The sequence below is a fragment of the Sesamum indicum genome, linkage group LG10 (assembly GCF_026168435.1).
Source record: "Sesamum indicum cultivar Baizhima isolate 11 linkage group LG10, ASM2616843v1, whole genome shotgun sequence".
NCBI classification, from domain to species: domain Eukaryota; kingdom Viridiplantae; phylum Streptophyta; class Magnoliopsida; order Lamiales; family Pedaliaceae; genus Sesamum; species Sesamum indicum.
The window spans coordinates 7742535-7814623 of NC_142666.1; the positions used below are offsets into that span (position 1 = coordinate 7742535).

Consider the following 72089-nt stretch of genomic DNA (forward strand, 5'->3'; position numbering starts at 1 on the left):
GTATATATTTTTTTTGTTTGGAAACCATTTTTAAATTAATTGCATAATTTTAATTTTAGAAAAATTCAATTTAACCAAAATTAAAATTTTCCAAAATTAATAATTTCAGAAAATTAGCAGAAATGAGAAAAATCAAAATTTTCAAACAATTGGATTTTCCTAATTTCTATAATTTTTCTGAAATTATTAATTTTGACTAATTAATTTTAGTTAAATTAGATTTTTTTAGAATTAAATTGTGCCATAAATTAATTTGAAAATAATTTTCAAACAAACAAAAAAATTGTACACTAGATGTATGGTTGATATCCATTTTTTAAATGCATTATTAGTGTGTTATTTTCTGCATTTAATTGTATTTTTGGTACTTGATATTGGATATTTATTGTTAAATACATGAATTGTATTTAGTTATTTAACATGTTTATATTTGATATAGTGTTAATTATTGTTTATTGGATAAACAATGGGGATGATCACAAAGCCCATTGACCGAATACGTGATTTACTTTTATGTTGGGTGATGCCTGCGTGCCTCTTTGCCTTTATTCCTTCTTTTGTTTTTAGCCTTGAAATAATAAGACTTGTTTTCTCCCTCCTTTTGTACCCCCCAACTTTTGATTGGGGTTTTCAATTTCAATTGTAATTAGTGTAGTTAGGATTGTGAGGTTTCATTCATTTTAAATAAATGTATGCTTCCAAGGAAATGAAGGCAAAAGCCCGTTGGACGGAGCTCACGATGAAAGAAGAACAAAGTGGAAGGCCCATTAGAATGATAATAGGTTAATATTTTGCAATAGTTAGGCCACACCCTAGATTGACCATAGACTCACTGCGGGCTCATTGGGTCATTTTTAGGATTGATCTTGTGATCATCCAACAGGGGCATGCTAGATTTATTTTTCATGTGGTGTATGTTTCAATATTTTAAGTATGATGTGTTTGGAATGCATCTGTTTATACTCAATGATTAAAACTAATACATGCAAAATCTTAAAATGACGAAGTCTCGGTTAGGACAAACTTAACTCTCACTTGGATGGTACAAGTTAAATATTAGGCCTATAATGGATTGAAGTTCAAATAGTTTGATTAAATCCAAGACTTCCATCCACAATAATATAGTGCGGATATTACTTTCGTCTCACGAAGGGAATATACTGCTGTTTTCCTGTCTCACGTGTCGGGGCGACAGTTGAGATATTCATTTGGTTGATGGGTTGGGCCTAATGCTGAGTAGCATAATTCACTTGGAGTCCTTGAGATCACGTGAAGAGGCGAGGAAAAATAACTTGGGGATCTCATTGGATGAGAATGGTATTGGTTACCTCCCATAAAACTTTTTTTCGTGTGAATCATAAAAGCGGGGCATTTAGAATTGTGTTTGTGGACTCCAAGCCCACTAGAAAATGATTTTTCGAAAACCCCACTTGAAAGTGTGGGCTTTTTGAAGAAATAGTGAGACAGGTTAATGACTGAATACCAAGTCTTAAACTTGTTATATAATATTACAATAGCTACTAAATTTCTGTTTACATTTGATGTAAATGTTTAAGTATTCACTCACTGCACTTCTTGAAACTAATAAATTTAACAGAACAAACTACAGTGATTGGCCACAAAATCTTATAATTGTCCTAGATTTTGAGAATCAAACCTATGTTCTGGATAGGTATCTTCCTCGGGCCTTCCCGGAATGGTCCACATATAAAGAACGTTTGACGTTTGAGAAGTGGCATAAGGACAATCGGAAAGTTCTCAATATCGTACTGGCGTCAATGACCAATGACATCCAAAAACAGTATGATAGGCATGATGATGCCCATCGATAATGCTTCGCATGAGCCAGGTTTATGCGGTTCCTGACCGGCATGTTAGATATGCTGTGACAAAAGCATTTTTCGGTGCCAAAATGATTGAAGGGTCTTCTATACAGGAGCATGGGGTTGAGGTGCAATCCCTTGTGGAGAAGCTCAAGGACTTTAAGGCTGATCTTGGAAAGGATACGTACATTGACGTGATCCTTCAGTCTCTCCCTCCTTCCTCTGACTCGTTTATCGTGAGTTATAACATGAATGGGCTTGAAAAAGACCTTCATCAGTTGATAAACATGTTGGTCTAGTACGGCGCAACGATTGAAAAGTCTGCGCCGTTAGTATTGGTAGGGGAGGCTTCAATCTCAGAAGCGAAAGGCAAAAGGGCTGGACGCTCGAGGAGTAAGAAGCGTAAGACAAAATTAGCTATTGCAAGGGCTCAGAGTGCTCTTGTTTTCTAGCTGGACATGTATAAAGGGAAGAGGAAGGCGGTTCGACAGTCATAGATTCTAAAAGATGTTTGCATTAATTTTCATGAAAAATAGAAGAGTAAGTGTCCCAAAGTCCTCTATAATCAAGGTATAATTTGTTATTGAATCTTAACAGTATTGAATACCAGCTGTAAAAACTCATATCTGCAAATGGTTAGCAAGTCTTGAAATGGTCCTAAAACTTAAAAATGGCAGGGTTATTGCAACTGTGCTTAAAAGACCAGATAGGCATAGCTATTAGTAATCTGTTAGGATAAAGTTCATAGGATATAATTATATAACCTAGCATGATCAAATTATGTATTTTCATTGTTGGACAATTTGGAGTACGTGATTGATCAATGATGCTTATTTCATTTGACAAAGAATGGTTATTCTTGTCTGCTAGGTTGTTTATGTAATTATTTCAACATTATCTCATAATTAGATTATGAGTGCTCAAAATAAATGGTAAAAATAGATTATCAAGATAAACTCACAGATCTAACATGTGAAGCTAGGTCACATTTCTCTAGTGATAAGGAAACTGGTGAATTCAACGAGTTTAGAAATAGACAAGTTGAGTCTACAAGCTTGGAAGTCCTTCCTGAGCAAGATGAGGGCTGAGAAGCACTTTGTGGGACAAAGTGTGCTTGCTAATAGTCTATTCGATTGGATCTAATTAGACATCTATGAGTATGAATACACAGAGCCAGAAGGGGGTTCACAAGTCTAAGGACCTTTGGAAGGTTCAAATAATTAGACTTGAAGTGGAGAACCAAATTGGTTGCAAAATTAAATCCTTGATTGAATCGAGGTAGTGTGTATTTAGTGGGGGTTCTTGAAGAGTCTGACGAGAATGGAATTCTCACTCAACAGAATCCATCTTTGGAGTGCCACAATTGAACGGTGCTGTGATAAGGGAGGGATCGAACCTTGTTGGACTTGGTTCGACTGTTCTTTCACTGAACTACCTTGGCCCATGTGCCATGGCAAGCCTGTTTCCACAATGTACTTTAGTATATGGGATGGTCTAGTATACATTAAGGGACTAGTGGGAGGCAAACTAGGTTTGTACAGGTTTACTTGTTATCCTAAGGGAAATTGAATTTTGAAAAGAGTCGGTATGATCCGAGAATGTGATGGAACCGTGAAATAAAAAGAAATTTAAATTGTCCAAAGGGGTGTTCCATTCGAAATTCTCTAGCGTTCGGTGTCTGTCAAAAGCATAATAATAAACATATAAATATGCCAAACAAGTAGCTAGAGGATGAAACTAAAAGCATAAAACATAACATGAAATTTTATCTTTTTGTTTTTTTAGAAAAGTAGCAACGTGCATTGTTCCCTTTATGTTCTCCCATTCCGTTCACTTGAGAATTCAAACTAGAATTCCTCTAAGTTGTCCACACCATAAAATAGAAAAGGTATAATTCTTTTTCTATTGCTAGATAGAACAGAGAACAAGAAGAAAAACAACTCCAAATATAACACTATTGTTTAGTGCTTTTGGATTGTTTTATGTTTAAACTTGAATTCAATTCAATATTGAACAAAAGGAGAATATTTTTGGAGAGAAAATTTAGAGCAAAAGTTCTTGGCTTAGGAGGAGGTTATGTTAGATGTGTGTAGTTTTGTATATTACATACAATTGAATCCGAAATCCAATAACTACTATGTTTACCTCCAAGACAACCTTTACAACCACATGCATATAACCTCAGATACTCCTCCATTATGTTCATCATGGTGAGGAGTTTCAACTCCTTCTTAAATTGTTCCAACCACCCTCAAATGGGCTTGGACTTCAAATATGCGCCTGGCTTGATTTAATCAAATTAAATCAAGCCCAACCAAAGTCCATTGGACAATAATTAATTAAATTAATTTTAGCTCAACGAAATCCAAGAATTCATTTAATTCAATTAAATAAATCTAAGCCTAAATACTAATTAATTGATCAATTAAGTAAGCCAAACCTAATAAATTAATCCAATTAATTTAAAGGTGTTAAGCCAAAAATTAATTAATCTAATTAATTAATTCTTGAGTCATCCATAAAATCGATTATTAAATAAATGATCCAATCATTTATATATTCTCATTGAATTAATTTAATCCAATTAAATTAATTCATTTCTTCTCGAATTAATTCCAAATTAATTCCAACCATAGTGATTTTTGTGTGACTCTTTAGGTTTCCGCTTGTGTCCAGCATAATGATTAATTAAATCTAATTTAATTAATTTATTTTCAATCAACCATTAATCGAAAATTCCCGTCACCACATAGCACTAGAGACTAGGTGAATGTTGGTGTGAATATTTAGGCCTCCGAGTGCCATACGGGTACGGTCCTTCCATCATCCATCTCCTGATCCAAGTCTAGGACATGAAATTGATCGTCTGTTTCCATCCTCGACTAGACACTATGCTCGTAACTCGAAATGCGTTTGCTCTATTGGTTGACGTAGAAAATCCTTCTCGACTCAACCAATCGTTGTGGCCACAGACTCTAAGAGCACGAACCATCTCAAAGCGCATAAGAGAATCGACTGTCATATACTGACAGGTGACGGATTCTAACTTGGAACCCACCGTCGTCACTACATATTCTGATTGCACTGAAAGACTTGTAGTGACCACATCAAAGATACAGTCATCTTTCGTCAAATCCAAGATACAACTATCATATGCATGCAACTACCATGGTTCCTCAAGTTCCGTATTAAACGGAGCCAGGAAGATCTAGTCATACCGATCAAACCTCTAAGGCTTTCATATGACGACTTCCCGCGAGTCAGTTTAGTCAGCTTGACAACTTTGTCAACCACCCACTAAAATTGTATAGACGTCCAATGTCTGTTGCCGATGAAATACAACACTCATCCAATAAATGCAATTTTAGTGCAAGTCTCAATAGGACTTTCGATGCCCAATCTCGAGGTCCCGACTTGTAACGTTTCAAACCTAACCTTTAGAAATTAGTTTCATGGCCATCATCCTATGCGCAACTCAACTACATAGGCTGTACAATTTGGTTTGTGGTCTTTGTTGTGATGTTAAGCATATAAACATTGTTAGAATAGGTGACCCTTGTAAACTATTATGCAATAACTCAATTTTCTGTAATATTGTTCAGTGAATAAAATGAGTATTTGCTATTGGCATTTCATTTGTTGTGCTCATTACGTTTATATTTGCGTTTCTATCAAACATCACAACAAAACCCACAGGCCACCTTGAACAACAGGGAGCCTAAAAGTTCACATAGATTTTCGCCTAGTCTCTATTGCCATGGACGTTGCTAGACAACCAGCCATGATGACGGGCTTTTTTGATCAAAGGTTGATCAAGAATTATTAATTAAATTGAATTTAATTAATAATAGTGTTAGACAGTAGCCCAACTCTAGCTGAAAAATCAACCTAAATAGTCGTACACAAATCACCAAAGAGGGACGAGAAATTAATTCCGTTAGTAATTGGATTACTTACATATGAGAGGGATCCATTGGATGGATAAACCAAATGATAAATTGATTGGATTAATTAATATTGGGCTTGCCCTTATTATTTAATAAGTTCGATTTATTATTTAATAAAGACTTATTGGATTCATATATTTAATTGGATTAAATACATGATAGACTTAATTAAATGGGCTTTAATTAAATTGAACTTAATTAATTGAGCCTAGTATTTTAATTAATTAAAATCGGCCCAAGCCCATTAATTAAGTTGGTGGAAATGAATGGAAAATAAAATTATTGACTAACAATATTATTTTTTGAAAATGCCATGTTAGTCATCCTTTGTTTGGAATAAAGGATTATTACGTTATGGATGGTTAAATAAACCTATATGTTTTAATGCATCCACTGAAGGTATATATATTTATATATATGTATATTAGTTATTTGGAATAACTAATGATTACATAACAAAGTAAGAAAATAATTTTCTCTCTTTCCACTCGGCTGAACCCCCCTCTTGTGCACACTTAATGTGGTCTTCTCCTCAATTCTTTTCTTAGCAAATTGAATCTAGGAATCCGAAGTTCTAGTATGGTGTGGACGCGACTTTAGAGAGTGTCTACGTTGAGGCCTTGGGTGAACGAATCAACGAAGGAAGTTCGAAATAAATCAAGAAAAGTAATTATTGATTTAAGTTTTTTGTTCCTTTCGTTTTTCATTCTACCAATAGCTCCGTTAATTTTATTAACTACATCAAATAACCGGGAACTCCAAGGGTACATCCCTTGGAATTATGGTTTCATTGCGATTTCACTTTATTTTAATCGGTTCTGCTTGCGCGTTCTCGCATCGATCCACTCACACCTCGTGGTGCTGTTTCTAGTGGTATTAGAGCCCGGTTCGCTGTAGTGGCTACAATTTTGTGTGAATAAGCATGACAATGTATTCTTTATTGCTTTTAAATTGTGATATATTTTTTGCTTATTCTCGGATAATTATATGAGAAAATTAATTTGTTTAAAATTTACAATTTTGGATGTTTTAAGTATTTTATGAAAATTGGATTTTCTGATAAAATACTTGTTTTAATTTTAGTTTAATGTGTGGAAATCGAAAAAAAAGGGAAGAAAGTTGGTCTGTAGCAGTGTCGCATGCTGGCACGGGAGCTAGCGCGCTTGCGCGCTCGGTCGGTTGTGCAGCCGTTGTGCTGCTGCTGTCTATGGGTGGGCCATTTTTCCCCATTTTTTGGAAAATTGAATTTTCAATTTTTGCATATTTTCTGAAAAATATTAATTATTGCTGATTTAATTTTGAAAAAAAATGGATTTTTCCTAGAATTAAATTGCTTTAGTTAATTTGGATTAGTTACGTACATTAGATGCATGACGTTTAATCATCCATATGAGTTGCATATTTTACACTTATTATTTTTTGCATATAATTGTTTATCGTGATATTGGATATCGCAATACTTTTAGGATGTTCATTTTCTTGTCTTAGCATGATTAATTATTATTATGTGCTAGAATGTATATGAATGGACGATCATGGAGCCCTAGATCGCATGTATGCTTTTTAATTTTTGTTGGGTGGGTCGGTGTGCTCTTGTGATTTTATTTTCTCCTCCCTCCTCATTTTTAGCCGTAGAATAATAAGGCTTGCTATCTTCGTCCTAATGTACTCCCCCCGACTTCTGATCGGGGTTTCTTATTCAATTGTAATGAGAGTAGTATAGGACATTTTTGGTGAGATTTTTCATTTTGAGCAAGCCCATGGAGAAAAAAGCCCACGAAGGTAGAGGCCCATGGAGAAGACGGCCTATAGAGATATCACAAGGCCCATCTATATGTTGATGGATAGCATCGGGCCACCTTAAACAGACCTTAGACTCACTGCGGGCACAGTGGGTCGCATAGGTTGGGCTTATGATGATCCAATAGGGTATGATAGGTTTCATTGCATACGATGTGTTTATTTAAATGCTTTAAATATTTGATATTTATGCATGTAATGTTAAATGTGATGAGGTCTCAGTCAAACAACTCATAATTAACTCTCACTTGGTTGGACCTAATTGAAGTGTAAGGGCCTAAAATGGACTTGGATCAAAATGGTTTGATCTGTCTAAAATTTCCATCCACAATAATATATTGAAGAAGCTGCCACTACCTAAGTGTGCTCTCACGAGTCGTGGCACATTTGGACTAGAGGCAAGCTGCACCATTTTTGTAAACAAAGGAACACGCTCAATGTTTTCCTGTCTCATGAGTCGTGGGGGGCGACAATTGAGGTGTGATTTGATTGATCGGTTCAGCCCAACACTAAAAAAATATTAAGCCCACAAATGGACTTGGATCGAAATGGCATTTCGATTAGTCTAGGCTTTCCATCCATAGCAATATCTTGAGGAAACTACCGCTTTTCAAATGTAGTCTCATGAGTTGTGGGACATTTGGAATAGTTGGCAAGCTGCATTATTGTTATGAACAAAGGAATTCACTCGTTGTTTCCTATCTCACGAGTCATCGGGGGCGAAAATTGAGGTGTGATTTGATTGATGGGTCGAGTTTAACACCGAGCAGCATGATTTGCATGGAGTCCTCGGGATCATGTGATGAGGTGAGGCAAAAGATCTTGGGAATCTCATGGGATGCGAATGGTATTGGATATTCCACGAGGCTTTTACTATGTGAATCATAAGAGCGGGGCATGGCAAATTCGCTTGTAGATCCTAAGCCTACTAAGAAAGGCTATTCCGAAAATCCCATTTGATAGTACTAGGCTAAAGAGTAAAGAGTTAAAGAATAAGAGTAAAGAGTAAAGACCAAGTCTTTAAACTTAATCATAATATTACAATCATTCGCAGATTTCTGTTTAATTTTCTATTGTCTAGAAAATATCTAAGAATCCTTTAACAATGATAATGGAGACTAGTAAATTCAATCGCACGAACTACAATGACTGGCTGCAAAATCTGAGGATTGTCCTTGATTTCGAGAACCAGGACTATATCTTGGACAAGCCACTCCCAACAGCCTTGCCGGAAGGGTCCTCGCCTGAAGAACGCGTCACGTAAGAGAAGTGGCATGAGGACAACCGCAAGGTTCATAGTATCATATTGGCTTCGATATCCAATGACATCCAGAAGTAATATGAGATAGGATGTTCCCTCAATAATGCTCCACATGAAGGAAGTCTGTTCCTGATAGGCATATTAGATATACCGCCACAAAAGTATTCTTCGGGACCAAGATGGCCGAAGGATCGTCTGTACAAAGTCATGGGGTTAAGATGCTATCCCTAGTTGAAAAGCTCGAAGACCTTAAAGCTGAGCTTGACAATGACACATACATTGACGCTGATCCTTCAGTTACTTCCTCCGCCCTACGACCCGTTTATTATTAACTACAACATGAAGGGACTTGAGAAGTCTATGCATGAGTTAACTAATATGCTGGTCTAATACAAGGCGACGACCCACAAGTCTACGTCGACGGTTTTGATAGGAGAGGCTTCAACCTCCAAAGCAAAAGATAAGAGGGCCGGATACTGAAAGAGGAAGAAGGGCAAGGGAAAAGCCATCGCAACCACAGCTAGCGCTTTGAGTGCCCCTACTACTCCCATAGGGATGGACAAAGGGAAAGGGAAGGTTGGTGGTTCTCTGCGGTCGGAGACAAATAATGTCTGCAATCATTGCCAAGGAAAGGGGCATTGGAAGAGGGAGTTCCCACAACTCTCTCCAACCCAAGTAAGTTTGTGATTGAAGTGACCATGATAACTAATTTTGCTTCTTGGATATTGGATATCAGTTGTGAAGCTCACATCTGCAATAACTTACAGGTGTTGGAAGGAAGCGAAAAACTAAGTAAAGATGAGATGATTTTGAGGCTAGGCGATGAGGAGGTCGTCGCTGTGGATGCCGTGGGATCTCTCGACTTAGCTGTTAGTGATCATATTCAGATACAATTAAAAGACTGTTATTATGTACCAAGCATGATCAAAAATATTATTTTCATCCCTGTTTTAGACAATGATGGTTATATATTTACGATCAATATATTTTTTATCTGATGATTGATAATAACTATCATCTGCTTGGTACATTGGTAAATGGTCTTTATATTCTCCAACAGTCTAATTGAATTATGGCTGCTCAACACAAATGAAAATTAGATAATCATGAAAACGCACAGTTGTGGCACGCACGGCTAGACTATATCTCAAAAGATAGGATGAGAAAGTTTGTAGAGTAGAGTCTAGAGGTAGACGATTTGGACAGCCTACCAACTTGTGAATTCTGTTTCTTTGGAAAAATGACTAAGAAGCCTTTTATTGGAAAAAGTGCGCTTGTCAACGGTCTTTTGGATTTGATCCATACGGACTTCTATGGACCGTTAAATACTCCGGCTAGAGGAGGATTCTCATACTTCATAACCTTTACTGATGATCACTCATGGTATGGTTATGGTTACCTAATGAGGTACAAGTCTGAGGCCTTTGGATAGTTCAAGGAGTACAAACTTGAAGTCGAGAATCAAATTGGCCGTAAAATTAAAGCCCTTCGGTTGGGCTGAGGCGGATAATATTTAAGTGGTGAATTCATTGATTATTTAAAGGAGAATGAAATTCTCTCTCAATGGCTCCTCCTGGAACGCCACAACTGAATGGCATGGCTGGAAGGAGGAATCGAACTGTAGCACTCCCTACTCGCTACATCTAATTATCACTATTTCACCCTTTTTTTTAAATTAGAACTCATTTTATAAGTAATTCTCTTTCAACCCGTAAAATAAAGTCTAATTTATTAATATAATATATATATACCACAAAAGGTATTAGATACCACCAAAAGTTTATATTTACCCTCACTAGATGTGCTCCTGTACAAAAACCTCAAGAAAAATCGTACCACAACTTAAAACACAAATCTCGATAAAAGACCAAAACATTTATCACACAACAATCAAAAACTCTGGCTCAAATGTTACGGCTGACCCACCTAATTAAGACGACGGCACAGCTCAAAGTCCAATGTGGCTACTCAGTGTGACCTATCTCCTGAAAAGTACGTGGCAAGGAATGCGCTGCCTACTCAATAAGTATAGCCAGTCAGTTTATATATATATATACAGGCAACAATTCACGTACATGCAGTCACATTTACTAACACTCATTAGTCATATAGCAACATCAGATATAAGCAGTAATACATACTCACAACTATAAATCAATCCATGAAACAATATTCGACATTATCGTTTATTAGTTAAGGGCCCCACTTACTCTAATTGGTATACATCAGTCAATAGTTTCGCCGGCTATCTCATATCATATACAGCACAGGAACCCGTTGTGTGATATCCTCACACTCTTTTACTTCAACTTTGTAGCAATATTAGCACAGGACATCACAACAAACATGGTATCCCCACACCAGCCCAGTGTGTAGCTAACAGCACAGGATATTCCCCGCTGCCCGAAATACCCGGTACCTTATGCGCCATGGTACCTAGCTTAAATCATATATTTTTCATATCTCAATATCAATCACATTATCATCAATCACATTTTCATAAACCATTAACTGTGTTCCCAACTAGGCAAGCATCATCTATTATTTCAACTCACAATCGTCATTCTATTCTTTATAATAATCACTTTCTCAATAACAACTCCCAATTTGATTTCATCAATAATCAATTATATGATTATCACATAATCATATGCCGCATATCTCTACATTACCATCACATATCACATAGTAACAATTTCACCAATATTATGACAATCTAACAAATAATCCACAACTAATTATATAAACAATCAATATACGAAAGCTACACATAATAATATAAAGCCAAGTCCACGTTCGCATTCAAGAAACCAATATATATAATATATACAATACTACACACACACATATATATATATAAATCCAATTAGCTATACTTACCGTAAATCCCAAAATACTTCAATTCACGAGGGACTCCTCAACCCTCTACTTTGTCGTCACGTCCTATAATAGAATGTTATACATATAATCAATATATTTAATTTACCAAATAATTCATAAGAATTCACTTAACCAAAAACCCCTTATATATTTGTAACTATCATTTTTAATAATATTTGTAAATTATATTACCACCGAAACCTCCTTTTTCCTCATTAATAACATAATATTTCTAAAATATAACTTCCGGAATATTCTATGAATTTTCTGTCAATTTATCGTTGCTATACAATTTAATTAAGAAATAGTACATAGAATTACATATTTGGTTAATCATCCCAATGGGATTGTGTAAATTTGCTATCATTATACTTTAATCTAACAAATCAAATAATTTAATTGCCCAACTATATTATTTTTATAGCAATTGTGATATTTAATTTGACACTAATTTAAATAGCCAAAATCATAAAATACTCCGATTAAATAGTATATCAATCAATATAAAAAACATTTAATAAACGAAGTAATTAAATAGTATAATTATATAAATTATTAAAAATAAAAGTCCAAAATTCGTACCTCTGTTTTCCGTAGTTGCTGCGTCGGTGTGGGTGTGTAAATATGAGTGTGTGTGTGCAATTAACATACATATATATATTTAATGGTTGGTGAGGCGGTGGCAGCACATGCCACTGCCCACCATCTTTTGTTTCTTTTTTTTTTTAAAATAAATCTTTTTAAATAATTACTTTTACGTCCTTCTTAACTTTCTTAATTAATATAATTTGCTCCCAAATATTATAACGAATTTCAATTTAACCCGTTCAAATTTTATTATATCCCACATTCAATCTATTATTTATTTACTAATTAAATTTAAATTCCTAATAATTACCAATTAGTCTTCTCATTATGTGAAAATTCTACAGACGTCACAATTCTCCCCTCCTAATAAAAATTTCGTCCCCGAAATTTAAGTAACTTACCCGCTCAATGGAATAAATAGGGATATTTCACTTTCATATGCTCCTCAACCTCCCAAGTCGCCTCCCTTGGGGAATGATGACTCCATCTCACTTTTGCCATCGGTATATCTTTATTTCTTAATTTCCTTACATTTCTATCCAAAATCTCTGCAGGCTCCTCCACATATGTTAACTCCTCAGAAATCTCTATCTCCGACTCACGAATAATGTGGCTAGGATCAGACCGATATCGTCGCAGCATTGAGACATGGAAAACATAATGTATTTGTGACAACTCTGCTGGTAATGCCAGTTGATATGCCAGTGGTCCGATTCTTTCAATAATTTCATCCGGCCCAATGTATCTCGGACTCAGCTTCCCTTGCTTGCCAAACCTCAAAATTCCCCTCCAAGGAGATATCTTTAGGAAAACCTTATCACCTACTTCACACTCCATCTCCCTTCGGTGTTGATCAACATAATTTTTTTGTCGATCTTGTGCTGCTTTCAAACACTTCTTAACTACCTTTACCTTTTTCACTGTTTCCTGCACCAATTCAGGACCTTCTAGTTGTCTTAATCCTTCTACATCCCAACAAATCGGATTGCGACACCTTCTTCCATATAAAGCATCATATGGGGCCATACCGATACTGGAATGGAAACTATTATTATGTGCAAACTCCATTAGAGGTAGATGATCATCCCAGTTACCCTTAAACTCCATTGTACAAGCTCTCATCATATCTTCTAAGGTTTGGATCGTTCTTTTTGATTGCCCATCTGTTTGAGGATGAAATGCGGTACTGAAATGTAACTTTGTGCCCAATGCCCTTTGTAAACTTTCCCAAAAGCGTGAGGTAAACCGGGGATCTCTGTCTGACACAATCGATATAGGCACTCCATGTAATCTCACTATCTCGGAAATGTATAACCCAACTAACTTATCTAGTGAATCAATTATTCGTACTGGCAAGAAGTGAGCAGATCTTGTCAATCTATCCACACTTACCCAAATAGCGTCGTGCTTTCTGAGTGTTCGTGGCAACCCTACGATAAAATCTATAGTGATCTTCTCCCACTTCCATTCTGGTATTGATAGAGGTCGCAGTTTACCTACTGGTGCCTGATGTTCTGCCTTTACTTGTTGACATGTCATACATTTAGCCACAAATTCAGCCACATTCTTCTTCATAGTCTGCCACCAGTAATAAGGTTCTAAATTTCGATACATTTTTGTAGTACCAGGGTGCATTGCATATGGTGCATTATGAGCTTCTCGCAAAATCGCTTTGCGTCACCCATCTATAGCAGGCACACAAACTCGTCCCCCATTTATTATTATTCCATCAACTCTTATCGAGAAATTTATTTTCTTACCAAGTCTTATTCTTTCCAGCATTTATAATAAGAAAGGATCTCGAGTCTGTGCTTCTTTGATCTGATCCACGAAGTCTGGCTTAATTTACAAGGCTGCCAATAAACCCGCTACTTGATCAACCTCCAGTTTCGTATTCATAGACCTCATCTCGAGTAGCAATGTCTGATTATGACTCCCCAGATTGGCTAATGTACTTGAACTCTTTCTACTCAAGGCATCTGCTACCACGTTCGCTTTCCCTGGATGAAAGTCAATAGTGCAATCATAATCCTTCAGCAATTCTATCCATCTTCTCTGTCTCAAATTCAATTTCTTCTTGGTTAGTAAGGATCTGAAATTTTTCTCCATATAAGTAATGTCTCCAGATCTTCAGTGCATGCACAATCGTGGCTAACTCCAAGTCATGTGTGGGATAATTTAACTCATGGTTCCAAAATTGGCGGGACGCATAAGCAATTACCTTTTCGTTTTGCATCAACACACATCCCAAACCCTGTTTAGAAGCATCTATATACACTATATATCCACCACTACCAGACGGCAAAACCAAAATCGGATTGGAGGTCAGTCTCTTCTTCAACTCATCAAAACTTTGTTGACACTGTTCATTCCAACTGAAATTCTACCCCCTTTCTGGGCAACTTGGTTAGAGGACCGGCAATTATAGAGGAACCCTCAACAAATCTCCTGTAATTATCCAGCCAACCCTAAGAAGCTTCGGACTTCAGTGGCATTCTTTGGCACTCTCCATTCCATAATAGCCTTTACTTTTGAAGGGTCAGGCTTAACCCCATCACCAGATACTACATGCACGAAGAAAACCACCTGATTTACCCAAAATTCACATTTGCTTAACTTAGCATATAACTCCTTTTCTGTCAAAATCTGTAAGACTATCCTCAAATGTTGCTCATGCTCTTCTCTATTCCTCGAGTATACCAAAATATCATCTATAAACACAATAACAAAGTGATCCAAATATTCTTGAAACGTACAGTTCATCAATGCCATGAATGCCGCTGGTACATTTGTTAACCCAAAGGGCATCACCAGAAACTCATAATAACCATAACGAGTACGGAAAGCTGTCTTCGGTATGTCATTCTCTGTTATCCTCAACTGCCAATAACCAGACCTCAAATCGATCTTTGAAAATAGTGTAGCTCTGTTTAACTGGTCTAGCAGGTCATCAATCTTCGGCAGTGGATATTTATTCTTCACTGTTACCCTATTTAATTGGCGGTAATCGACGCATAACCTCATACTCCCATCTTTATTCTTCACAAACAGCACTGGTGCTCCCCACGGTGAAGTACTCGGCCTGATAAACCCTTTCCCCAATAATTCTTCAATTTGCTTTTTGAGCTCTTGTAATTCCACTGGGGCCATTCTGTACGGCGCAATAGAAATTGGGGCAACTCCTGGGAGAGTTTCTACGGCAAAATCCACTTCCCTATGCGGTGGCAATCCTGGTAAGTCATCAGGAAATACTCCTCAAATCGATCTTTGAAAATAGTGTAGCTCCCTTTAACTGGTCTAGCAGGTCATAATCCTCGACAATGGATATTTATTCTTCACTATTACCTATTTAATTGGTGGTAATCGACGCATAACCTCATACTCCCATCTTTCTTCTTCACAAACAGCATTGGTGCTCCCCACCATGAAGTACTCAGCCTGATAAACCCTTTTCCAAATAATTCTTCGATTTGCTTTTTGAGCTTTGTTATTCCACTGGGGCCATTCTATACGGCGCAATAGAAATTGGGGCAATTCCCGGGAGAGTTTTTATGGCAAAATCCACTTTCCTATGCGGTGGCAATCCTGGTAAGTCATCAGGAAATACTCCAGGGAAGTCTCTCATTACCGGAATTTCCTCCAATGTGGGATTAACCTTTTCGGTATCTACCACATGGGCTAGATATGCTTCACAACCCTCTAACATCAATCGTCTGGCCTCCATAGCTGATATTACACAAACTGGTACTACCTGACGATCCCCCACAAATATTACTTTTGATTCGCCAAAACATTCGATTATCACTTCCTTTTTATAACAATCAACTATTGCTTTATGTTGCGCTAACCAATCCATCCCCAGAATCACATCAAACTCCTTCAAATCCAGCACTATAAGGTCTACAGGTAAATTTACATCTCGAATTCTTACTAAGCTCCCTTTCCTAACACTGTTCACTACCACACCTCCTCCCACGGGCAAATAAACCATCAAATTACATCCCAACGGACTATTCTCTCCCGGTATTTTAGATGCAAATTCAAATGAAATATATGAATGTATAGAGCCAGGATCAATCAGAACATAAGCCATAATGTCAGATAACAATATCGTACCTGATATCACATCATTTGATGCTGGGGCCTCCTCTCTGGTAATATTATATATTCTTGTCTGGGTCTGTCCTTGAGTAACTTGTGTTCCAGCCCCCCTCATACTACTACCAATAGCGTGGCCACTATCTCTGTTGCCTTTGCCTCTGCTAGCTCCTCTGTCACTACTCCCAACACTACTTTGGCTCTGAGTCCCACTAGCAACACTTTCAACCACACCCACAGTCTGATTGGAACAATTTCTGGCTATGTGTCCTCTACCTCCACAGCGATATCAAGTCTTTGGTATATCATCCTGTCGCCAACATGGTCCTTGATGTTGTCTTCCACAAGTAGAATAGCTCGGAGAAAAAATTGGTCTTCGACCATAACTCGGTCCAGCTCCCCTTCCTGATCCAATAGAAGGCATAACAAATGAGCTACGTTCGAATGAACCTCTGCTAAAGCCCGTGGATCCCCCAAACCTCTGTCCAACTTCCTCTAAAAATGGGACCACCACGTGTAAAACTCCCACTTCCCGCTGAGAATGAGCGAACGGTTCCCTCTTAGTCAACCTACTCGATTCCCCTATTGTATACATTGATTTCCTCTTCTCTTCCCCCTTCTTCTTGTCCTCCATTATTGCTTCTTCCATCCGGAATGCTGATTCAATAAGAGTTTTAAAATTTGTAATTCTGACTGCGAGGCTTCTTCTGATCTCTGGTCGTAACCCCTGCTCAAAATGCTAACAACGATCCTCCTGCGTCGCAATTGCTTCTGGTGCATACTTGGCTAGTGCCGCAAAACGGAGTTCATATTCTGCCACTGTCTGATCATCCCCTTGCACTAAATTTAGGAACTCCATCCTCTTCTTGTCTCGGTACATCTTAAGTCTGTATTTATCATCAAACTTTTTCTGAAACTCAGCCCAAGTTATTTCTCTTGGCTCATATCCCCTCTTTACAGACTTCCACCAAATCAAGGCATTACCCACGAATAAAGAAACAACATACTTAAGTCGATTCTCTGGAGTGCAATCTACCAAATTCATCACATCTTCGACTTTTTCCCACCATCTTTCAACAATCTCTGGGTCTAGGGTACCTTCAAATTCTGTAGCCCCCATCTTCCTGATTCTTTCATAATTACAGTCAATTGTAGGCACCACTGGTGCTGGCACTGGAGTGGATGTGTGCGCCTGTGCAATTAACTGTGCTTGGGCTTGTGCTTAGGCTTGAAAAGCCATTTGAAATATCTGTGCATACTCTGGTGGTAATCCTGCCACTGGAGCACCATTGGGAGGAATAGGAGCATCAACACCAGCACCCTCTCGACCTACCTCCACCACACCTGCACTTGCAGGTGCCACTGAGCCCTTTATGGAGTCCGCTGACTCTTCCCTACTAGCTACTGGGTCAACACGTGTACCTTGAGAAGCTATCCTACAATAAACAATTCAATCATTAAGGACATCTCACAATCATTAAACGTAGACCTGCTTTGATACCACCCAATGGTAGCACCCCCTACTCGCTACATCTAATTATCACTATTTCACCCTTTTTTTTTAAATTAGAACTCATTTTATAAGTAATTCTCTTTCAACCCGTAAAATAAAGTCTAATTTATTAATATAATATATATATACCACAAAAGGTATTAGATACCACCAAAATTTATATTTACCCTCACTAGATGTGGTCCTGTACAAAACCTCAAGAAAAATCGTACCACAACTTAAAACACAAATCTCGATAAAAGACCAGAACATTTAACACCCAACAATAAAAAACTCTAGCTTCAGATGTCATGGCTGACCCACCTAATAAAGACGACGGCACTGCTCAAAGTCCAATGTGGCTACTCAGTGTGACTTATCTCCTGAAAAGTACGTGACAAGGAATGAGCTGCCTACTCAATAAGTATAGCCAATCAGTTTATATATATACACAGACAACAATTCACGTACATGCAGTCACATTTACTAACAATCATTAGTCATATAGCAACATCATACATAAGCAGTAATACATACTCACAATATTCGACATTGTCGTTTATTAGTTAAGGGCCCCACTTACTCTAATTGGAGTACATCAGTCAATGGTTTCGCCGGCCATCATCATATCATATACAGCACATGATACCCATTGTGTGATATCCCCACACTCTTTTACTTCAGTTGTGTAGCAATATTAGCACAAGACATCACAACAAACATGGTATCCCCACACCACCGCAGTGTGTAGCTAATAGCACAGGATATTCCCTGCTGCCTGGAATACCCCGATACCCTACGCGCCATGGTACCTAGTTTAAATCATATATTTTTCATATCTCAATATCAATCACATTTTCATAAACCATTGACTGTGTTCCCAACTAGGTAAGCATCATCTTTTATTTCAACTCACAATCGTCATTCTATTCTTTATAATAATCACTTTCTCAATAACAACTCCCAATTTGATTTCATCAACAATCAATTATATGATTATCACATAATCATATCCCGCATATCTCTAAATTACCGTCACATATCATATAGTAACAATTTCACCAATATTATGGTAATCTAACAAATAATCCACAACTAATAATATAAACAATCAATATACGAAAGCCACACATAATAATATAAAGCCAAGTCCACGTTCGCATCCAAGAAACCAATATATATAATATATACAATACTACACATATAGATATATATATAAATCCAATTAGCTATACTTACCGTAAATCTAAAATACTTCGATTCACGAGGGACTCCTCAACCCTCTACTTTGTCGTCACGTCCCATAATAGAATGTTATACGTATAATCAATATATTTAATTTACCAAATAATTCATAAGAATTCACTTAACCAAACCCCTTATATATTTATAACTATCATTTTTAATAACATTCGTAAATTATATTACCACTGAAACCTCCTTTTCCTCATTAATAACATAATATTTCTAAAATATAACTTCCGGAATATTTCTATGAATTTTCTGTCAATTTTATCGTTGCTATACAATTTAATTAAGCAATAATACATAGAATTACATATTTGGTTAATCATTCCATGGGATTGTGTAAATTAGCTATCATGATAATTAAATCTAAGAAATCAAATAATTTAATTGCCCAACTATATTATTTTTATAGCAATTGTGATATTTAATTTGATACTAATTTAAATAACCAAAATCATAAAATACTCCGATTAAATAGTATATCGATCAATATAAACAACGTTTAATAAACGGAGTAATTAAATAATATAATTATATAAATTATTAAAAAAAAAATCCAAAATCCGTACCTTTGTATTCCGTAGTTGCTGCGTCGGTGTGGGTGTGTAAATGTGAGTGTGTGTATGCAATTAACATACATATGTATATATTTAATGGTTGGTGAGGCGGTGGCAGCACATGCCACTGCCCACCATCTTTTGTTTCTTTTTTTTTTTAATAAATCTTTTTAAATAATTACTTTTATGTCCTTCTTAATTTTCTTAATTAATATAAATTGCTCACAAATATTATAACGAATTTCAATTTAACCCGTTCAAGTTTTATTATATCCCAAATTCAATCTATTATTTATTTACTATTTAAATTTAAATTCCTAATAATTACCAATTAGTCTTCTCATTATGACTAAATTCTGCGGACGTCACACGAACCCTATTGGACATGGTTCGATCCATGATGAGTTTTATGGAATTGCCCCCTACTTTCTAGGGTCAGGCTCTTGAGACGGCGGTCAAATTACTTAACATGGCGCCATCTAACCCAAACACTATATGAGATATAGCATGGCAAGCCTGCATCCTATAAGTATTTGAGAGTGTGGGGTATCCCCGCATACGTTAAGAGGCTTGTGGGAGACAAACTAGACTCGAGGTCTAGTTTGTGTACGTTTGTTGGATATACAAAAGAAACTGCAGGATACTACTTGTATGATCCATCTGAGCAAAAGGTATTTGTCTCAAGGAATGCAGTGTTCTTAGAAAAGGGTTTTTCTCCGGATAGCTGACATAATGAGGTGCTACTTGAGACAAGTGAGACACCTCAGCAGAACGAAGGAGCATCATTTGAGCCTATAGTTCCCACTGATGGTGCTCCAGCCCTCCATAGGTCGATCAGGAAATCGCAACCACCTGATAGGTACGGATTCTTGGAACTTACCAGTCAATTGGATAATGATCCAAGAATGTATGGAGAAGCAATGTCTGACATCAATTTGGATAAATGGCTTAAGACCATCAAATCCGAAATGGATTCAATAGGTTCAAATCAAGTTTGGACCCTCGTAGACCCTAAAGGTGTTAAACCTGTTGGGTGCGCAATGGGTCTACAAACATAATCTTGGAGCTGACGGGAAGGTTACAACTTTCAAGACTAGGCTCATGGCAAAAGGATACACTCAACGACTTGTGGTTGATTTCGAGGAAACTTATTCGCCCATAGACATGGGCAAGTCCATTCGGATTCTGCTTGCTATAGCAGCATGGTATGACTATGAAATATGGCAGATGGGCGTAAAAATAGCTTTTCTCAATAGTTTCATTAGGAAGAGATCTACATGCATCAGCCGGATGGTTTCACTTCCCTTGGAGAAGAACAGAAGATTTATCGTCTCCAAAAGTCCATCTATGGCCTCAAATGAGCTTCCCGAAGCTCGAACACACATTTTGATGAGGTCATACAGGGTTATGATTTCATCAAGAACGAAATTGATCCTTGTGTATATAAGAAGATCAGTAGGAGCGCGGTTACGTACCTTGTGCTTTATGTAGACGATATCTTACTCATTGGGAATAATGTTAAGATGTTGGGTTACATTAAAGCATGATTGTCCACATAAGTTTTCATGAAGGATACGGGTGAGACTTCTTACATCCTTGGCATCAAGATCTATAGGGATAGATCTAGTAGGATGTTAGGGTTGACCCAATCTTCGTATATTAAAAAAATCTTGAAGAGATTCAAGATGGAGAACTCAAAAGAAGGATTCCATCCCATGAGGTATGGGATTAAGATATCCAAGAAGCAGTCTCCCAAGACTGATCAAGAACTTAAAAAGGTGTCGGACATCCCCTATGCTTCAGTCGTAGGAAGCATTCAGTATGTTGTTTAGTGTACCAGGCCCGATGTCGCGTATGCTTTGAGCGTGACGAGTAGATATCTGGCATGCGTCGGGGAGGCGCACTAGAGTGCAGTCAAGATAATACTTAAGTACTTGAAAAGGACTAAAGATATGTTCTTGATTTACGGTAATGGAGAATTGATAATGGAAAGCTATAATAACGTTAGCTTCCAATCGGATGATGATGATGCCAAATCTCAATCGAATTTTGTATTCAAGTTGAATGGTGGTGTGGTTTCTTGGAAAAGTTCCAAGTAGGATACCGTAGCGGATTTCACCACGGAAGCTGAATACATATCGGCTTCAGAAGCAACTATGGCAGCGGTTTGGATGAAAAACTACATCCAAGAGTTGAGTGTGGTACCAAATATTGCTGAGCCCGTAGTTATATTTTGTGATAACAACGGGACAATAGCACAAGCAAAGGAACCGAGATCTCATCACCAGTCCAAACATATTCTTCGACGCCACCATCTGCTTAGAGAGATGGTGAGCAGAGCTGATGTCAAGATGGACGGAGTCAGCTCAACAGAAAACAGAGGGGATCCACTTACTAAGTCGATGTCAGAAATCGCCCCTGCTTGACATCTGGATAAGATGTGTTTGCGGTCGATGGGTGATTGACTTTAGGTTAAGTGGGAGATTGTTAGAATAGGTGACCTTAAAGCCAATTGGATTGGCATGCTTTTAAACTATTCTAACAATAACTAGATTTTGTCTAATACAGTTTAGTGAATAAATTAAGCATTTGCTATTGGCATTTCATTTGTTGTGCACATTATATTTATGCTTGCGTTTTTGTCAAACATCACAACGAAGCCCACAAACTACCTTGAACAACCGTGCAACAGTTGGACTACGCATCGGATGGTCATTAAACTATCTGTTTAGGATTGGGTCTGAAATGTTCCAAGTCGAGGACCACGAGAATGGGCATCAAAGTGTCCTATGGAGACTTGCATAAAGAGTCAAACTCATTTGATGAGTGTCGTGTTTCATTAACGACAAATGTGGGACGTCTATGCGATCTTAATGGGTCGATTGACTAGGGTGTCGAATCAACTGAACTAACTCGTGGGGATCGTCATATGAAAGCCTTGGAGGCTTGATCGGTATGATTTTTGCTAGAGATAATCGTGTCTCAGACATGGTCATCATAAGTCTTGTCTAGTGCGTTCCAAGTATGTAGCAAGGACGGTGAGTTTCAAGAAGAGGATCCGTCCCCTGTTAAAACATGACAGAGGTATCTCCTATGCACTAGGAGATGCGTCTACACTCTATAAAGTTGTGGACACAGTCATTGGTCGAATAGGAAGACGAGGTTCCTATGTCGAGCAATTTTGCGTAACGCGATCTAAAGTATTAAGCATGGACGCCTAGTCCAGGATGGGAACCGACGCCCAATTTCATGCCTTAGAATAAGGCCAGGAGACGGTAAATGGAAGACCGTACCTGTATGAACTCGGGAGCCTAAAAGTTCACATTGATTTTCGCCTAGTCTCTAGTGCCATCGGCCGTTGCTAGACGGCCACCCATGGTGATCGACTTTCTCAATCAAGGGTTGATCAAGAGTTATTAATTAAATTAGATTTAATTAATAATAGTGTTGGACACTAGCCCAAGTCTAGATGAAAGGTGAACCTAAAGAGTCACACACAAATCGCCAATGAATTAATTGTGAATTAATTGCATAAGTAATTGGATTACTTATATATGAGAGGGATCCATTGGATGGATACGCCTAATAATAAATTGATTAGATTAATTTATATTGGGTTTGCCTTTCTTATTACTTAATAAGTTAGGATTATTATTTAATAAAGACTTATTGTGTTCATATATTTAATTGGATTATATATATGATGGACTTAATTAAGTGGGTTCTAATTAAATTGGATTTAATTAATTGGACTTGGTATTTTAATTAATTAAAATCGGCCCAAGCCCATTAATTAAGTTGGTGGAAATGAATGAAAAAGAAAATTATTGACTAGCAAAATTATTTTTGAAAAATGCCATGTTAGTCATCCTTTATTTGGAATAAAGGATTATTACCTTATGGATGGTTAAATGGACCTAGACATATTTTAATGCATCCATCCAAGGTATATATATGTATGTTAGTTTTTTAGAATAAATAATGAATACATAATAAAGCAAGAAAATAATTTCCTCTCCCTAAGCTTTCCACTCAGCCGAACCCCCCTCTTGTGCACACTTAGTGTGTTCTTCTCCTCAATTCTTTTCTGAAAAATTGATTTAGGAATCCCAAGTTCTGGTGTGGTGGGGACGCAACTATAGAGGGTCTCTATGTTGAGGCCTTGGGTGAACAAATCAATGAAGGAAGTTCGAAATAAATCAAGAAAAGGTAATTCTTGATTTACGTTTGTTGTTTCTTTTGTTTTTCATTCTACTAATATTGTTTAATTTTATTAACTACATCGAATGCCCGAAAACTCTAAGGGTACACCCCTTGAAATTATGGTTTCATTGTGATTTTTTTTATTTTACGTAATTTATTTTAACTGCTTCCGCTTGTGCGTTCTCGGGCCGCACTCGCACCTTGCGGTGCCATTTCACGTAATCAGTGAGCACATCAAATTCAATTTCCAAATAATGAATACTCACTTTGTTCATAAATAATGTTACAATTACATCGAAATTGTCCGAACAGATTATATAAAGACAAATCCAATTGGCTTAATCACTCATTATCCTCTAACCCATCTTTCCAAGATGTTGTGCATGAGATCTGTTATATTTTCTGCTGATGTGACTCGGTCTATCCGAACGTCACCTCTTCCCACCATCTCTCTAAGTAGATGGTGCGCTAAGAATGTGCTTGGATTTGTGATCAGATCTGGTTCCTTCGCTTGCACTATAGACCTGTTGTTATCACAGAAGATAACCACTGGCTTGGCAATGTTAGGCACTACACCCAAATCTTGGATATAGTTTTTTCATCCAAACCGCCTCCTTAGTTGCTTCCAAAATCGCTATGTACTCATCTTCAGTGGTGGAATCCGCTATGATATCCTCTTTGGAACTTTTCAAAACCACTACACCACCATTAAACCTGAATACAAATCCGGATTGAGACTTGGCATCATCCTCATCAGACTGGAAGCTAGCGTCGCTGTAACATTCCAAAATTAACTGCCCACCACTATAAACCAAGAACATATCATTAGTCCTTCTCAGGTACTTAAGTATGGTCTTGACTACAGTCAAGTAAGTCTCATCGGCACATGCCTGATATCTACTTGTTAAGCTCAAAGCATAAAGAACATCTGACCTTATGCACTACACAAAATACCGTATGCTGCGTGCGGGTGAAGCATAGGGTATGTCAAACATTTCTGTAAGCTCCTCATCAGTCTTAGGAGACTGCTTCTTGGACAACTTAACCCTGCCTCACAGGAAGGAATCCTTGTTTGGAGTTTTCCATCTTGAATCTCTTCAAGGCTTTCTCAACATACGAGGTTTGGATCATTCCTAACATCTTTTTAGATCTATCTCGGATAATCTTGATGCCAAGGATATTGGAAAACTCACCCAAATCCTTTATAGAGAATTGTGTGGACAACCATGCTTTAGTGTCACCTAACATCTTAACATCATTCCCAATGAACATGATGTCGTCCACGTAAAGCATTAGGAACACAACTAAGCTCCCACTGACCTTTTTGTATACACAAGGGTCAATGTCATTCTTGATGAAATCGTAATCCCGTACAACATCATCAAAATGGATATTCCAGCTTCATGAAGCTTGTTTGAGACCATAATGGACCTTTGGAGATGGCAGATCTTCTGCTCTTCTCCAAAAGATGTGAAACCCTTTTGCTGATCCATATAGATTTCTTCATCAATGAACCCATTAAGGAAGGCCGTTTTCACTTCCATCGCCATATTTCCTAGTTATACCATGCGGCTATGGCAAGCATAATCCGAATGGACTTGGCCATGGCTACAGGAGAATGGGTTTCCTCAAAATCAACCCCAGGTCGTTGAGTATACCCTTTTTCCACAAGCATGGCTTTAAAGGTTGTAACCTCCTCCTCAGCTCCAAGCTTATGTTTTTAGACCCATATACACCCAACAGGTTTAACACCTTTGGGTGGGTCTACCAAGGTCCAAAATTTATTGAACTCATAGAGTCCATTTCAGATTTTATTACCTCAACACATTTTCCTGAATTGATGTTCGATATTGCTTCTCCATAGTTCTTTGGATCATTATCCAATTGAGCGGTCAAACCCAGAAATCCATACCTTTCAGACTGTTGGGACAATCTGGTTGACCTTCGGAGGATAGGAATATCGTTAGTGGGAACTATTGGCGCAAATGATGTCACTAAATCTGTTTGAGGTGTTGCCTCATTGGATTCCTCAAGGAGCCATTCCTCACGTCGGGTATCCGCTGGAAAACTTTTTTCCATGAACACTGCTTTTCGCGAGACAAAAACCTTTTGTTTAGAGGGATCATAGAAATAATACCCCACAGTTTCTTTAGGATAACCTACGAACCTACAGAAATTAGACCTTGAGTCCAATTTGTCTCCCACTAGTCTCTTGACGTATGGAGGACTAACAACTTGGCTGCCATCTCAAGAGCATATCCTAGAAGGATAAGGGCAGTTGGGTAAAACTCATCGTGGACCTAACCATGTCCAACAAAGTTAGGTTCCTCCTTTCAAAGACACCGTTATGTTGTGGTGTTCCAGGAGGAGTCCATTGAGAGAGAATTCCATTCTTTTTTAGGTAATCTAAAAATTTCCCACATAAATACTCACCACTTTGGTCCGACCGAAGGGTTTTAATTTTGCGACCAGTTTGATTTTCGACTTCAAGTCTAAACTCTTTAAACCTTTCAAAGGCGTCAGACTTGTACCTCATGAGGTAAACATAACCATACCGTGAGCGATCATCGCTACAAGTTATGAAGTTGGAAAACCCACCACTGGCAAGCGTACTTTGTCCTACAAAAGGCTTCTTGGTCACTTCCCTTTCACACAAAACTCGCAGGCTTGTAGGTGATCCAAATCATCTATCTCTAAACTTTTTGAGTCTACCAACCTTTTAATCCTATCTTGAGAGATGTGACCTACCCTGTCATGCCAGATCTGTGTGTTTTCTTGATTTTTCATTTTACACTTGTTTTGAGAAGTCATGACAAAATCATGCTGTTGGAAAATATAAAGACCATTATGAAGTTTTCCTAGAATATTTGAAGAAAGAGTCTTCATCAAATAAAAATAATTTTTATTGATCATAAACTGAAAACCAACATTGTTTAACAATGAAATGGAAATGATATCCTTAATCATGTTAAGTACATAATAGCACTCTTTCAGTTGTATCATAACTTGATCACTAATAGATAAGTGGACTATCCCTACAGCTTCAGCAGCAACAACCTTGCTATCACCAAGCTTGAGGACCACCTCGTCTTTACTTAGCTTACTGCTTCTTTCCAGCACCTGAAAATCATTGTTGATGTGAGCTCCCCCACATGTGCCGAATACCCAAGAAGCAGAGTTAGTTATCATGTTAACCTAAATAACAAATATACCTGCACTGGAGAGGAGTTTTGGGCACTCCCTCTTCCAATGGCCCTTTTTCCAGGCAATGGATACAAACATCATTTGCCCTTATTGACATAGAACCTACCTTTGCCCATCCCATTACCCTTCTTCCTCTTTCAGCATCTGATCCCCTTGCCTTTTTCTTTAGAGGTCAGAGGTTCCTCGACCAACACCGATGGTGCAGACTTTTTGGTCATTGCCTCGTAATGGACCAACATGTTAGTCAACTCTTGTATGGTCTTCTCAAGTTCATTCAGTTGTAGTTTACGACAAACGGGTTGTAAGAGGGAGGAAGTGACTTGAGGAACACGTCAATGTACGTGTCATTATCAAGCCCAACTTGAAGATCCTTGAGCTTTTCCATGAGGGAAAGCATCTTGATCCCATGCTCTTGCACAGAGAATCCCTCAGTTGTCTTGGTGCCGAAAAATGCTTTTATGGTGACATATCTAATATGCCTATCCGGAACCGCATAAACATCCTCCATGCGGAGCATTACAAACGCAACATCATCGTGTCTATCGTACTATTTCGTGATATCGTTTGGCATTGATACCAGTACGACGGTGCGGACCTTCTGTTTGTCCTCGTGCCACCTTTGAAACATCAACGTTCTTCAGATGTGGAACCCTCCAAAAAGGTCCTAGGAAGAGATTTATCTAGAATGTAAGTCTGGTTCTCGGAATCCAGGACAATCCTCTAGTAGAAACGGTGACTACCAATTGGATTAGTGGTTTTGAAAACTATTTAGCAATATTTATGAATGTGATATTTTCTTGATGAATGTAGTAAGCATTCATGTATGGCACTATGTGTTTTTGGTGCTTACTATTTACGTTCAACGGTGTTTTAAAGTCACAACAAATCCCCACAGACCAATTCAATAACCCATGTAATTGGACTGTGTATTGGATGACAGCTATGAAACCAACTTATGAGGGTTCGTCTAAAACATTTCATGTCGAGGACCTCGTGACTAGACATTGAGAGTCCTATAGAGACTTGCACTAAGTATAGCATTCATTGGATGAGTGTTGTGTTTCGTGTTTCCTTGGCAATAGACATGTGATGTCTATGCAATTTTAGTGGATTAGTTGATAATGTTGTTAGCTGGTTGAACTGACTCGCGAGAATCGGCATATGGAAGCCTTGGAGGCTTGGTCTGTATGACTTGAATTCCAAGATCCAATAGTACAGGATTTGTCCTTGGACTTGAGGAATCATGGAAGTTGCATGCATAAGAGCCTATATCTTGGATTTAGCGAGATATAACTGTATCTTCGATGTTCTCGTTATAAGCCTTGTTCAATGTACTTGGATTATGTATTGAGGAAAGTGGATTTCAAGATAGAATCCGTCTTCTATCAATATATGATGGGTATATCTCTTGTGCGCTTTGAGATGGTTTAGACTCTCTAATCTAAGGCCATAGCATTTGGTCGAATAGAAAATGGTTTCCTTTTGTCGATGAATAGAGTAAACACATCTCAAGTATTCAGCATAGTTGCCTGGTCCAAGATGGGAATCGACGATCAATTCCATGCCCTAGACTAAAGCTGGGAGATGATCGGTGGAAGGACCGTATCTGTATGGAACTCGATAGCCTAAATGTTCACGCCAACATTCACCTAGTCTCTAGTACAATTGACCGTTGTTAGACGGTCACCCATGGTGACGCGCGTTCCCAATTAGAAATAAATATTTAATTAAATTTAATTAATTATTTGTGTTGGATACAATGCCCAAGTGTAGCTAAGGGTGAACCTAAGGAGTCACACAAAGATCACTATGGAATTGGTGGAATTAATTCAAGAATAAATTAATTAATTTAATTGGATTAAATTAGTTCAAGGAGAGTATATAATTGATTTGGATCAATTAATTAGTGTTTGGGCTTAAATTTATTTAATTGGATTAAATGAATCTTTGGACTTAGTTGGGTTAAAATTAAAAAATGGAGCACTATATCTGTTGCTGCCATGTCGGTCATTCCCTAGCAGTGTGCGTGGTCGGGTACACGCAGGCAGTAGCCTGCATGCTGGGCCTGCGTGTGGGCAGGGGCGCATGCGCGTTGTTTGTAGGTAGGGGCGCCTACGCACGCGTGCGCACGTGCGGCCGACAACAGACTACTGTCTTTTGTTTTGAACGGTTGGGCTATTTTGTGCCGTTTTTTGTGAAAAATTTAATTTTTCTAATTTCTGCAATTTTTTCTGAAATTATTAATTTTGAAAAATTTTAATTTTAGTTAAATTGGATCTTTTTTAAAATTATATTGTGCCTTAGATTAAATTGAAAATATTTTCCAAACAAATAAAAAATTGTACATTGGATATATGGTTGATATCCATTTTTTTAATTGCATTATTAGTATGTTATTTTCTGCATTTAATTGCATTTTTTAATTGTACACTGCATATTGGATATCTATTATTAAGTATATGGATTGCATTTATTTGTTTAACATATTTATATTTGATATAAATGTGTTAATTATTGTTTATTGGATGAACTATAGGGATGATCAGAAAGCCCATTGAACTAATGCATGGTTTAATTTTATGTACGGTGAGGCCTGCGTGCCTCTTTATTTTAATTCCTTCTTTTGTTTTAAGCCTTGAAATAATAAGGCTTGATTTCTCTCTCCTTTGTACTCCCCCAACTTTTGATTGTGATTTTCAATTTCAGTTGTAATGAGTGTAGTTAGGATTGTGAGGTTTCATTTGTTTTGAATAAATGAAAGGTTCCAAGGAGATGAAGGCCTAGGCCCGTGGGATGAAGCTCACGATAAAAGAAGAACAAAGAGGGAGGCTTAGTGGAATGGTAATGGATCACTTTTCTGTAATAGTTAGGCCACACCCTAAATTGACCATAAACTCACTGCTGGCTCAGTAGATCATTTAGGATTAGGCTTGTGATCAATCAACAGGGGCGTAATAGGCTTGTTTCTACATGTGGTGCATGTTTTAATATTTGGATTGTGATTTTTTTGTACTCAATGATTAAAATTGATGCATGCAAAATCTTATGATGATGAGGTATCAGTTACCACAAAACTTAACTCACTTGGATGATCCATGTTAAATATTAGGCCCATAATTGATTGAAATTCAAATGATTTGATTAAATCGAAGCCATCCATCCACAACAATGTGGTGTGGATGCTACTTTCACCCATTTGTAGTCTCACATGTCGTGGCACGTTTCGAAATGGAAGAAAGCTACACTATTTTTGTGAACGAATTGAATATACTTCTGTTCCTCTGTCTCAAGAGTTGTGGGGGGCGGCAGTTGAGATATTCGTTTGGTTGATGAGTCGGACCCAACGCTGAGTAGCGTGATTCACTCAGAGTCCTTGGGATCACGTAAAGAGGCGAGGTAAAATAACTTGGGTATCTCATTAGATGAGAATTGTATAGGTTACCTCCCCATAAAGCCTTTTTCTATGTGAATTGTATAAGCAGGAATAGAGAATTGTGTTTGTGGACTTCAAGCCCACTAGAAAATGGTTTCTCAAAAACCCCACTTAAGAGTGGTGGGCTTTTTGAAGAAATAGTGAGACGGGTTAATGACTAAAGACCAAATTTTAAACTTGATATATAATATTATAATAATCTACTAAGTTTCTGTTTACATTTGATGTAGATGTCTAAGAATTCAATTACTGTAATTCTTGAGACTAGCAAATTTAACATAAAACTATAATGATTGGCTGTGAAATCTTAGGATTGTCCAAGATTTTGAGAACAAGACCTATGTTTTGGATAAGTCTCTTCCTCGGGCCTTGTCGGAAGGGTCCACATGCGAAAAATATTTTACGTTCGAGAAGGGGCATGAGGACAATTGGAAGGTTCGTAGTATCATACTGGGGTAAATGACCAATGACATCCAGAAACAGTATGATAGGCATGATGATATCCAATTGATAATGCTCTGCATGAGCCATGTTTATGCAATTTCGGACCGGCAGATTAGATATGTTGTGACAACAACATTTTTTTGTGCCAAGATAATTGAAGGGTCTTCTATATAGGAGCATGGGGTTAAGAAGCTATCCCTTGTGGAGAAGCCCAAGGACCTCAATGTTAATCTTGAAAAAGAGTACATTAATGTGATCGTTCAGTCTCTTCCTCCCTTCTTTGACCCGTTTATCGTGAATTATAATATGAATAGGCTTTACAAGACCTTCATACGTTGATAAACATGTTGGTCCAGTACGATTGAAGCATCTGCGTCGTCGGTATTGGTAGAGCAGGCTTCGACCTCAGAAGCGAAAGACAAAGAGGCCTGACACTGGAAGAGGAAGAAGGGTAAACCATAATCAGCTACTGCAAGCGCTCAAAACGCTCCTGTTGCCCAGCTGGGCATGGGAAAAGGGAAGAGGAAGGCGGTTCAGGAGTCATGGATTCTAAAAAGTTTTTGCATTAATTATCGTGAAAAAGGGCAATAGAAGAGGGAGTTTCCTAAACTCCTCTATGATCAAGGTATAATTTGTTATTGAGCCTTAACATGACTATTACTAGACTTCTTAGGTATTGGATACCAGGTGTAAAGCTTATATCTGCAAATGGTTTGTAGGTGGTGAAAAGGAGTAGATGGCTAAGACAAACAGAATCAAAATTTAGCAGTGGCAGGGCTGTTGCTATTGTGGTTAAAGGACTAGATTGACTTAGCTATTAGTGATCATGTTAGGACAAAGTTCATAGGATAATTATGTAACCTAGCATGATCAGATTATGCTTTTCTATTGTTGGATAATTTGGGTTACATGATTTTGATCAATAATAGTTATTACATTTGACAAAGAATAGTTATTCTTGTTTGCTAGGTTGTTTATGTAATTATTTCAACACTATCTCATAATTGGATTATGAGTGCTCAAAACAAATGGTTAAAATGGATTATCAAGATAAACGCACAGGTCTGGCATGCAAAGCTAGGTCACATTTCTCTAGTTAGGATAAGAAAGTTGGTGAATTCAACGAGTCTATAAATAGACAAGTAGAGTTTACAAGTTGCAAGTCCTTCCTGAGCAAGATGAGGACCGAGTAGCACTTTGTAGGACAAAGTGTGCTTGCCAATGGTTTGAATGAAATCCAATTAGACATCTATGAGTCATTGAATACACAGAGCTAGAAGGGGGTTCACAAGTCTAAGGACCTTTCAAAGGTTCTCAGAATTAGACTTGATGTAGAGAACCAAACTGGTTGCAAAATTAAATCCTTTGATTGGATCGAGGTAGTGTGTATTTAGTGGGGGTTCTTGAAGATCTGATGAGAATGGAATTCTCACTCAGTGGAGTTCTTCTTTGGAGTGCCACAATTGAACGGTGTCTCTGATAAAGGAGAATCGAACCTTGTTGGACTTGGTTCAATTGTTCTCTTCATTGAACCCATGTGGCAAGGCAAGCCTGTTTCCGCAACATAATTTAGCATATGGGATGGTCCTGTATACATTAAGGGACTAGTGGGAGGAAAACTATGTTTGTATAGGTTTATTTGTTATCCTAAAGGAAATTGGATTTTATTGGATAACTGACGTGAGAGTAGCTCCTTGAGAAGTCACGTGGAGAGACACCTCAATCAAATGTAAGAAACATCATTTATAATCGAATTCTTCCACTAACTCACTATAGGTACATGGTTTAAAGTCTGACCAGTCAACTGAATTATGATCCAAAGACATAAGGAGAAGCAATGTAGGACATCAGTTTGGATGAATGGCCTGGAGCCATGGGATTTGACATGGAGTACAAATTAGGTTTGAAACTTCCTATTTTTGGAATATTCTTTTAGACAGGGTCATACAGGGTATGGTTCATGTCGAGAATGAGTTGCAAGGTCAGTGGGAGCTAAATTATGTTCCTAGTGTTTTAGATGTGAACGTCTTACTCATTTGGAATGCTGTTAAGATATTTGGAAATACTGAAGCACAAACATTATACACGCAATTCTCCATGAAGGATAAGTCGTCCATGAAGACTCAGTCTTCGTGGAGTGATGAGGAGCTTCGAAATATGTTTGACATCCCCTATGTCTTTTACAGTTGACAACATGGGTATGTAGTCCGATGCACTAGGCCGAATATCGGGTGTGCTTTAAGCATAACAATGGATATCGAAAGTGTATCAAGAAAGCACTGCATAGCAGTCAAGATTACTCTTTGGTACCTAAATAAGGATTAGAGAAATGTTCTTGATGCAAGTCAACGGAGAGTTGATTCTGCATAGCTATGGCGATACTAGCTTCCAGTTATACATGAATGGTGACTACTCTCAATTTGAATGTACATTCAGACTTAGTGGTGATGTGGTGGCTTGGAATGGTTTCAAGTGGGATGCCAAAATGGTTTTCACCATGGAAGTCAAATGTATAGTGACTTTAATAGTTGTTCAGGAAGTATTTTGGATGAAAATTCACATCCAATAGTTGAATGTGAAGCTTAGCACGACCAAGCTAGTAGTTATTTGGAGGATAACAACTAGGCAATATCACAAGCAAAAGGGCTGAGATTTCATCACAGATCTAAGGAATATTCTTAGACGCTACCATCAGTTTGGAATGATGGTAGGAAGAGGTGACGTGCAGTTGGACTGCGTCATTTCGGCAAAAAATATGGTAGAGCCGTGAGACCAAGTTGGTATCGCAGATTTATCACTAAGATAGGTCTGATGTATTTGGGTGATTGGCTTTGGGTCAAGTGGGTGATTATTAGTATAGGTGACCAAAAAGCCAATTGGATTGGAGGATTTCGAGAACTATTTAGCAATCTTTACAAATGTGATATTATCTAGATGAATGTAGTAAGCATTCATCTGTGGTACTACATTCATCTGTGGCACCATGTATTTGTTGTGCTTACTATTTACGTTGAACAGTATTTTAACGTCACAACAAATGCCCACAGACCAATTAAATAACCCATGTAGCTGGGTTGTGCATTGGATGGTAACTATGAAACCAACTTCTGATAATTAGTCTGAAATGCTCCAAGTCGAGGACCTCAAGACTGGGCATCGAGAGTACTATAGAGACTTCCACTAACTATTACATTCATTGGATGATTTTCGTGTTTCATCGGCCAAAGATATGGAATGTCTATGTAATTTTAGTGGATTAGTTGACTGGATTGTTAACTGATTGAACTGGCTCGCGAAAATCATCTTACGGAAGCCTTGGAGGCTTGGTCGGTATGACATGAACTCCCGATTATGATAGTACAGGATTAGTCCTTGGACTTGAGGAATCATGGCAGTCGAATGCATATGATGGCTATATCTTGGATCTGGCGAGAGATGACTGTGTCTTCGATATTGATCATTATAAGCCTTGTCATGTATAGTCGGATTATGTATTGAGGACAGTGGGTTTCAAAAATAGAATTTATCCCTATCAGTATATGATGGATATATCTCTTATGTGCTTTGAGATGCTTTAAACTCTCTAAGTCTATGGCCATAACGATTGGTTGAATAGAAAATGGTTTCCTTTGTTGATCAATAGAGTAAACACATCTCAAGTATTCGGCATAGTTGACTGGTTCAGGATGGGAACCTACGGCCAATTTACGCCCTAGCCTAAGGCCGGGAGATGGTCGATGGAAGGACCGTACCTCTATGGAACTCAAGAGCCTAAATGTTCACACCCACATTCACCTAGTCTCTATTGCTATTGGATCTGGCGACAGATGACTTGTCTTCGATGTTGGCCATTATAAGCCTTGTCCTGTATAGTCGGATTATGTATTGAGGACAGTGGATCTCAAAAATAGAATTTATCCCTATCAGTATGTGATGGATATATCTCTTATGTGCTCTGAGATGCTTTAAACTCTCTAAGTCTATGGCCATAGCAATTGGTTGAATAGGAAATAGTTTCCTTTGTTGATCAATAGAGTAAATACATCTCAAGTATTCAGCATAGTTGATTGGTCCAGGATGGGAACCGACGCTCAATTTATGCCCTAGCGTAAGGGCAGGAGATGGTCGATGGAAGGACCATACCTCTATGGAACTCGAGAGCCTAAATGTTCACGCCCACATTCACCTAGTTTCTAGTGCTATAGACCGTTGCTAGACGGTCACCCAAGGTGACGGCATTTTCAATTAATGATTGATTAAAAATATGGACACAATGTCCAAGTCTAAGCTGAGGTGAACCTAAAGAGTCACACACAAATCACTATGGAATAGGGGGAATTAATTTGTAATTAATTCAAGTAGAAATGAATTAATTTAATTGAATTAAATTAATTCAAGGAGAATATATAAATAATTGGATCGTTTATTTAATAATCCATTTGATGGATGACTCAAGAATTAAATTAATTTTTGGCTTGACACCTTTGAATTAATTAAATTAATTTATTAAGTTTGGCTTAATTAATTGATTGGATCAATTAATTAGAATTTGGTTTAGATTTATTTAATTGAATTAAATGAATCTTTGGACTTAGTTGGGCTAAAATTTATTTAATTAATTATTGTCCAATGGACTTTGGTTGGACTTAATTTAATTTGATTAAATCAAGCACGGTCCGTACTTGAAGTCCAAGCCCATTGAAGGGAGGTTAGAGCAAGTTAAGGAGTTCAAACTCCTTACATGATGAACATGATGGAGTGGTTATTTCATCATGGTTGGAGGTTATATACAAGTGTATAGATTGCCTTGGAGGCAAACTTTGTAGTTATTGAATTTGAAATTCTATTATATGTAATATATAAAGCTACAAACAAATGCAAGATAACCACAACATGAGTCACGAAATTTTGCTGAATTTCTCTCTGAAAGTATTCTCTTTTTTTTTTTTTTCTTTTGTTTTATGTTGAATTTGATTCAAGTTAGAATATAAAAACAATCCAAAAGCACTAAACAATAGTGTGTCTGGAGTTATTTTTCTTCTTGTTTTTTGTTCTATCTAGTATTAGAAAAAGAACTATATCTATTCCATAGTGTAGAGTAGACAAATTAGAGGGGTTCTAATCTGGATCCTAAAGTAAACAAAAGAAGAACAAAAAGGAAAATAATGCACGTTGTTGCTCATCTATAGAAACAAAAGGTAAAGTTACATGTTGTATTTTATGCTTTTGTTTCATCCTTTAGCTACATGTCTAGAATGCTTATATATTTAGTATTATGCTTTTGACAAACACCAAACGTCCGAAATTTGAAAGGAAAACCGTTTTAATTAAGTTTTTATTTCACAATTCCGCCGCATTCCTTGGTCATACCGATTCTTCCAACGTCATCATCGTCCGACTGGAAGCTAGCGTTGTTGTAGCCTTCCAGTATCAATTCTCCACCACCATATTTCAAGAACATATCTTTAGTCCTTTTCAAGTACTTAAGTATGGTCTTGACCGCACTCCAGTGTGCTTCACCAGCACACGCCTGATATCTGCTCGTCACGCTCAAATCGTATGCGACATCGGGCCTACTGCATTGGAAAATAGAATACTGCCTACGGATGAAGCATAGGGGATGTCCGGCATTCGTTTAAGTTCCTCATCAATCTTCGCAAATTGTTTCTTGGACAGCTTAATTTCGTGCCTCATTGGAAGGAATCCTCGTTTTGAGTTTTTCATCTTGAATCTCTTCAGGACTTTCTCAATGTACGAGGATTGGGTTAATCCTAACATCTTTTTGGATCTATCCCTATAGATCTTGATGCCAAGGATGTAGTAAGACTCACCCACATCCTTCAGTGGAAGATTGAGTGGATAACCATGCTTTTATGTTTTCCAATATCTTAACATCACTTCCCAATGAGTAAGATATCATCAACATAAAGTACAAGGTACGTAAATGACCTCCCACTTATCTTCTTGTACACATAAGGATCAGACAAGTTTTCGATGAAACTATATCCCCATTAACTTTCATCGAAGCACGTGTTCCAGCTTCAAAAAGCTTGCTTGAGGCCAAAAGTGGACCTTTGGAGACGATAGACTTTCTTTCTTTTCTAGTAGAGGTGAAACCTTTCGGCTGATCCATGTAGATATCTTCCCCCATGAAACCATTTAGGAAGCCGTATTCACGTCCATATACCATATTTCATAATCATATCATGCTACTATGGCAAGCAGTATCCGAATGGACTTGGCCATTGCCACGAGCGAATAAGTCTCCTCAAAGTCGACTGTAGGTCGTTGAGTGTATCCTTTTGCCACGAGCTTAGCCTTGAAGGCAGCAACCTCCCTATTAGCTCCAAACTTATGGTTGTAGATCCATTTACGACCAATTAGCTTCACGCCTTTAGGTAGGTCCACGAGGGTCCAAAATTCAAACCCATTGAGTTATTTCGAGGCTCAAGCCACTTATTCGAGTCGATGTCAGACATTACTTCTCCATATGTTCTTGGATCACCGCCCAATTGGTTAGTCAAGCCTAAGAATCCATAACTATCAGGAGGTTGGATATTCTAGTTGACCTACGGAGAACTGGAGCACGATTACTAGGAACCATAGGACCAAATGGTGTTGCATTATCTTGATGAGGTATCTCACTTGACTCTTCAAGCAATCCCTCATCACGTTGGCTATCCATAAGAAAACTCTTTTCCAAGAATATTGTGTAAGACAAAAACTTTTTGTTCCGATGGGTCATAGAAATAGTACCCCGCAGTTTCTTTCGGATAAGTGGCAAATCTGCACAGACTAGACATTGATTCTAGTTTATCTCCCACTAGCCTCTTGACGTATGTGGGGTTACCCATACTATCAAGTACTTATAGAACGCAGGTTTTCCATGCCATATCTCATACGGCGTCTGGGGCAACTTGGCTAATGTCACAAGAGTATATCCCCAGAAGGTTAGAGGCAATTTGATAAAACTTATAATGGATGGAACCATGTCCAATAAGGTTTGATTCCTTCTTTCAGCCATGCCGTTAAGCTGTGGCGCTCCAAGAGGAGTCCTTTGAGAGAGAATTCCATTCTCTTTTGGTAATAAATGAACTCACCACTTAAATATTCCCCACTTTGATCTGACTGAAGGGTCGTGATCTTATAGCTAGTTTGATTCTCTACTTCAATTCTACATTCCTTAAATCTTTCAAAGGCCTCAGACTTTTATCACAATCATACCGTGAGTGATCATCGATAAAGGTTATGATATACGAGTATCGTTCTTTAGCTGGAGTATTTAGTGGTCCACAGACGTTTGTGTGGATTAAGTCCAACAGACTAGTGGCAAGTGTACTTTGTCCAACAATAGATTTCTTGGTCCTTACATAGCCTTCTGCTTCTTTTCAACACCTACAAACTGCTGTAGATGTGAGATCCACAGTCGGTATCAAGAAGAATTAGTTATCATATTTACTTCAAATCACAAACGTACTTGGGTTGGAGAGAAGCTGTGGGCACTTCCTTTTCCAATGCCCCTTATCACGGCAATGACTGCAAACATCATTTGCCCTCGACTGCTGTGAACCGTCGTTCTTCCCTTTCCCTTTGCCCTTTCCCACTAGAGCAACAGGGGTGTTTGGAGCACTAGCAGTGGCTGTGACAGTCTTTCATTTCCCCTTCTTTCTCTTCTAGTGTCCGACCCTCTTGTCTTTCGCCTTGGAGGTCGAAACCTTTCCTATCAACACTGCAGGCGTGGACTTGTGGGTCGTTGCCTCGTATTGGACCAGCAAATTAATTAACTCATGAACAGACTTCTCAAGTCCATTCATGCAGTAGTTAATGATAAACGGATCATAGGAGGGAGGAAGTGACTGGAGGATCACATCAATGTACGTGTCATTATCAAGCCCAACTTGTTTCGAACTTCTCCACGAGGGATAGCATCTTGACCCCATGACTTTGCACAGAGATCCTTCAATCATCTTTGTGAAAGGATCACGTGGTACGGTCCTGGAATGTTCTAGCGAAAGCAATAAATAAAAATGCATAACAATAAAATTGAAGCGTAAAAATAAATGAATCCAAAGGGTGTACCCTTGGAGTTCCCGGGTATTCGATATAGTTTGAAAATTTACTGAACAATAAAATATAATCATACGAGGCTATGGTTGGTAAAATAAAAGTAGAAGCGAAAAAATCAATATTTACCTCTTAAATTTCAAGCTTCCAAGCGATTAGTTTTGTTGATCGTTCACCCGAGATTCCAATGTAGGAATTCTCCAAAGATGATCGACACCACATTGAAAAACGAGATCTTGATCCCTTTGCTAAAAGGAATCAAGATCAAAGAAAAACTCATCCTTTGAGAATGATGGAATGTGGGGCCGAATTTGGTGATGGAGGAGGAAGGTTTTTGTGTTGTATTGTGTAATGAATTATTATCCTAATAATCATATAAAAAATATATTTATATACCTTGAAAAGATAAACAAGAATGTGTCTAGATACATTCTATTATCTGTAATGTAACTCTTCAATTCATTCCAAATAGAGAAGAGTTTAATTATAACCAAAGAAGCACTTTTCAAAAACACAATTCTTTGGTCAACTTTCCCTCCATCAATCTTGCCAATGGGCCTTAATCATTTGGGCCGATTTTATGTAAATAAATTGAAGGTCCAATAAATTTTAATTAAATCCAATTTAGTAAAATTCATTTAATTGAGCTCACTAGGTATTTAATCTAATTAAATACTCAAGCTCAAATTATTTATTATTAATTAATACAATCCAGTTAATTAATTAAATAAAGATAAGCCCAATTTAAATTAATCCAATTAATTTAAACTTGGGCTATCCATCCAATGGACTCCCATATGTGAGTAATCCAATCACTTACATCTTATGGAATTAATTCATTGTTCTTTCATGGTGATTTGTGTGTGACTCTTTAGATTTACCTTTCAACTAGACTTCGACTAGTGTCCAACACTATTATTAACTAATATTCCTTGATTAATCTTTAATCAAGAAAGCCCATTACCATAGGTGTCCGTCTAGTAACGGTCCATGGTTCTAGAGACTAGGTGAATTTTTGTGTGACATTTAGGCTCCCGAGTCTATATAGGTAAGGTCCTTCCGTCTATCATCTCCCGACCTTAGTCTAGGGTATGGAATTAGGTGTAGGTTCACATCTTGGACTAAGCAACTATGCTTAACACTTGAGATTGCGTTACGCCATGTTTCTGGACATAGGAACCTATTTTTCCTATTCGATCAACAACTGTGGCCACAAATTCATAAAACGTGAATGCATCTCCAAGTTCATAGGAGATACCTCTGTCACATACTGATAGGGGATGGGTCCTATTTTTGGAACTCACTTTCTTTGCTACATACTCTGAATGCACTGGACAAGGCTTATAATGGTCATGTTTGTGACACAATCACCTCTCCTACAAATTCAAGATACAGTCATTATATGTACGTGACTGCCGTGATAACTCAAGTTTGAGGACTACTCCCGAACTATCGGAGCCGAGGACTCAAGTCGTACCAACCAAGCCTCTAAGGCTTCCATATGAAGATCCCCATGAGTCAATTTAGTTGATTCGACACCTAGTCAGTCAACCCACTAAGATAGCATATACGTCCAGAGTCTGTCGCTGATGAAATGTGGCACTCACTAATTGAATGCGACTCTCACTGCAAGTCTCTATGGGACTCTTGATGCCAAGTCTCGAGGTCCTCGACTTGAAACGTTTCAAACCTAACCTTTTGGCAGATGGTTTCATGATCGTCATCCAATGCACGGGCTAACTACACGGCTGTGAATTTGCCTGTGAGCTTTGTTGTGATGTTGTAATAAATGAAAACATACAGAATGAGCAAAACAAAATAAATACCAAAATAAGCGAATACTCATTTATTCACTTAAAATAATGTCATATAATATCGATTAATTATCAGAATGTATCTAAGCCAATCTAGTTAGCTTTGTGATCATTTATTCTAACACATATGGCTCAGGTGTGTTTCTCTCTATTCCAAATACATGGCCAAGGTAGCTTATTTATAGAGAAATGAGTTCTCTTCAAGACTTTCCGTCGGAGACCTAGCTGTGCCCGATTATTGATGTTTCCACCTCTCTCCGGCCACTAAACCACCAGATGCCCCCCACCCCCTTCCTTTTGAATTGAAACACACATATCAGAAGCAAAATTATTAAAAAGAATGTCAAAAAATATTAAAATTGGCGTGAATCTCAAACCTTTAAAGATTTGAGTAGCACCGCAGTGCTGGCTTGTTTTAAAAAAAATTAAGTTCAAAGTCATCGCCAGACCAAATTATGGTGACTTGGTTATTAAAATAAAAATTTGATTTGATGTCACCGCGATTTGGCCTTGCAGTGACATGATTTTAACAAAAAAAAAAAAATTAGGTTGACTGTCACCGCGTTCTCTAATCGTGGTAACAGTCAACCTACAACAACACCATCAACACGTTTTCAGAAGCAGGCTAAAAGCAACACCTTTTTCAGCAACTTTTTTGACGCTGCTGCTAAAAGCAGCTGTGCCACAGGTAAATTATTTCCCGACATCGTGACTTTTTATTGCGGTTTTGTTTTCTATAAAACTCGAACTCTATTCCCACATTCTCATTTATAACACATAACAATGAAGCCATTTTTGTACGTTCATGAAGCCATCTCTCGCATTCTTCTCAAATTCTGTCACTTTTTATTTGAAGATTTACGATTGAAAAAGCGTAGAGTAAGTTACTATAAAATTTTTGATTTTGATGTGTATTTTATCTTGTTGTGAAGATTTGACGGAGCAAAACACCGTTGATACTGTTATACATTTTGGAGGTCAACAAATTAATTCAAATGGTTTTGTAAGTTACTATCGTCCTCCACTCAAATTTATGCAAACTTCTCGTAGTATTACATTTGCTGAGTTAGAATTAATTTTGTATGAAGAAATTGAATTTGATATGAATGATTTTAAGTTGCGTACATTTTTTAAATACATAACATTTAATTTTGGATAAAGGAGGGAGATGTTGTTGGCAGTTAAAAAGGACCGAGATATGCAATTTTTTTGAAGACAAAAAATGGATATGTATCTATTTATATTTTTGTCGAAGTAGAGAAAGTTTTTAAAAATATTGTACCAGATGACTCGGCTGTTGCTGAGTGGGGATAACGCACGACTGCCGAGTTTGCCCATAGTAACTCAAGAAATGGGGAGGTTTGGTATTAATGAAGATTATGCAGGACCATGATCATATGTAGGTCCATCTGCATATGCAAGTCCATCAGATATGTAGGTCCATCTGCATATGCAAGTCATCGGATTATGCGGGTCCATCGAATACAATGAACAATACGCCGAGCCTGAAGCCGATAGTTTGTTAAACACTGAGCAAACAGACTTAAAATCAGATGAGGTTAAAGTAGAGGGCCAGGTTGATAATAATCATGACGATGATAGTGATGTAACCATACCAATTATGATAGATGTTCTTGGTGATAATATAGATGGGTCAATATGCCAACTACAATACCAATTTGATTTGAACATGCTTGCCATCCCTGACCAAACTAACCTATACCCGGTTATTCTATTTTTGAGCACAAGAAATCTAGAAGAACATGCTGACTCGGTCACTATCCTACTAGTAACTAGGGTAATTTTTAAGACTTAAAAGCTGGAGAGCTAGCCAACGGAATGATTTTTAAAATTAAGGACCATTTGAAAGCAAGTGTACAAGATTATTCGTCTGATTTGGAAGACGAGAATACCGAGTGGTGGAGAGCAAATCAAAATTGTGGAAAGTTGCTTGCAAAATGATGAAGAGACTAGGTGCAATTGGATGCTAAGAGGGATATTCAAATCAAACGTGGGATTATTTAAAATTACCAAATATGGCGGACCACATACATGCTTGATGAATGAGATTTCTATTGACCATGGTAACTCATGAAAGAGTATGATTGAAACACATTTGATTGGTATGGTTAGTCAAGACCCATCATGTAATATAAAATATGTGCAGCAGATTGTAAAAGATAGATTTGGTTTTGAGATCTCATATCATAAGGCGTGGAAGACTTTGAAAGCAGATAGAGAACAAGTAAATTGTACTTGGGAGAGTTCTGTTTAGAAATTGCCTAGATATATGGTGGCATTGCAAAAATGGGATCTGGGGACCGTTGTGTAGTGGTTACATCTGGACACAGACAGACCGAGGCAACACATGTTGAATTTCGTTTTTCGGGCTTTTAAACTATGCATTGAGGGATTTCGCCATTGTCGAGACATTATAAGTGTAGACGAACTCATTTGTACATGAAGTACAAGCATAAACTGCTGGCAGTAATAACTTTAGATACAAATCAACAGGTACTGCCATTAGCGTTCGCTCTCATGGATGAAGAATCACTTGCATCATGGAGATGATTCCTAGAAATGCTTTCCAAATATCTGCTATTAGGTGAGGATGACAGAGTTTGTCTAATTTCAGACCGACACAGTGGTTTAATCAATGTTATCAATCATGTTCCATCATTCAAATTTCCTTGCGGGGTTCATTGGTTCTATTTACGTCATGTGTGTTCGAATTTTAAGAATAAATTCAAGAACATCTAGTCGATAGAATAATGGAAGAAATCAAAGCATTGAACGAGGAAGCATATAATTAGCTGGGGAGAATTGATAAGACCCAATAGACGTTATCGCATGATGGTGGTTGGAGAATTGGTATCCTAACTACAAACATGTCAGAGTGTACGAATGGAGTATTAAAAGGTGCCAGATGCTTACAAATAATGACTATTGTGCATATAATGTTATCCCACTCAGTGCAGTATTTCATGCAGCGTGCAATACGTTGTAACCGTATGATAACTGCAAATCAACAATGGGCTGATTTTGCTTTTAGATTATTCGAGGCTCGACAGGCTGAGGCTTTTCACAACTCTAGTACTACCCCCAATGCCACATGTGGCCGTCTTCTGTTTCGTCCGGGCAGATTATCCTCTCTTTGGTCACTGGGCGTGTTCAACTCAGTGCCTTCGAATGACATTGGTGATGTCCTATAATGTCTTCGTACTTCTAGATTTACATTATGTGTATAATCTTCTCCGACAAATCACTTGTATGAAATGTTAGCAAATTGACCTGTCGGATTATACACATTTGATGGAGCATCGGGAATGTAAAAACTAGATGGATCAGCCTTTAGGTCAATACTTAATGGACCAGCCTCTATGTAAACATTAGATGGCCCAGCCTCTGCATAAACACTTGATGGACTGGCCTCTGTGAATGCGCTGACACGAGCTGTTTCAGCTGGTACGACCCATACACTCGGATATCGTGTATTGAAAAAGTTTATAAGTTCACATCCAATTGCACGGACTCGCTTTCAAGTTTCTCATGATTGGTGATCATCTCCGGGATTGTCACAGTCTATCACGAGTTGTTCCATTCTGTTATACTGGTAAAAAATATTGTATTCGATTAAACATTATATGTTCTTAAAATAATTGAACAATAAAAAGTACAAAGTGCTTACCACATATTCCCAATTGCGAGTGTCAGTTGGTCGATATCCAGGCGTGTTCGTTGACACTATATTATGTGAAATTTTTGAACCCAAGTGGTTAGGTGATACCAGTTCATATAGTCAGAAACGGTATCACGACCGCCCACAATAACGGGCCCCACCACCACCATTGATTGCATATCTTTCCATTGTGCAATGTAGTCCAACTAAAACGCTGCCCAATTTACGTCATGATGTCCCCGCCAATCTATTGTGTGCAGATGACGTTCACTTACCAGTGGATTTAAGGGGATGTCTTGCACATAGCCAAAATGGCAGAAAACCTGCTCCTGGTGATGGTTTCCATCAGCAAATAATGAATCAATGGATAGCATATATTTCACGGTGTGCTAGTTGCATAAAGGTGCAACAAACCCACATCTGGTGCATCACCATTATACGGAGACTAAATAAACTACAATATCATACAAGGGAATTAATATTTTTGGAGAAATATCCCATAAAAATACAGTATACGTAAAAAAAACAATCGAGAATAAGTATATATATCTATATAGATATATAGAAAAAAATGTAAGCAACCCCCTTGTGATATCACAAATGAGCAAATTACCCCCTTGTGAAAAAATAAATAGCGATTTACCTCCCTATATTTTTTAAAATACAACAATTTACCCCCCTATGATTTTTAAAATGAAGCAATCTACCTCCCTATATAAGGAGGTAAATTGCTTCATTTTAAAAAGTATAAGGAGGTAAATTGCTATATTTTTTTCATAGGGGGGTAATGTGCTCATTTTTAATATGACAGGGAATAAATTGCTATTCACCCTAAATATATATAACTATCTCTAGTTGCTATTGTCACAAGATTCTGAATTGTAGCCAATGCCGATAACATGACAGCTGAAACAAAAGATTTATTTTTAGTTGGTGAATTGATCTCTGGTTGGAATAAGAGTGAGAGATATAAGAACTATACTTTTGATCCCGTGTATAATATATCATGTTTCTATATAATATTGTGCATGTGATTATTAGACATGAATGGAGGTCTATTCATACTATACGTAAGGTGATATTCTGTAGAATGATCTCCTAAAATTTCGTAGGAGATGAATAAGTGATGTTCAAGTATATTTTATAAGCAATAAGGTCCAATGAAAGAGAAAGGTGACAAATTTTAAATTTATTTGGAGGATCCCCTTAATTTTGACATGTTTTCTCTTGTTTTCAACAAGTAAGTTGTTGTTGCCGCTTCTTTAATTTTGTTAATTTTGGAAATTTTGTTCTAGATATGTATGTGTTTTTTCTGCTTTCTTAAATTATTGGAACTGACTGATCCATTTATTTGATCAATTGTTTCAGTTGTCAGTATCTAGCTAACTGCGCTTGTCAAAGTTATAGTCTTATGAGCAGTGATAAGGATGTCACAAGGAAAAGCTGGCTAAAACGAGACTTTGTTGATTGGTCGCATACGAGGTCGCGGATTGGCATAGAAGGAGAACATTAACGAGATCGCAGGATGAGGTCACAGGGTCGCGTGAGACGCATTGTGGCTTGATGACGTCTCAAATCGAGCCCAGGGGATCCGGATCCGACCCGTAATATTTATCGGACAGGTGTCCATTGAAGAAGGAGCTTAGTCACTGCATGGGTGAGCACAGAGCTGACACCTGTTCCGCAAGCGGGTCCCATCCTCCATTACCTATAAATACCCCAAGTCCCCACTGAGAGAAGGTACACTGTCTTTACGCACTTATATTTTAGATCGCCAAATTTTACCTTCGATCTCAGTATTTGACTTAGGCATCGGAGCATCATCGTCGGGATGATCCCGACTAGCTCTGTTTTGTTTTCAGATAACAGGTCCAACTCGGTGACGTGGGTGGTCAAGATCATTGGTCAATGTCAAATGTGATCGAGGTGGATCAGTTTGGCGCCGTCTGTGGGAAAGATTTTGGAGATAAAACATAAACCTTAAAACATGGAGAGATCAGAAGGTGGTAGGCGAGCAATCGAGGAAACCCCGAGGGCGGGGAATGACAGAATAGTCCAACTTACACAAGGAGAATTACAACGAATGATGGAGGAAGCTAGCAGAACTGCCATCTTAGCATACGAAAGAAGAACACAACATGTTGAGAACGAAACTACCCGGCGAAGGGTAGTACAAGAAAGAGAAACCGAACGGGTTTCTAAGGGGATGAGCAGGAGAGCCCCCGAGAGGAGGCGTGCGGTCGCCCCTTCCGAAGTGGGGTCTAGTTCACAGATGGGATGGCGGAGACGAGAACCCGCGATCTCGAGAGCGGATGTTGACAGTGTAGGGAGACAGATCCATATGCTGGGGAAACAGATTGATGACTGAAGCGGAGGGGAGAATTAGTCACTCAGAACAAGCATTCACCATTCTGTAATAGGATTCTGAGTGAGGTCGTGAATGCAGCTTTCAAAATGCCGGATTTGCCCAAATATGACGGTTTGAAGGACCCACAAGAGCATGTGTCCGCTTTTGATCTAGTGATGAATCTTTACGGACAAACGGACTCTATTAAAGCGAAACTGTCTGTGACTACCTTAACAGGGAAGGCACAAGAGTGGTTTACAAGTTTGCCGGCGGGTAGTATTGAATCACACGAACAGTTGGTACAAAAATTCGTTTTCAATTTTGCTAGCAAGAGGAAACAAAAAAGGTCAGCGACCTATCTATTCACTATCGGGCAAAAAGAAAATGAGACCTTAAAAAATTTTATGGGCAGATTTAATAATGAGACTCTAGAGGTCCAAGATTTAAGGATTGATATGATGGTAAGCATCCTTATTCACGGGTTGAAAAAAGGACCATTCGCCTCAGCTCTGGCAAGAGACCCGTCGACCAATGTTGAACAATTGATGCGCTTGGCGCAAATATATATTAACGAGGAGGAAATGAATACGATGAAGGACGGAGAATGGATGGGTAATGTGAGGACCCGCGATGAGGATCACAGGAAAGATGTGAAGCAGGTTGATCGAGGTCGAGATCCTTCCTACCGACCGAAATACCACCGATATACACCTTTGAATACGACCCGAACCAAGGCGCTATTGACGGTGGAAAAATCTGATATGTTGAAGTGGCCCCATCACACGAGGTTCACACCGGCCAAGAAATTTTCCAGCAGGTATTGCAAATTTCATCGAGAGAGAGGGCACGATATAGAAGAATGTTATCAGCTAAAAGATGAGATAGAGAGGTTAATCAGACAGGGTTATTTTAAGGAACTGGTATTGAAATGTCGGGCAGACAACCATGTCATCAAAAGGACGGTCTAGAAGCCCCGACAGGAGGCAGGATAAAGGCAAAGGTGTGCTAAAAGAGGCCAATCCTGGAAACAATGCGCCTGTGAAAGGTGTAATTTACACGATCGCAGGAGGACCAGGAGGGGGTGATTCTAGAAGATCCAGAAAGCGGCAAAGTAGAAATGACCAGAGAAGCCAACTGATAGCAAACATCGAGCCGGGGGAGGAAATAACATTTGGGAGTAAGGATAGGGCTAACGAAGGGGGATTGCAGAATGACCCAATGGTAGTCAAGTTCGACATCGCAAACTTCATTGTGCATAAAGTACTGATAGACAATTGAAGCTCGGCGGATATCATTTTGAAAGATGTATTCGAAAAAATGGGATTGGAGAACGCCAGATTAGAACCAGTGCGAACTCCATTGGTCGGGTTCGGGTGTAGCGAGATCGCACCCTTAGGTACCCTCGACTTGCCTGTTTCGATGGGAGATGAACCGCGCAAGAAAACATTGATGGTCAAATTCCTAGTAGTGGATACCCCGTTTGCATACAATGTAATCCTAGGAAGGCCAGCACTCAACTCTTTCGGAGCAGTAGTTTCCACTTATCATCTGAAGATGAAATTCCCGACTAATGCAGGGGTAGGAGAAGTCAGGTGTGATCAGGAAGAGGCGAGAAAATGTTACAATCTGTCCCTGAAAAAGGGCGAAAATGCTAACAAGAGGAAGAGATTGGAGGTCGATGAAGAAAACAATGAGGTACCTAGTGAATAGATTCAGAGAATACAGCCGGTGGAGGGTCACAAGATAGTGGAGGTAATACCAGGCGACTCATCCAAAACCACCCGAATTGGGTCACAGTTGAGCGAGCAGTTGGAAACTATGACGGTCTCGTTGCTAAGAAAAAATGCCGATGTTTTCGCATGGAGCTCGTCTGATTTTGTGGGTGTAGCGCCAGAAGTGATTGTTCACTGGCTAAACGTAGACCCCACCATGCGACCTGTGCAACAGAAAAAGAGAATTTCAGCATGGAGAAAAATCAGGTGATCAGAGAAGAAGTGGAAAGACTGCTGAACACCGGATACATTACTGAAGTCCAATATACAGATTGGTTATCCAACGTTGTGGTAGTGCCTAAACCGGGAGGGAAGTGGAGAGTTTGTATCGACTTCACGGACTTGAATAAGGCGTGTCCAAAAGATCCATATCCACTTCCTCGAATTGATGCATTGGTGGACTCAACCGCAGGATATGAGCTATTCTCTATGATGGATGCTTATCAAGGCTACCATCAAATTTTCATGGCAGAAGAGGATCAGAATAAGACTTCATTCATGACGGAAAGGGGAATATATTGCTATAAGGTGATGCCCTTCGGGCTAAAGAATGCAGGGGCCACATACCAGCGCCTAGTGAACAAGATGTTTAAAGATCAGATTGGGAGAACTATGGAAGTTTATGTTGACGATATGCTGGTAAAGAGCTCGAGGTCGTAGGATCATATAGTTTATCTTGAACAAACCTTCGCGACGCTCAGGAAATTCAGAATGAAGTTGAATCCGATGAAATGCACCTTCGGAGTTGTCGGGGGAAAATTTCTGGGCTATCTAGTCAGTGAACGTGGAATCGAGATGAATCCCGAGAAGATAGAAGCAATATTGAAGCTAAAGTCGCCAACCACCATCAAAGAGGTCCAAAAACTTAATGGTAAGCTCGCTTCCCTTAGCCGTTTTATTTCTAAATCCTCGGATAGAAATCTTCCTTTCTTTAAGGTGTTAAGGAAAAACCAAGAATTTTGAGTGGACGGATGAGTATGAACAAGCGTTTCAAGATTTAAAAACATACCTGCGCTCACCACCGCTACTAGCAAAATTGAAAGGAAATGAGGTGTTATATGTATACCTGGCCGTCTTGGAGAATGCAGTCAGTTCGGCATTGGTTAGGGAAGAAGGTTGGGTGCAGAGTCCAATATATTATGTAAGCAAGATGTTGCAAGGAGCGGAGAAAATGTATGCGCAAATCGAGAAGCTAGCACTTGCGCTTATTGTGACGGCCCGCAAACTGCGACCTTATTTCCAGGGTCATCACATAGTCGTCCTAACCAATCATCCGCTCCGTAATGTACTGGCGAGACCAGAAGCCTCGGGTAGGCTTGTGAAGTGGGCGGTAGAGCTGGGGGAATTTGATATTGAATGTCAAGCTCGTACGGCATTGAAAGGACAAGTATTAGCAGACTTCATGGTCGACCTCGCCGGCGAACCTGAGATCGAGCCTGGACTGGATAAGTGGATGTTACATGTGGACTGATCCTCTAATGCGGGAAATGGGGGAATTGGGATATTGATATAGGGTCCGAAAAACGTGGAGATCGAGGTCGCGGCACGATTATCTTTTTCGGTCACCAATAATGAAGCTGAGTATGAAGCCCTTATCATGGGATTGGAGCTGTCGCTGGAAGCAGGTGCGAAAGATCTGGAAGTCTTCACAGACTCGCAACTTGTTGCTTTACAGATAGAAAGCACTTACAAGACCAAAGAAGAGCGCATGATATTATACCACACCAAAGCGAAATCCATAATGGCCAAATTTAACAAGTGCCAGGTGCATCAAATCCCACGACACGAGAATGACAGAGCCGATTCATTATCGAAGTTTGGGCTACTTTGACAGGAATTAGAGATCGCAAGATTACTGTGATGGTCAAAGAAACATTTGTGATCGCCTTGGGGGTTGATGTTAATATGGCGGACGAAAAGCCATCATGGAAGGATGAAATCGTGCGATACTTGAGGGAAGGGATTTTACCGACTGATTCCATTGCTGCACGGAGGTTGAAAGCAAGAGCGGTTCGTATCACATTAGTTGACGAACAGTTATACAAGAGGACCATAGAAGGACCACTGTTGAAATGTCTTGATCCGTAGAGAGCTGAATACGTAATGAGGGAAATTCATGAAGGGAGTTGTGCAAATCACTCTGGGGGAAGGTCACTGGCTCAAAAGGTTATCAGACAAGGGTATTTTTGGCCAACCTTGGTGAAGGATACGAAGGAATTGGTCAAGAGGTGTGAGGTCTGTCAAAAATTTGCAGTGCAGATCCATGCACCTACGACCCAGATGGAACCGATTAAGATCGCTTGTCCCTTCGATCAATAGGGGATAGATATCTTAGGACCTTTCCCCACCGCGCGATCTCAGAAGAAATTTATTGTAGCCGTGGAGTATTTTTCTAAATGGGTAGAAGCAGAGGCTGTAGCTAAGGTGACAGAGGGGAACATGATCGAGTTCATATGGAAGAACATCATATGCCGATTTGGGGTCCCTAGAATTTTAATTTCAGATAATGGCGCCCAATTTCAAGGGAAGAAGATTATGAGTTGGTGCAAAGAACTGAAGATCCAGCAAAACTTCACTGCAGTGGGGCACCCCTAGTCAAATGGACAGGTCGAGGTCGTTAATAGAACCATCCTTCAGCACTTGAAAACGAGACTAAGTTCTAAAGGGTCATGGTTGGATGAATTACCTGGAGTCTTGTGGGCATACCGGAGCATGCCTAAGTCCTCAACAGGTGAAACTCCTTTTTGCCTTGTATATGGTACTGAAGCTCTTATTCCTGCAGAGATAGGCGAGGAATCACATCAAGTAACTATGTATGACCCTACAACCAATCGCGATGAACGCTTGCTGGACTTGGAGGTGATTGAAGAAAAAAGAGAGGTCGCATATGCGAAAATGCTGCATCATAAGGGCTTAATGATGAAAAGTTATAACAAGAGATTGAAGCCCAGACAATTTCAAGTTGGAGACCTCGTTCCGAAGAAAGTGGAGGTGGTGTCAAAGCACGTAGGGAAGCTCGAACCGGGCTGGGAAGGACCCTATAAAGTTACGGAGATCAAACGGAGAGGCACCTACCACCTGTAGGATATGGAGGGTCGAGATCTACCCAGGCCGTGGAATGTTCAAAACTTGAAAAGATTTTATGCATAGTTGTGAACCTGTGAAAGGTCATGTTCGCATGTAAATAGAGATCGCTTTTGTACCTGAGAAAGGTCAAGTTTGAGGTTGATGAAAAATCATGTACATTGTATCTGAAAAAGATCGCTTGCGTATATAAACATTATGTTCTCTCCTTTACAACTTATCTTGTTAAGCATTTAGTTTGTCTAATCCTGGAATCTGCAAAAGATCACAAGATCTGAAAAAGATCATTCGATCTGGAAAAGATCGTTCGATCTGGAAAAGATCGTAGAATCTGCAAAAGATCACAAGATCTGAAAAAGATCATTCGATCTGGAAAAGATCGCAGGACCTGTGAACGATCACTCGTTCTAAAAAAGAACCTGCGCAAGTTGCGAGAATAAAAGAGTTCGCATGATCGTGCACGCTTTAAAATCTTCATGACATGACTAACATTTCATTGTTGTCTAACACAAATATTCAAAGGCAACCATTCGCGCATTCAGTGAATAATTAGAAGAGTTGTTATACACTGAATTGTTGAAGTTGATAAACATAGCAAAAATTCCAAAAGTCATTACAGAGTGTATGGCCAAAATATGATTGTTTCTCTAACCCTGTGTCTATACAAAAAATTCTCAAAAGTATTTGCAGAGATGCAGGTCACAAGGTCAGATGGTCGAGCTCATTCATCCATGGCCTCCACCTCATCCATCAGGCTCGCGAACTCGGTTCCTTCAATTTGAGGAGAGGGGTCTACAAGATTTGGCTGGAAGTTCTCATCTACAAAGGGATTAAGCCTATTCTGATCAAACCCTTCAGCAAATGCCTCCAACTTATTAGCTTGAGCCTTACACTTGTCAAAGCCCTGTGTCATGTAGATGCTCGCCTTGATCTCAACCGCAGTATCGAAGACCGGAGTCTTCAAGAAATCTCGGGCTCCTTCCAGCCTAGCACTGCGAACTCGAGCATCGAACTCAGCAGAGTTCAAGAACTCCTACTGGCCTTCTGTGCGACCTTGAATGAGACCTGCTTCTTGACCAGCAGAAAAGCCAGACCTTTGGCCCTCTTCACGCGCCCTGGCGACCTCCGCACTATGGGATTCCATGATCTCCTTCAGCCGAGCGACCTCCGCCTCGAGACCAGCCTTCACCTCATCAAAACGCCGATGTTCCTCTCCCCACTCCTTCTCTTTTGCCCGAGAGTCATTTCGGATTTAACGGTATTTTTCTTGGGCTTCCTGGCGACGCTTGCGGAGGACGGTACATTTTAATGATAGCGATCGCATGAAGGAACTTGCCTGCAGAGATGGTACATCGAGTCAAAAGAGTAAAGAAGTTAGGCTAGATACGGAGGTCGAAGCAATTACCTGTGCCAAGGCGTAGGCACCATACTGCTCCAGTCGAGGATAGGGGTAGGAGAGAAGTACAGCTTGGTCACGGGGCAGGTTGGTGTGCTTGTAGATCTCGTAGGACTCCTGCCCGGCTTCACTGTTCAGAATGGTGCTGTGGTCTGAGACTTTCCAATGAGGTGCTAGTCGAGCCCCAGTCAGTTCCGCCGACTTCTGAGATTCTGTCCGATGAGTGGCAAGGGCAGACAACTCCCACTCCTCGACCTCCTTCAAACTCTTCAAATTTTCATCCTCCACAACTCGAGCGACAGCAAACTCCTCCTCAGATCGCCTGTGAAAATGTGGCCTCCCATGCTTAGACTTCAAAGGCGATCTGTGCTTACGCTTCCAATGATGGCTAGGACCAGCAGCTTCGCCCTCGACCTGCGAGCCGACCATCTCAATGCTGGGGGAAGCACCCCGAACTGGAAGAGGGGGGAGGTCGTGAGGCTGGACCTCCTCGCTCCCGATGTTGATCGGAGTGCCCGGCCTTTGCATGTCAGCTGTTGGGGTGGCCGAGGTGTTAGGATCGGGTCGCTGAGGAGTAGCGCGACCTGGAGCCCGATCATGTGGAGGACTGGATTGAACCTGTTCGCGAGCAGCTTGCTCCCGTCGAGCTTGAGCACGCTGAGTCAGACGACCCAACATAACTTTGGTCTCTACAATTTTGCAACCTAAAAAAGTTAGCGAAGGAAGAAAAAAGAAAACTGGCAGAGAGGATAGTAAATCACCTAACGACCCGGTGATGGGTACAGAGGCACGTGATAGATGCGCGAGACAGAAAATCTCTTCAGTCAGCAACTTATTTGGAAAAAATGGGTTAGAAGCGAGACATTGATCAAATCAACGTCTAGACCCTCTCCTTCGGTAACTGGTTCGGGTTTATCTACAGACCATTTGAGAGTGAAGGGCCATTCTTGACCAGGTGGAGGTCGCACGAGGATGAAGCGATCCTTCCAGGGACCAGTATTGGACTTAAGAGGCTCTAGATATTTACATTGTCTACGGAAAGTGAGGTAGAAGAAACCCCTATTGGCCGACCTAGTGGAGGTGGTGAAAGAATAGACCGATCAAAAATTATCAAAACTGGGGTCGAGGTCGAAAGCTCGCATTATTATGACGAAGAGTACAATGTGGCTAATGGAATTAGGGGATAACTGCATAGGATTCAATCTTAATTCCCTAAGTATGCGAGCTACAGGGGGAGCTAAAGGCAATCGCAGACCGGCCTCGAAGTGGCCAATCGACAGAGTACAAAAACCCTTGGGGGGTGTGTGCATGCGATCAAAAGAACGGGGGATCAAGACTTCGAAATCATGCGGGATGAAATACTTTTCCTTTATTTGGGAAATGGACTGTTTCACTCTGCTCACAATACCAATCCAAGGGCTATTATCTAGAGATTGTTGGTACCTAACATACCTAGGGGTCTCATCGTCAGATGGGTTATTGGAAGGATTCGACCTAGACCTCGACCTAGACCTAGACCTAACTACAGAAGGACCCTCATGTTGTTCATGCAAAGGGGAAGTCGCAGAAATAGAAAAGGAAAAGCTCGAGTTAATGGAAGACATGGTACCTTGTTAAGATCGAAGAGGCAGGTCGCTGGGAATCTGGCAACGATCTCGAGGGCGAAAGTGATGGAGCAGGTGAATTTTGAAAGGGAGAGGTATATATAGGCCACTGTGTCGAAAGACGCGCCCTGCTGAAACGAGCGGATGGAGGGCAAGTGGCGCTTCGGTGCTCGAGCCACCCGTTGGATGGATGACGCATGGCGCTTCATCAACACGACAATTAGGGTTAATGTAGCAGGACCTTTCAGCTTCCGATTCTGGATAATGGTGCATATACAATTTTGACCCTCAGGTACAACACTGCATCAAACACGCGACCCTACGAAGATTTCTTTCGACCTAAATTGAAAGAGATATACTTCTTCCCAATGCAATAAATTATATTTGAAAGAAGTGGGGGAATTATTATTATAAGGATGTCACAAGGAAAAGGTGGGTAAAACGAGACTTTGCTGATTGGTCGCATACGAGGTCGCGGATCGGCACAGAAGGAGAACATTAATGAGATAGCAGGATGAGGTCACAGGGTCGCGTGAGATGCATTGTGGCTTGATGACGTTTCAAATCGAGTCCAGGGGATCCGGATCCGACCCGTAATATTCATCGGACAGGTGTCCATTGAAGAAGCAGCTTAGTCACTGCATGGGTGAGCACGGAGCTGACACCTGTCCCGCAAGCGGGTCCCATCCTCCATTGCCTATAAATATCCCAAGTCCCCACTGAGAGAAGGTACACTATCTTTACGCACTTATATTTTAGATCGCCAAATTTTACCTTCGATCTCAGTATTTGACTTAGGCATCGGAGCATCGTTGTTGGGACGATCCCGACTAACTCTGTTTTGTTTCCAGATAATAGGTCCAACTCGGTGACGTGGGTGGTAGAGATCATTGATCAAGGTCAGACGTGATCAAGGCGGATCAAGCAGTACTGATGTTGATCAGTGCTTGATTTTGCAAATTTTGTAAAAGAGGATCTAACTTATATTTTCCATTGAAAGGGTGGATATAATGATGAAATCTTTGATTGACATTATAAATGAATTTCCCATTCTCATAGATGTTATTTTGATTAGAGTAGCTTATGTTTTCCTTAGTTATCAATTTGATACGACCCTTTATTTGCTATGGAGTGAATGAAGTATGAAATTCATTTAGCTTGAAAAGATTGTGTCTTTGATTAATTTCTTCCTAAGTTGATAGCTATAATTAGCTTATATTATCTTTTTTTATCAATCACAATAGATTTGGAGTATCTGATTAATAATATTATATATGTTCTCATCCCTAAATTCTTTCACAGGTCAAGTAGATTAACGAGACTCTAAGGTATCATTCTGTTGTTTGGAAGGGAAAATGAATACATTAGATTTAGCTGCAACGCACGTATATGAGGATGAACACGTTCGCAGACAAGCGGCGTTTTAAGATTTTGTTGATTTTTTATGAAGTATGAGCCATTGATTCCACATAATGGACTTTTTGGACTGGGCTCTTCAGGAACGAATTTTATGGTTTTCTTGTGCCAGTTTTCAAAGGGTCCGTGTGATTTTTTTTATTTTTTTTTTTGACAAAAAAGGCGACCCGACCCGAAAATCCAAGTGTGATAGAAATAGGTTCGGGTTGGGGCCTATAAATCACACATTGGGTATTTTTAGGATATGGGCATGGGAACGACCATTGACAGGTCTATTCATAATCAATTTAATGATATCATAAATTGGGCACGGAGAACAGATGGAAAAATCACTATTAAAATTGTTTATAAGTGGCTGTTAACAAGAAAAAAAAAATAACTAAAACCAATTTTTCCACACCTGGCTTGGTATACTACGTGGAATATTAAAATCCCTCCTAGCGTCCAACTCCATGCATGGCTTGTTCGATTGGGTGATCAAAAGCAAATTGAATTGGAAGTCTTGAGAACCATTAAAATAATATTTATTTAAACAATGTTGTCCTGATGAATATGGTAAGAATTTTCCATCGGCACACTGAAAGAATCGGTATGGCCCGGGAACAAGGTGGAAATGTGTAATAAAAAATTATTTAAAATGAATCAAAAGGGTGTTCCCGGGTGTTTGTCGAAAGCATAATAATAAATAAAATAAGCATGCTAGACATGTTGGTAAAGGATGAAACAAAAACATAAAAATACAACATGTAATTTTACCTTTTGTTTCTACCATGCATAGAACCCCTCTAATTTGGCCAGACCATACTAAGATATATAATTCCTTTTCTATTGCTAGATAAAATAAAGAACAAAAAGAAAAACAACTCCAATCTAACACTATTGTTTAAGGATTTTGGAATGTTTTATGTTCTTACTTGAATCCAATTCAATGTAGAACAAAAAGGAGAACAATTTTGGAGAGAAAAGAGAGTAAAACTTAGGTGCTGGTCATACATGATATGCGTATAATTTTGTATATTACATACAATTAAATTCAAAATTCGATAACTACCAAGTTTGGCTCCAAGGCAATCTATACACACACATGCATATAACCTTCAACCATGATGAAATAACGACTCCATTATTTTCATCATGGTGAGGAGTTTGAACTCCTTTTTAACTTGCTCCAACCTCCCTCAAATGGGCTAAGACTTCAAGTATGGACCGGACTTGATTTAATCAAATTAAATTAAGCCCAACCAAAATCCATTGGACAATAATTAATTAAATTAATTTTAGCCCAATTAGTCTAAAGATTCATTTAATCCAATTAAATAAATCTAAGCCCAAACTCTAATTAATTGATTCAATTAATTAATTAAGCCAAACTAAATAAATTAATCCAATTAATTTAAAGGTGTTAAGCCTAAAATTAATTAATTTTTGAGTCATCCATCAAATGGATTATTAAATAAATGATCCAATCATTTATATATTGTCCTTGAATTAATTTAATCCAATTAGGTCTAGGTCGGATCCTATACCCGACCTTACCCCCCAATCTCTCGAGTTGCCACTATGACCACAGGTTCATAAGGCGTGAAACCGTCTCCAAGTGCATAGGAGATACGTCCATCAAATACTGATAGGGGAAGGATCCTCTTGTTGAAACTCACCATCCTCACTACATATTCCGAGTTCACTAGACAAGACTTATGATGATTATGTTTGTGACACAATTACCTCTCTCGCACATCTAAAATACAGTCATGGCATGCACATGACTATCATGATTCCTCAAATCTGAGGACTACTCCTGTACCATTGAAACAAAGGATCCAAGTCATACAGATCGGCCTCCAAGGCTTCCATATGAAGATCCCGGCGAATCAGTTTAGTTGATTGGACACCTAGCCAATCAACCCACTAAGATCCCATCGACGCACCTCGTCTGTCACCAATGAAATGCGGAACTCATCAAATGAATGCGACTCTTAGTGCAAGTCTCCATAGGACACTCAATTCTCAATCTCGAGGTTCTCGATTTTGAACGTTTCAGACCCAACCCCTCGACAGTTGATTTCATGACCACCATCCAATGTGCGGTCCAACTGTATGGTCGTTAAATCATCTATGGTCTTTGTTGTGATATTCAAACAGATGTACAAAATAAGCATAACAAATAAAGAAGTCAATAAGTGAATACTCATTTATTCACTGTATAATAATTGCGTAATTAACGAGTATTGTCAAGACAGGTTGCATCCAGACCAATCTAATTGGCTTTCTAGTCAATTATCATAACATACCATTCGTCAATTTTTATCAAATAATATTAAATTGATGAATACGGTTATAATTTATCAAGTTGGAAGTGTATTTCATTATGCTTACCAATGATATTGAAAGGGTTTCAATGTCACAATGAAATGTCTACAGATCAAAAGGTTAAACCGTGGAGTTGGGTTGCACATAGATTTGGTAGCCATGAAACCAACTCCTGAGGGTCGATTCAAAATATTCTGAGTCAAGACCTCGAGATAGGACATGAGGGTCCTATAGAGACTTGCACTACGTATTGCAGCCATGTCTCATCGGCAGGGGGCGTAGATCGTGTGTGCAGTTTTAGTGATTTAGTTGGCAAGGTTATTGACTAACTGAATTGACTTACGGAAATCATCATATGGAAGCCTCCTAAGGTTTGGTCGATATGACTGGGATTCCAGATTCTGGTAGTACGAGATTAGTTCTCGGACTTGAGAAAACAAGACAGTCGCGTGCATATGAAGGTTGTATCTTGAATTTGGAGAGCGGTGACTATGGCGCAAAACATGGTCATCATAAACCTTATACCAGTGCAGTTAGAGTATGTAGCGAGGACGGTGGCAAAGATAGAATCTGTCCCCTGTCAGTCTATGACAGCGAGATCTCCTATGTGCTTTAAGATAGTTTAGACTCTTCAAGTCTATGTCGTACCGATTGATCGAGTAGGAAGGAATTTCGTACGAAGATCGGTAGAATAAATGCATCTCGAGTTTTAAGCATAGTTGCCTAGTCAAGGATGGGAACTGACGCCCAATTTTATACCCTAAACTAAGGCAGGAAAATGGTTGATAGTAGGACCGTACTCTTATAGACTCAGAGCCTAAATGTTTACGCCAACAATCACCTAGAATCAAGTGTCATGGACTATTGCTAGACGATCACCCATGATAATGAACATTTCTAGTTATGGATAATCAAAAATAATTAATTAAATTAGATCTAATTAATTATGTTGGTCATACGCACTCAAGCCAAGCTGAGGGTGAATTACAGGGTCACACACAAATCATTGTGGAGGTAATGGAATTAATTTGAAATTAAATCTAGAAGAAAAAATTAATTTAATTGGATCAAATTAATTCATGAAGAAAATAAATGATTGGATCATTTATTAGGATAATTCATTGGATGGCTAGCCCAAGAATTTAATTGATTGGGTTAATTTTATTTTGGGCTTAGCTTATTTAAAATATGCTTGAGCTAATTAAATTTCGGATTGCATTAATTAATTAATTAGTAGATGGGCTTGTTTAATTAATGAATGATGGAGAAGAGCTTAACTTGATTAGCTGGGCTAATTAATTGTTTGGACTTGATTAATAATTGAATTTATTAATTGAGTATATTAAAAAGGATCGCGTGGTACGGCCCGAGAACGTGCTAGCGGAAGCGATAAATAAAAATGCATAATAATAATTAATTAGCCTTTGATGTAGTATGAAAAATACGCAACAACATAATTTAAACATGCGAGGCTATGGTTTGGAAGATAAAAGTAGAAGCGAAAATTAAAGTTGAAATTTACCTCTTAATTTCAAGCTTCCAACCGGTTAGTTTAGTTGAACATTTACTCGAGATTCCAACCTAGGAATTTTCCAAAGATGATCCTCACCACACCAGAAAATGAGACCTCGATCCCTTTGCTAGAAAGAATCAATATCAAAGAAAAACTCATCCTTTAAGAATAATGGAGGGGGCAGCCGAATTTGGTGATGGAGGAGGAAGGTTTTTGTATTGTATTGTGTAATGAATTATTTCCCTAATAATCATACACAAAATATATGTATATACCTTGACTAGATAAACAATAATGTGTGTAGATACATTCTATTATCTAAAAGGTAACTCTTTAAATTTTTCCAAATAGAGAAGAGGCTAAATATGACCAAGCTAGCACATTCCAAATATGCAATTCTCTAGTCAACTTTTCCTCCATCAATTTTGCTAGTGGACCTTAATCATTAGGTTGATTTTATGTAAAATAAATTCAATGCCCAATAAATTTTAATTAAATTCAATTAATTAAGCTCACTAGGTATTTAAGTCAAATTAAATACTCAAGCCCAAATTGTCTCTTATTAGTTAATGAAATCCAATTCATTAATTAAATAAAGACAAGCCCAATTTAAATTGATCTAATTAATTTAAATTGGGGCTATCCATCCAATGGACTCCCATGTGTGAGTAACCCAATTACTTACATCATATGGAATTAATTTTAAATTAATTCCTTGTTCTTTCTCGGTGATTTGTGTGTGGCTCTCTAAATTCACCTTTTAGCTAGACTTAGGCTAGTGTCCAATATTATTACTTATTAAATTTAATTTAATTAATATTTATTAATTAACCTTTAATCAAGAAAGCTCGTCACCATGGGTGGCCGTATAGCAACGATCCATGACACTACAGACTAGGTGAATTTTCGTGTGAGTATTTAGGCTCCCGAGTCCATATTGGTATGGTCCTTCCATCTATCATCTACCATCTACCGTCTCCCAGCCTTAGCCTAGAGTATGGAATTAGGTGTCGGTTTTCATCTTGGACTAGGCATCGATACTTAATACTTGAGATCGTGTTACGCTTAGTTTCTCGACATAGGAACCTCCTTTTCCTATTCGATCAATGGGTGTGGCCACAGAATCGTAGAGTGTGAACGCATCTCGAAGTGCATAGGAGATACTATGTCACATACTGACAGGGGACGAATCCTCTTCTTGAAACTTACCGTCCTTCCTACATACTCCGACTGCACTAGACAAGGCTTATGATGATCGTATCTGTGATACAATCACCTCCCGCACAGATCCAGGATACAATCATTGTATGCACTTGATTGCCGTGATTTCTCAAATCTGAGGACTACTCCCGTACTATTAGAGTTAGGGACTCAAGTCATACCGACCAAGTCTGCATAACTTTCATATGATCACTCCCACGAGTCAGTTTAGTTAGTTGACCACCTCGTCAACCAACCCATGAGATTACATAGACGTCCAACGTCTATCGCCAATGAAAAACAAGGCACTCATCCAATGAATGCAATACTCAATGCAAGTCTCAGTAGGACTCTCGATGCCCAGTCTCGAGGTCCTCGACTTAGAGCATTTCAGACCAAACCTCAGAAGTTGGTTTCGTAGCTGCCATCTGGCGCAACCCTACTACATGGGTTATTAAGTGGTCTGTGGGCATCTGTTGTGACGTCAAAGCAGTGCTTGACGTAATTTGATAAGCACAAAAGATACATGTGCCAAAGACGAATAGTTACCATATCCGTCGGGACCATATTTCTTAACTAAAGATTGCTTGAATGGTTCTCGCAACCACCAATCTAATTGGCTTTTGGTTACCTATTCCAACATATATTCGGGTCTGTGTTACTAAATTGGATTAAATATTCACATGGGTTTTCTATGGGGTATTTCATTTAATTAGATTAAATAATAAACTCAATAGATTATTATTAGGCTTCATTTAATTTGTTGGACAAATTAATATAAGCCCAGTTCAAATGTTAAGTGTGTAGAAGTATTAAAGATTAGGTCTTTTAAGCACACCATAATACCATATCATAAGAGGGATCTTTCTCTCCCCATTGCAACATATATCACGAAATTCTCTCCTCGTTTTTCATGATTTTCAATTCTCCTTTAATTAGATTCAAGTTGAGAATGAGAAAAAATCGTTTACACTAATCAATAGTGTAAAATGATTTCGATTTCTTCCACCGGATCTAATCCTTTCTAGCAAGAGGGTTAGATCTACCTTTCCACGGTGTGGTGTTGACTATCTTTAAAAGGGTTCTAGACTCGTAAGCACGAAAATCGAAAATCATCAAAATAAATCATATTAATACCCTATTTAAGGGGGTGCCCTTAATCTTTCCCAAGCTTTTGGTGTACAATAATCATAATAAACATGCCACGAATCAAGTAAAAAACATGAGAGGCACGAAAAAGGTAAAGAAAACTTTACCCTCGTTGTTTTCTTGAACTGGCTAGAAGCGTTGTTCATTTTCTCCCCGGTCTTTCTCCATGTCATTCCATCTTGAAACCCTTTAAATCGTCCACTATGATCACGTAGAAAGTCTCCTTTTCTCATGCTAGCAAGATAATAGAAGGGAAAGGAGAAATCAAGATCGTGCTATTGGTTGATGAATTGATTTCTTGTTCCTTTTTTGATTCGAAGAACCAAGAGAGAACAATTATGGAGAGATGAGGGAGTTTGTTAGTGTTTTGACCTAAATTATCCAAACTTTTACCTCACAAACCCTAACTGATTTTTTTATTTTTCTAGAGTAAAATTTTGTCCACCCCATCTTGTAAAATCAGCCAACTTTGCTTTTGACCGAAACAAGGTCAAATCGAGTCATGTGCTTGGTCTAAAGTAAACTAAGTTTTAATAAATAAAATCCATGTCCAGTGGACCAAAATTATAAATTCAATTTATCTTAAGTCCATTACTTTAAGTCCTTTAATCCAATTAAAAGACTCATGTCCACGCACATTTAATTTATAGATCCAATCTATAAATTACATCAAACATGACTAAATTAATCCAATTAATTTAAAAGGCCTAAACCCAAAAATAACTAATTCAATTAATTAATGTTCAGAAAAATCCAACCCATGAATTTTTACATAAATGATTCAATTATTTATTCTCTCCAAAAAAATTATTTAATCCAATTAAATTAATCTCCACCTTTCAAAATTATTTTAAAATTAATTCCATTATATTTCAGTTATCGAAGTATGACTCTTTAGGTTCTTACTGAACTAGATTTAGGCATGCTCTCAACACATTTAACTAAACCTAATTTAATTTATTATATTTTATTATCCTATGACCTTAAATAGCTCATTACCAATGGTGGTCGTCTATCAACAGTCCATCGCACTAGAGACTAGGTGAATAATGATGAACATTTAAGCACCTGAATACATATGAGTAAGGCCCTTTTATCAATCGTTTCCCAGCCTTGGTCTAAGGCATGAAAATGGGCATTGGTTCTCATCCTAGACTAGGCATCTACACTTAAAAACTCGAGACCTCTCGTTTACCCTACTCAATTGCCATGGGAAAAGATATCCCACTAATTCAGTCACTGTGACCACAAATTTCAAGAGAAACGGGTCTCCAAGCGTATCGGAGATGCTACTGTCATAATGCTGACGCGATTTTGTTGGACACATTATCCTCAGTACACATTTTGACTGCACTAGATGAGGCTTATTTGTTGTATCTCTCGATGCAGACATTGCTCGTCAGATCTAAGCTACAACCATCATATGAATGTGATAGTCATGGTTCCTCAAGTACGAGAACTAATCTCGTACTATCGGAGGTAGGAATCCAGTCTTACCAACCAAGCTTTAGGAGGCTTCCATATGACGATTTCCACGAGTCAACTCAGTTAGTTGACTATATTGCCAATCAGTCCACTATGTATTACACAGACGATCTATATTTTCTACAAACGAAACCCAACTGAAACACTTAATTCAACTCTTTGTAGGACACTCGTTACCCTATTTAGAGATTCTCGACTTGGAACATTTCAGAGCAATCTACAGAAGTTGATTTCATGGCTACCAACCAATGCGCAACCCAACTTCTTGGACTTAACCGCTTGGTCTTTTGCTGTGTAGTAAAAAAGTATTAACACAATAAAGTAAATACAATGAAAAATTGAAATTATCAAAAATAGATTACAAAAGCCTAATGTAATTGATTTTATGGTTACCTATTCTAACTCAGAGTTAAAGTACACCTATAAATTGGGTAAATAATTGTGATCAAAGAATATCGAAATACAAGTGTGATAAATACGAGTTGATCACAATAGTACACTCTCCCAAATTATACTCTCTCTCTCTCTCTCCTCTCTCCATATATTTCTCTTTGTATTTTTTTGGAGCATCACTAAACACTCTTTCAATTTACGGTGTGTAAATGAATAGATTACTCTAGTAGTAATCCTTGCGTTAAATACAAATTACCCCTCTATGTTATTCAAAATGTTGAAAAAGTCATTGTGAAAAATAAATGCCATTTTACTCCTATGTTTTTAAAATAAAATAATTTTACCACTTGGAAGAGGCTGTGTATTGCGTAAGTCTTGTGTGCGAGTTTAACTGATTTTCAAAAATAAAATATTAGTTTAATTTAAATATAATATAATAAAACTATATATTAATATTGTTATTTATAATGATATCATATAATATATTATGTAAATAATATATATTTTATTGAAAAATTTAAAACCCACCCCCCTCCCCTCCTCCCCCAACCATCACCATCACTACCCCTTGCTGCTCGTCAGCTCCCCTCCCTACCACCCTTCCCCGGCACCCGTCTCCCTTCCCCCTCTTCCCCTGTTGTCGTCTCCCACATTACTTGCATCTTCCCCCCTCGCAGTCACCCCCCCTTCCCCCTTTTGTCGCCACTCAAGCCCCGGTCACCATCATCCTCCATCTTCTTCTCATCGTCGCCGCATCTTCCCTCTCTCTCTCTTTCTTTGTGTATATATATAATTGTAATTATATATAATTATTACATATCATATTATTTCTTATAACTTGCACAAATATATGTAAGAGAATTATACAATTTTAAATCAATACCATTGAATTAAATTACGTAAATCATATTGATCTACTAGTTACACGTACACTAAATTTCAAACCAAATCAAACTGTCCTTAAATAAAATTATAAATATAATTTTATTCTGCAAACCTAAAACAAAAGCACGTGATTTTTATGAAATTCCATGAGTAAATTGTTCTAATTTAAAAAACATAATAGGGTAAAATTGTACTTATTTTTCACAAATAAACATTTCGAGTAAGAAAGGGGATAATTTACATTTAACCCAGTAAACCGACGAGGCGAGCAAAGCGTGTTTGTGATTTGCACAATATTTGAAGCAAGATCCAATACAAAGTGATCTTCAAGATGTTCGTTTGATGATTTTCAAGACAACAAGAAATATGATGTCTTCGAGATCCACTCAAGGTATGGGTTAGTAGACAAGCTTGTTTTTGGAATCATGGACTGTTATACTTTCGTTGGTAAAAGTTAACCCGATCAATGATGATGATGTCTCTGTGTTAATTAATTAATTGAGAAAAATAAATACCACTCTCCTATAATATTTAAAATAAGCAAATCATCCCCATGTAAAAAAAAAATACTAAATTACCTACTTGTGTTCTCCAAAATAAAGTAAAATTACCCTCTTAAAGGAGGTGGTGGGTCACACACAACTTTAATGTGACATTGATTGATCTTCTAAGAATAAAATATTATTTTATATATAAATATATATAATAATATTATTACTATATCTTTATTCTTTATTTTTTTTAAAAAAAACTAACCCCTAGTCGTTGCGCCTATTCCTCCCCATGCCTATGCATGGTCGATCTAAAATAATATATATAAAAAAAGAAAAACTTGTATTAATTTTGGATCGATCCATAAAAATGCATAAGACCCAAATTTAGTGTAGACTGATTGCAGCTTTATCATCGTAAAATCCAATTTATTGTGTCCTTTAATTTATAACCGAATTATTAACTTATTTATTTTGAACTTTTAATTGACTTATTCCAACTTTTGATGTTCACAAATACGATAATTAAAGAGTATTCTACAAAATGTAAACAAAAAACCAGGAAACAAAAATATAGGACTCAAAGCAAGGCTATGGAGCTAAGGCAGTTGGCAAATTTGAAAATTTAGAGAAGCTCTTCGAGCATGCGAGCTACACAACTATAAGACCGACTTTGTGGTAACAAGGGTCGGTCCAGTGGATCTCCTTCAGTCCAATAACGCTGCTTACCACTTTCGATTGAACTAAAGCCGGTCGTGAGTTTCCGCCGCAATAGGGGCAGAAGGTTCCAATTCAAGACTATTTGGGCGGACTGTGAACGACTGGTTACTGAAAGTTGGAAGCAAGTTTTGGGAGATTTATTTCTGAATTACCCATTCTTTCCAACAGGAATCGACATGGATAGGCATAGAGATTTAAGGCAGCCATAATTAGGAACAATATTGATGCAATATTGACTTAATATTTTTAAAATAACAAGATATAAACAATTTAATTTCCGGATTGGTAGTGGAAATCGTGTTAATAATTAATCATAGCAATTGAAATCCAAGTCAACATTCCACAATGGAAGGCGCATTCAAATAAGCATAATAGCTAGAATAGTCTCTGGAGTCAATTAAAAATTGGTAGTGACGATAGCAATATATGCACACATTTTCTATTGCATTATGTGGTTAGAGGGAAGAAGAGTGGTCTAGGGTTTTGAGTAGTCTGACTAATTCTGCATCATCTAGAAGCATGACGTTGACCATTTATGATAGGTAGGATGGCGAGTTCGCTTCGATTTTCTCTGTCGTTAACTGTTGATACTACTGTACTGTTTTTTGAACTATTCTTAACTTACTCCGGAATAATTCTTTCTGCTACTTAGTATATTTGTGAATCACTACTGTGACTTGTGAACTTCATTTTTTGTCGAAAATCGTGATTTAATCTGCTGTGATTTTTCTGTGATTTACCAACTGTGCTTTATGTGATTTCATTGGGACTACTCTCTGTGTCTTGTGATTAATCTGCCTTAAATCCGCTGCTAAACCACTTTTCTTAAATTCTTTAAAAAAGGTTTTCTAAAACTCTGAAAATTTTTAATGGCCGGTTACAACTTACAACCTTTTGACGGAAAAGGTAATTTCTCAAGTTGGCAACAAAAGATGAAAGACATTTTGATTCAGCAAAAAGTTTTCAAAGCTATAGATGGTAGATAGACTGAAAACATTTCTGAAGAAAAACAACTTGAAAATGATGAATACGCTTACTCTTCCATTATTCTTAATCTGTCAGATAATGTTTTAAGAAAGGTTGGAAAACAAAATTCTTCGAAAGAAATATGGGAAAAATTAGAAGAGCTTTATACTGAAACTTCTCTGCCGAGTAAACTGTTTTTGCTTGAAACTTTTCTAGATACAAACTCGATTTGTCTAAAAACATTCATGAAAATTTGGATGAATTTCACTAAATTGGTTTAAGATATAAAATTGACTGGTGATAAAAATATTGATGAGTATTCTCCTATTGTGCTGTTGAATGTTATACCTGATACTTATTCTAATGTGGAATCTGCTATAAAATACTGTAGAGATAGTGTGAATCTTGATACTGTTGTGAATGAGTTAAAAAGCAAAGAAATAGACCTAAAAAACGAACAGACCTAGTAACAACCAACATGAGGTTAATTCTATGAGAGGCAGGTCTAAATTTAGAAATTCTAGCTATAGACACAACAGTAGAAGTAGAAGTAGAAATAGGAACAACAATAGGAGAAAATCTAGAACTAGAGATAACTCACATAGAGATGATAAAACCAGAGAAAGAAGGTATTATAATTGTGGTTTTAAAAGGACATTACATTAAAGATTGCAGTAAACCAAGGAGGGATAATAGAGATAACAACACTGATGAAAAAGAACGAGTGAATAATGTTGCTGATGATTCTGGTGAAGTATTTGTTGTCTCTTATGTGACTTCTATGCATTCCATGAATATGTACGAATGGTTGATTGATTCAGGTTGTACCTTCCACATAAGTCCTTTTAAAGATATTTTCTCAAACTAAATTGGAAGTTCTGGTTTTGTCTCCATGGCAAATGAAAAACGATGTGAGATTAAAGGCATTGGTGATATCTCTTTAAATTTCAATGATGGCTATAAATTAACTCTTAAAAATGTTAGATATGTTCCTGAACTTAGTCATAATATTATTTCATGTGCTGCATTAGAAGAAGAGGGATTAGAAGGTAGATGGAGAAAGAGGATTATGAAATCATGAAAGGTTCTCTTGTTGTTTTCAAAGCTGAAAAGAACCGCAATTCGTATTTATGTTCAGTTACTAATAATTCTGTGGCTGCATCTGTGAATGTGCATGATAAAACCTTTCTATGGTACAAACATTTTAGGCGTATCAGTCAAAAAGGGCTTGAATTTCTGAACAAAAAAGGCATTCTCTGTGATAAGATTGACAAATTGCAATTCTGTGATGATGTGTTATAGGGAAACAACACCGTGTGCATTTTTTTGTTGCATCTTTCCCTAACCCCTCTATGTCATCTTGCATATTAGATTACGTTCATGCTGATATTTGGAGTCCTTCTAAAGAGCCCACCCATGGTAGAAATTGGTATTTTCTTTCTATTGTTGATAATTTTTCCAGAAAAGTCTTTGTTTTCTTGTTAAAACATAAATCTGAGGTTTTCGAAAAATTTCAAAAGTGGAAAACTCTTGTTGAAAACCAAAATGGAAATAGACTGAAATCACTTTGTACAGACAATGGTCTCGAATTTTGCAATCAAAATTTTACTGATCTTTGTGAAAAATTTGGGATTAAAATGCACAAGATAAACCCCTACACCCCTCAACAAGATGGTGTTGCTGAACGCATGAATCATACCTTACTTGAAAAGGTTAGATGTTTGCTGATTAGTTCTGGATTGCAAAAATTATTTTGGAGAGAAGCAGTTTGAACTGCCGCTTACTTGATTAACTTGTCTCCTTCTATGCAATTATTGGGTAAATCTCCTGAAACTGTTTGGAGTGGTAAGAAACCTAATATTAGTCTTTTACGTATTTTTGGTTGCTCTGCTTTTGTTCATCAGAGTTCTGACAAACTTAAACCTCGATCTCTGAAATGTGTTTTTAGGTTATCCCGATGGGGTTAAAGGGTATAGGTTGTGGGTTCGTAGCCAACCTGGTTTCAAAGTCATTATTAGTAGAGATGTGACTTTCAATGAGAATGAGATGCTCTGTCTTTCTAAACTAGAAATAGAACAAAAAGATACAACATTTAATAAGATGGAGGATAACCAAGAAAGGGGAGATAATTTAGAAGAGAATATTGATGAACAAAACATAGAAATACCTATACAAAATCATGAAAACCCCTTAGATAATTACCAACTAGCACGAGATAGAAGTAGAAGAGAATATAGAATCCCTTCTAGGTTTAAAGATTTCCAAGTAGCACTCAATATTGAAAATTCTAAACCCTCGAACATAGACGAAACCCTTAAGTCTAAAGAATGACTCAGTGCCATGAATGAGGAGATGAAATCCTTAAAGGATAGCCATACTTGGGATCTAGTGCCTAAACCAAAAAATTGTTCCTTAGTGGATTGCAAGTGGATCTTTAAAATCAAACAAGAAAACCCTATAAAATACAAAGCTAGATTAGTAGCCAAGGGGTTCACTCAAAAAGAAGGGATAGATTACAACGAGATATTCTCCCCAATTGTTAAATACACTACAGTGCGTATAATCCTTGCTCTTACTACTCATTTTGATTGGGAGTTAAAACAAATGAATGTCAAAACTACGTTTCTGCATGGTGATCTTGATGAAAGTATTTATATGCACCAACTTGTTGGTTTTATTGATAAAATCAAACTTGATCATGTTTGCTTATTAAAGAAATCCTTATATGGTTTGAAACAATCACCAAGACAATGGAATAAAGAGTTTGATATCTTTATGCTTTCTCTTAACTTTAAAAGGAGTGATTATGATCATTGTCTCTATTTCAAATTTATGAATGATGTGCCCATATTTCTTGTGTTATACATTGATGACATGCTCATTGCTAGCCCTATCATAAAAATGATTGAATCTTTACAAAAAGATCTTTCCAAAAATTTTGAAATGAAAAATCTTGGTCATGCAAAGAGAATTCTTGGCATGGATATTAGTAGAAATAGAAAAAGATTTTCCATACTTTTAAATCAAAAGTCTTACATTCACTCTATTTTGAAAAAATTTTCAATGAAAAATTCAAAACCCACCTCTGTGTCATTAGTTGCTCATTTTCAATTATGCAAAGATCAATGTCCAAAAACAGCTTCTGAAAAAGAGAAAATGAGTAAGATTCCTTATTCTAATGTCATAGGGTCTATAATGTTTCTTATTGTGTGTACTAGACCCGACATTACATATGCTATAAGCTGCCTTAACAGCTACATGTCCAATCGAAGACCTCCCTATTGGGAGGCTTTAAAATGGCTTCTAAGGTACCTACATGGTTCCGACAACATAGGTAGAAATTTCTCCAAATTTTCTGATTCTATTAATCTTGTTGGTTATGTTGATTCAAATTATGCAAATAAGAAAGATAGTAGAAAATCCACTACATCTTATATCTTCACTTTGAGTGGCTCATGCATAAGATGGAAATCCCAACTACAACATATTGTTGCATTGTCTACCACGAAAGCTGAATATATTGCTACAACTGAAGCCTTTAAAGAGGTGATTTGGCTTGAAGGTCTTATTAAATAAATCGGTTTTCTTAAAAATAGACTTATTGTTTTCTCTGACAGTCAATCTGCAATTCAACTTTGCAAAAATCCTAATTTTCACGATAAGACTAAACACATTGATGTGAGGTTTCATTTTATTCGTGACATTGTTAGCAGAGATTATTAAATTAGAAAAAGTCAAAACTGAGAAAAACCCAACAGATATACACAGTGTCTCCCTGTTAAAAAGTTTGTTAATTGTTTAAAAATCTTAAATCTGGCTCCTGACTAATATTGTTGCAGGAGAGACACAAGTTCTTTTTGTAGGTACACTGGAGCGGACCCGTAGACAGTGATGATAATGCCAAATCCAATGAACTCCGGACCTTATTCCTTTAAATAAAGGTCTTGGTCCAAGATGGAGTGTGTTATATTTTTTGGTGGCCCAAATGAATTTATTTAATGACCCACTTTGGAAACCCACAACCCGACCTGGCTGGCAGTCCACGACCCACTATGACCTGACCCAACTTCACCCACTAATATTCTAACCCTACCTAACTCTATTCATCACTCTCCCTTCTTCTCTCCATTGCGCCGACTGCTCCTCTCTCTCTCTCTGTTATCTCCACGAGTTATCTTCCCTTTTTCTCACCGGTTAAAATGGTGGTCTTCCTTTGCCAAGTTGATGGCATAAGGAAAGCCACCATGGCTTTCCTTCTCTGCTATTTTTCTCGGTCCTATTTATAGGGGTTCTTCTCTCCACTTCGAATACAATTGAAAACAGTGAGAAACATCTTCTGAGCATTCTTCTTTGTGAGATTCTGAGATTCTTGAGTTGGGTCTTTGTGACCGAGTGAAACATAGATCTAAGTGATCGAAGTTCTTTGTGGTCAGTTCTCAAGCTTGTGGTGTTACCATTGGTCGGTGCTGGGGTACGGTACTGTTGTGTGACTGTGTTCCCTCTTGTTGGATCTGGTAGATTATGAGCCGACTTTATAAACAGTGTTTGTTTCTCTTTATTTGTTTTTCTTTTCATTATCATTCATTCAATATTTCTGTAATATTGGTTGTATATATATTAAGGAGTTTCGTACTCCAAATCATTGTAATAGTTGGTTAGAATTTGTCTGATATCCACCCTACAACATCAACTGATACGCTAGCGGTCAAATTCTCTCAATAAGTTCATACAGGTCAATATACCTCGGACTCAACTTCCTCTACTTTACCAAATCTCCAAATTTCTTTTCATGGAGATACCTTCAGCAAAACTGTCTCACCTAT

At 38.1% G+C, this 72089-nt stretch overlaps 5 protein-coding genes, 1 long non-coding RNA gene and 1 pseudogene across 7 annotated transcripts; 4 read left to right on the forward strand and 3 right to left on the reverse strand.

The window, feature by feature from the left end:
- Positions 1-10605: 10605 nt before the first annotated feature.
- On the reverse strand, positions 10606-12335 carry LOC148786589 (uncharacterized). Of its 2 annotated transcripts, none has more exons than XR_016067941.1 (3): positions 12294-12335; positions 11712-11774; positions 10606-10846 (listed from the first exon to the last, which is right to left on the reverse strand). It is a non-coding gene; the product is annotated as an uncharacterized LOC148786589 (long non-coding RNA). The 2 variants fall into 2 exon arrangements; XR_016067942.1 differs by having other exon boundaries at positions 10606-11271.
- Positions 12336-15786: 3451 nt separating this feature from the next.
- Positions 15787-17517, reverse strand: LOC148786590 (uncharacterized). Its single transcript, XM_088886185.1, has 4 exons — positions 17142-17517; positions 16888-17054; positions 16674-16802; positions 15787-16599 (listed from the first exon to the last, which is right to left on the reverse strand). Exons 1-4 carry the CDS (start codon positions 17515-17517, stop codon positions 15787-15789), a joined length of 1485 nt encoding a protein of 494 aa, XP_088742311.1.
- A 3862-nt stretch (positions 17518-21379) lies between these two features.
- LOC148786591 (secreted RxLR effector protein 161 pseudogene) lies at positions 21380-22120 on the forward strand (annotated as a pseudogene).
- A 14193-nt stretch (positions 22121-36313) lies between these two features.
- On the reverse strand, positions 36314-37168 carry LOC148786592 (uncharacterized). The gene is made up of 3 exons (XM_088886186.1): positions 36980-37168; positions 36810-36865; positions 36314-36554 (listed from the first exon to the last, which is right to left on the reverse strand). The coding sequence occupies exons 1-3, from the start codon at positions 37166-37168 to the stop codon at positions 36314-36316; spliced, it is 486 nt and encodes a 161-aa protein (XP_088742312.1).
- Positions 37169-48199: 11031 nt separating this feature from the next.
- On the forward strand, positions 48200-48592 carry LOC148786593 (uncharacterized). The gene has a single exon (XM_088886187.1). It carries the CDS (start codon positions 48200-48202, stop codon positions 48590-48592), a length of 393 nt encoding a protein of 130 aa, XP_088742313.1.
- Positions 48593-49804: 1212 nt separating this feature from the next.
- On the forward strand, positions 49805-51249 carry LOC148786594 (uncharacterized). The gene is made up of 5 exons (XM_088886188.1): positions 49805-50116; positions 50168-50279; positions 50489-50664; positions 50743-50889; positions 50974-51249. The coding sequence occupies exons 1-5, from the start codon at positions 49805-49807 to the stop codon at positions 51247-51249; spliced, it is 1023 nt and encodes a 340-aa protein (XP_088742314.1).
- A 117-nt stretch (positions 51250-51366) lies between these two features.
- LOC148786595 (uncharacterized) lies at positions 51367-51738 on the forward strand. The gene has a single exon (XM_088886189.1). It carries the CDS (start codon positions 51367-51369, stop codon positions 51736-51738), a length of 372 nt encoding a protein of 123 aa, XP_088742315.1.
- The last annotated feature ends 20351 nt before the right edge of the window (positions 51739-72089 follow it).

Coding starts and splice junctions, on each gene's coding strand:
- LOC148786594 (XM_088886188.1), top strand. CDS start 49,805: ATGTTGCAAGGAGCGGAGAAAATGTATGCGCAAATCGAGAAGCTAGCA. Junction 50,280..50,488: donor GGAGCTGTCGCTGGAAGCAG/GTGCGAAAGATC, acceptor CTACTTTGACAG/GAATTAGAGATCGCAAGATT. Junction 50,665..50,742: donor GGAGGTTGAAAGCAAGAGCG/GTTCGTATCACA, acceptor CTTGATCCGTAG/AGAGCTGAATACGTAATGAG.
- LOC148786590 (XM_088886185.1), bottom strand. CDS start 17,517: ATGGGGGCTACAGAATTTGAAGGTACCCTAGACCCAGAGATTGTTGAA. Junction 17,055..17,141: donor TGCGACGCAGGAGGATCGTT/GTTAGCATTTTG, acceptor TTATTGAATCAG/CATTCCGGATGGAAGAAGCA. Junction 16,600..16,673: donor GACTTGATATCGCTGTGGAG/GTAGAGGACACA, acceptor AGTGGGACTCAG/AGCCAAAGTAGTGTTGGGAG.
- LOC148786595 (XM_088886189.1), top strand. CDS start 51,367: ATGCCTAAGTCCTCAACAGGTGAAACTCCTTTTTGCCTTGTATATGGT.
- LOC148786592 (XM_088886186.1), bottom strand. CDS start 37,168: ATGGTATATGGACGTGAATACGGCTTCCTAAATGGTTTCATGGGGGAA. Junction 36,866..36,979: donor TGAAAGTTAATGGGGATATA/GTTTCATCGAAA, acceptor AGTGATGTTAAG/ATATTGGAAAACATAAAAGC. Junction 36,555..36,809: donor TCTTCCACTGAAGGATGTGG/GTGAGTCTTACT, acceptor TTTCCAATGCAG/TAGGCCCGATGTCGCATACG.
- LOC148786593 (XM_088886187.1), top strand. CDS start 48,200: ATGGGATTGGAGAACGCCAGATTAGAACCAGTGCGAACTCCATTGGTC.